This window comes from Nicotiana tabacum, chromosome 14, assembly GCF_000715075.1.
Source record: "Nicotiana tabacum cultivar K326 chromosome 14, ASM71507v2, whole genome shotgun sequence".
In the NCBI taxonomy this organism is placed as follows: Eukaryota; Viridiplantae; Streptophyta; class Magnoliopsida; order Solanales; family Solanaceae; genus Nicotiana; species Nicotiana tabacum.
This window is the reverse complement of record NC_134093.1, coordinates 66,159,739-66,231,827: the sequence shown is the minus strand read 5'-3', so window position 1 is coordinate 66,231,827 and position 72,089 is coordinate 66,159,739. Positions and strand designations below refer to the sequence as shown.

At 37.0% G+C, this 72,089-nt stretch overlaps 2 protein-coding genes, 1 long non-coding RNA gene and 1 other non-coding gene across 4 annotated transcripts; all 4 read left to right on the top strand.

Moving 5' to 3' along the window:
- Positions 1-8,439: 8,439 nt before the first annotated feature.
- On the top strand, positions 8,440-17,528 carry LOC107811018 (uncharacterized). The gene is made up of 16 exons (XM_016635854.2): positions 8,440-8,837; positions 9,359-9,553; positions 10,377-10,451; positions 10,561-10,728; positions 11,016-11,179; positions 11,964-12,182; positions 12,605-12,731; positions 13,319-13,507; positions 14,068-14,154; positions 14,288-14,448; positions 15,416-15,535; positions 16,365-16,590; positions 16,705-16,764; positions 16,835-17,008; positions 17,092-17,201; positions 17,293-17,528. The coding sequence occupies exons 1-16, from the start codon at positions 8,649-8,651 to the stop codon at positions 17,456-17,458; spliced, it is 2,430 nt and encodes an 809-aa protein (XP_016491340.1). The 5' UTR covers positions 8,440-8,648; the 3' UTR covers positions 17,459-17,528.
- An 8,637-nt stretch (positions 17,529-26,165) lies between these two features.
- Positions 26,166-45,888, top strand: LOC142161734 (uncharacterized). The gene is made up of 5 exons (XM_075230152.1): positions 26,166-26,492; positions 39,249-39,305; positions 41,064-41,126; positions 44,829-44,882; positions 44,974-45,888. Exons 1-5 carry the CDS (start codon positions 26,166-26,168, stop codon positions 45,724-45,726), a joined length of 1,254 nt encoding a protein of 417 aa, XP_075086253.1. The 3' UTR covers positions 45,727-45,888.
- On the top strand, positions 45,740-49,673 carry LOC107811016 (uncharacterized). The gene is made up of 6 exons (XR_012698852.1): positions 45,740-45,788; positions 46,246-46,618; positions 46,704-46,830; positions 46,917-47,201; positions 48,780-48,887; positions 49,007-49,673. It is a non-coding gene; the product is annotated as an uncharacterized LOC107811016 (transcript).
- A 2,830-nt stretch (positions 49,674-52,503) lies between these two features.
- On the top strand, positions 52,504-55,628 carry LOC142169144 (uncharacterized). Its single transcript, XR_012698884.1, has 3 exons — positions 52,504-52,661; positions 55,123-55,196; positions 55,542-55,628. It is a non-coding gene; the product is annotated as an uncharacterized LOC142169144 (long non-coding RNA).
- Positions 55,629-72,089: the final 16,461 nt, after the last annotated feature.

Here is a 72,089-nt window from a genome sequence, read left to right as displayed (position 1 = left end):
TATAGTATAGTATACATTTTAACAGGATCAAGTGGCGGGCGGTAATCCGCACGGCCTTCTCAACTAAGCTAAAACAGAGATCATCGATTGCTCGAGAATTGGAATTGTTTCGCACCTCTGCTGACTATTATATGTCCACAGAGGTTTCCACCAGTTAAAGATCTCTATTTTAACATATTTGAGAATTCTTAATCTAGCTAATTCAGTACCCTTATATTTAAAGACTGGCGGTAATCTGCACAATCAGTAAGGATATAAGAATTGAAATATATTTGAATTTTTTATATAATTTAATGACTGTATGGAAGGTTAAACCTTTTTACTCAAGCAAGGGGTCTGTCTTAATATAATACATACTCTCATTGAGCCCATGTGTCTAGCAGTTCTAACCGTGAAAAAAGATGCCTTTTTAACTCATTCATCGGGCTAAAGTTCACGGCTGGCTAGACGGAGCCACTAAGGCAAAGCCAATACGAGTAGTGCTATATTAGACTGTACCAACCATCTCGAAACTAAGTCAAATATTATATATAAAATTCATTTATATTTTAATAGATGCCGTCGCTTTCATGGTTTATATAGGAGAGAAGTTAGATATTCAACATAGATATATTGTCTCTTAGCCGGACATAGTCACGGCCAGAGAGGACAGACTAGAAGAAAACACTTAAGGAAGAAAACCAGTACCTTTTGGCCGGGATGCAAGGCCTGAAGATGAAGAACTGAAAACTTTATTTACTTTGTTCTTCGGTTACAAACTTCAAACTCTAATTACAATTGAAGAGAGAGAGAGGGGGGGGGGGGGGTGTCTTCTGGCTCTGAAAGAATGAATGAATGAACGTATAAATAAAAAAGAAAAAGAATCTATGAACAGTAAAATAGGGTCCCACATGGGTCCCTGTACATTATTTCTACTGTGTAAACAGTGTATCTACTGTTGATGAACATCGTTTCTACTGTTGGTGAGCAGTTTATCTACTGTTGAGTGGGGTCCAGTTGCTGGGTCCGGCGGCTTCACTGTGCAGTGGGGTCCGGCTGCTTCATTGTGCTGGTCTCTTTTCTATTTCTTTCATTTTGCGGAAGAATTCTTCCACATCTTGTAGGGCGGAATCAGATAATATCTTTTCTGATTCTATTGGTTGGGAGTCATCAGCGATATCATCATTGCTGGTTTCACTTTGCATCGAAGTGTCTGACTTCTCATACTAATTGATTGAGTGAAGTAAATTTCTTTTAACTTCTTCTAAGTAATCGTTGATCATTTCTTCTTTATCTCCTTCTTGAAAGGAGATCTTTCTGGCAATATGCCTGACTGAACTATCATCAATCTTCTCTTTTTGAGAGATGCTGGAATATTTTTGGATTTTTGTCTTGATGGTGTCCAAGAGTTCTTGACCGTATAATGTCTTTGTTTTGGGATCTTTCTTCATTAATTTATCCCAAAAATTATTATAAAAGGTCCTGTATAAACACTGAACTTGTTCCTCGGTAAATCCAACTTCTGGAGTCCATTTATGTATCTAAGGAATAGAGAATTCCAGAAAGAAATATATCTGGTCAATCTTCTCTAAGTAACAGATATGATCTGCGTGATAAAGTTTATTTATAACTGGAGAATTTTTTGTTCATTTTTTGTATAACATGAGAAATGGATCTGATAAAATCTTTATAGTCGGACCATGGTATGACCACCATTTTAAGAACCAATTTGGAATTGGCTCTGCAAATATCTTTGCACATACTTTAACGAACCAAGTATGCTTGTGTCTATCATTATTGTAGTAAAGGACTTTATCAAAGGCCTGGATATAATCCTAATAAGTAAAATTCATGCGGGACTTGTTAAGGCTTATCTGCCTTTCTTTCATTGTGGATATTCCCCAATCTTCAACAGATATAATCTGTTTGATTATGATCTTTGAGAAGTTATAAACGTTCTCGTCTGTACTATAACCAGAAAAGTGCTAAAATTCTGCACTGCCAGTACTAGTGAGTATAGTTTTATAATAAGAACGGATTTTGTATGACTCACCCGGATAATACAATTCATTTATTAAATACCTTTGGAATATCTTCCACGGTTCCTCTTTTCTCTGAATATCAGAATTTTCTAAAAAAAAATATCATTTCTTTTTTAGTTACCTTTTCATAGGACTTGATATCATCATTGTCCTCTTTCGTAACAGAAGCAAAAGTATCACTTTGCTTTTGAGCAGTCAAATATGCCTGCAAGTGTGCGTATAACGGGCTATCTTCTGGAATATCTTCCAGGTGAATAGATGGTCCTACTATCGAGGACTCTCCAAAATAGTATGACTATCAGTCCAAGGGCTTTTATAATCCTTTTTTGGCCTATCATATAAGGGGGCTAAATCACGAGACAAATCATTATAAAAAGGTGATATATAATTCAAACTTCCCAAAAATTTTTGTAACTGAGTTCTATCAGTAATAACATCGGGAAATTTTGAAGCAAAGTCAATAGATCTTTGAATCGGAGTAATCTTTCCTTGACAAATATAATGTCCTAAAAATCGAATATTAGTTTGAAATAAACTCATTTTTTGTTTTGAGATAACCAAACCATTTTGTATAACAATTCTTTTGAAAATATTTAAATGTTTAATATGCATTTCAAATATTTTGGAAAATACCAAAATGTCATCAATATAAACAATGATAAAATTCAGATATGGATTAAATATGTCATTCATAATTTTTTGAAACTCAGAAGGGGCATTTTTCAAACCAAAAGGCATGACATTCCATTCATATTGCCCAAATGGAACATTAAAAGCACTTATATAAGTATGCTCTTTAAATATTTGAATATGCCAATATCCAGATTTTAAATCAAATTTTAAAAATATATTGGCGTCATATAATCTTGACAATAAATCTTTTTTTATTGGGAATTGGATATCTAATCCACTTTAAAAACTTATTTAAAGGTTTATAATTAATAACCAATCTAGGAACTCCACGTTCTTTTTCAGCAGCATTATTAACATAAAAGGTTGTGCAAGACCAAGGAGATTTTGAGGGTTTTATCAAACTCTTTTGTAACAAATTATCAATCTCTTTCTTGCAGAATTCTACCAATTCAGTGTTCATCTGACAAGGTCGAGATTTAGTGGGAATATCATCCTCAGAGAAATTATCTTCATATGGCAGAGTGACAATATGCTTTTTACTATTCCAAAAAGCACTGGGATGCTCGGCACAAATATCAATAGCAATATTCTCAGAGATCAATTTGATCTTTTCCTGTACTTTAGTAGAATTTAAAGTATCAAATATATTCATACTAAACAATTCTAACTGTAACGAATCAATATGTTTCTGCTTCATATCAATTAAAGCATTTATATCTCTAGTTACTGGATCTGTAATGAAAGTATAACTTATCTCTTTATCCTTATAAGTAGCAGTAAAACCTTTTGAGTTTATGCTAACAAAAGGATAAATAGCGTTAATAAACGGTGTTCCGAGTATAATTAGAGGGTATAACTGATTTTTCACTAAGAAAAACAAGTGAGAAATGCAGACTTTATTCTGACAAATACTAGTATTAGGCAATTTATATTCTATATCTAAAGCATGTCCTGATGCAGATTTAACCATGTGAGTAATTTTTTGAAAATATTTAGTAGGTACTAGACCTTCTTGAATGCAGCTAACATCCGCTCCACTATCAATCATAGCAATATTTGTAATAGAAAAATAATTATCAATAAGAATAGTACATTTAATATACCATCTATGAGCAGTAACAATTTGCATCATTCCCAAAAACACATCACGTTGAGAATAGATCTTAATAGGTTTTTCAGAAGAAATATCATTTTCAAAAATACCTTTGTTTTTATCATCAGATTTCTCAGCTAGAGAATTGATTTTTTCAATCTGAGTAATCCTATGATCACAAATCATTTGATTTTGATTAAGAGATTTGATCTCTCGTTTCAAATTTTCAACTTCAACCTTTAAATCATCGAAAGAAGAATCTCTTGCTGGAGTAGTACTTTTATTTAAAAGACGGTTATTAACCTCTGATAATGAATAAGGAGCAGAATATTCAAATTCCCTTTTTGAGTTTTCAAAAGGTTTTGAAGAACTTAAAGAAGAACTTGAACTATTACTAACAGCCAAATTTATAATTTTTTCACGAAGTTTTTCATCAGTAACTTCTTTTAAAAGTTCTATTACATTATCAGATGTAATAGTTTTCATGTTTAAATCCTAGAACTGAGATTGCAATTTATAAAATTCGTCATCATCACAGGTACATGTATCACCTCTGCAAGTTGTACAAGTATTAACAATATTTTTATCACTATCAGATAAATCAAGTAAATCTATTTCAGCTTCAGATTCTGACTCAGAATAATAATCATCAGATTCTGATCTAGAAGTATATAACAAACCATAAACCTTATCACGTAACTCATTGTCTAGTTCTAAGGTTTTCAGCTTTTGAAGCTTACAGTTTGGTGCTATATGGCCAAACTTTCCATATTTGTAACACTTAATATCAGCAAGTTCTCGCTTAGACCTATTTTTGGTAAATCTAGTGGACTTGCGATGGGCTTTCTTAGCTTCTTGTTCTTCCTTGGATCTATATCTAGATCTCTTTCTCCTATAAGGACTGTCTTGGTTATGGTATCTATGATACTTATGTTTTTTTCTTCTTATGAGTAGAAGTCTCGGGTAAACCGAATTGGGTGCAAAAGTCCCCTAATTGATTTCTTTCCTTAAGCTTATCATTGCACAGGTTTAACCCTTCCTGTGTACAAATTCCTATCAACTTACCATAGGTATAGTCTTTGTACGGAATTTCACCATAGCTACCTATTAGAGTCTTTCTAACTCTTTCAGCAAATAAAGAGGGAAGGCCATCTATAAACTTAGCTTTTCAATAGTCGTATTTATTCTCGGGTAATTCCATAACCCTGCTCATAAAAGTATCTTTGTACCATCTGAATTCCCCTAAGGTCTTACATCTAAGGCCATTAAGTAGGGTACGAACTGTCTCATGCTGATTGGTAAATCTACCATTGAAGTGCTCTAAAATTATAAGAACAAGAGTATAAACAGCATATTCTCTATTCCTAACAAGAGCCATGCCTAAGTTATCAATTCCTTCGTCAGTGGCTATAGCATTAATAACCATTAACTTTTCATCAGCAGTCAAATAATTATCCCACCAGCTACGAAGTTGGCCAGTAAAACCTGCAACAATCATTTTGCAAATAGTTCTATCTGTATTTTTCACACTCTTACAGATAGTTGCATACATAAGCATCCTATGCACAAGAATAGTCAATTGTCTATCAGTCAATCCATCAAGATTCCACTCATAAATTTCGGAACCACTATAAGACGTATTAGTCTGATTCCAATCACATTCCTCTATTAAGACATCTTGAGGAGTAGGACGATCATAATAATAAGTTTGCATTCTGGGCTTATCAACATGCCTACTATTCTTTTTGGGATAACCTCTAAGTTTATTAAACTCTGACCAAACTTCATTTTTGTAATCAAAAGTAGTATCTAATTTATCAGCAAAATTTTTTGATAAATCAATAGGCTTGATATTCAAACCGGATAACTTTTTTATCAAGAAGTTCTTCTAAATCATTTAAAGACTTGAATTTAAAATCCTGAATCTCGGGGGGACTTTGAACATGAGTAAGAACAGTTTGAGGTTCTGATTTGCTTCCTGACGTAAAGGCAATATCAGTTAAAATCTTGCTAGTACTCATATCCTTTATCAAAACTATTAAATCATCAAGGTTTTTTATCAAGGGAACTGATATGTTCACCCAAAACTTTAACATACCAACTCAAATAATTATTTTGAGAAATTAAATTATTAATTTCTGCGATGCTGACTGCAACAACATCTTCATCAATAAAATTTTAAAATGTAGTAAACGTAATACCTGTATTATTAGGTAAAACAAAAGGTGCTTGAGGAGGGTATATGGCTTTAGTAATATTGCCACTCCCGTCTTTATAAGATCTTTCTAAAACTTTTATATAAAGTGGTAAATAGGTGGTTATAAACCAAGGAACAAAATACATAATTTGATTATGTAAAGCACAAGTTTCATAAAACTCCTGAGAAATATTATTTAAATCATCTTTATTATAAGTATCAAAAAACCAAGTTTTAAACCGGTTTCATTTATCACTAAAAAATTCTTTTTGAATATAAATTCTAGCTTGTGACCCCGGACTAAAATCTATTTGGTGTGGGATCATTAAACATCATTGGGGTTAAAATCCATCTCGGATGCAGAAGGAATATCCTTGTCAGAAATATTATCACTATCCTGAACAATATTTGTCTGGGGGTTAATCTTAACCCTTTCAACTGGTTTATCACCCACTTTAGTAGAAATTGTGTGCAAACATGCAGCACGATTTCTAGCTGGTCCATAGACTGGTTCAACAGGAGAAATATGTTGAATATCGGGCAACAGTCTACGATTGGTAAAGGAATATCTATTATAATTAGAACTAATAGTAGGCAAAAGTCTATTATTAGAAAATGACTGCCTATTATAAGTGGAACTATTATCATCACACTGAATGCAAATCCTACCATCCGGATTTTGAGTAATATGAGAATACTCAGTATTACTGACAGCATCAGTTATCTGACTGGGGGATATAACCGAATCCAAAGTCCATGTAGTCAGAAAATTAATTTCTTCCCACTTAATAGGTCTCCTCATGGTGATCTTAGACTTTGCAAAATTCGTTTCCACTAATATTGTCTGATCAGATGTATCATATAATTTACATCTTGGGTTTAACGTAGATAGCAATTTAAAATAAATTCTATACGATAAACATATAAGTTCAGAACCAGGTGCATAATTATAACCATGCGTTTTCATATTTAATGTCAAAGCATCAAGTATATTAACATCAGATAAAGATAATTGCAGATTGGGTTGAGTATTAAAATATACTGGACCGTAGGTCATAATAGATTCAATAGAACCCATCAGAGACTGTCTAAAATTTAGATTTCTGGCATCTCTGAGAGCAGCCAAAAACGTCTCTGATAACCCTTTAAGGGTTAATGGTTTAAAAGCAATTTGAACCATATCAACATGCAAATAATTATACTGATTTTTATAAATATCTAAATCATGCTTGTTTAACAAACGAATAGTCTGTTCAGACGAATTTAAAGCTAAAGATTGCTCAGTAGTTTTAACTAACTGTTTTGAAGAAAGTTTATCAAACCATCCGTAATCATAGATTGTTTTAATAGGAATCGTCCATTTGTTTAACAAATAAAGGTTTTGAGGTATATCTACCTCTTCTAACCTAGTATTTTTCATACTAGTTTCTCCTAAATCCATATTTCAGAAACATATCTATGTCGAATATTTCATATCTATCTCATATATACCATGAAAGTATCTAGGCTCTGATACCATTTTAACAGGTTCAAATGGCGGGCGGTAATCCGCACGGCCTTCTCAACTAAGCTAAAACAGAGATCATCGATTGCTCGAGAACTGGAATTGTTTCACACCTCTGCTGACTATTATATGTCCACCGAGGTTTTCACCAGTTAAAGATCTCTATTTTAATATATATATATATATATATATATATATATATATATATATATATATATATATATATATATATATATATATATATATATATATATATATATATATATATATATATATATATATATATATATATATATATATATATATATATATATATATATATATATATATATATATATATATATATATATATATATTTAGGATGTTAAATAAAATTTAGGTCACAATTCTTATAATAAAATTTACAAAGCATTGCCTTAGATATTTTTTTTAACATCCTTTTGTCTCTAATATCTATTTAATTTTTATTTTTTTTTAAAATATATGTTGGGCCCACTTAGCCCGTTTAGCCCGCGGGCCGGGACCGTTTAGCCCGGGACCAAACGGTCCCGGTCCCGGGAAGGTCCCTACAAAAAAAACCACTTAGCCCGGGACCGTTTAGCCCGTTTAATTTGGGACCGGGACCGTTTGGACCGGCCCACTTGGCCCGTTTAGGCCCGGGACCGGCCCACTTGCTACTCTTAGGTCCAACATAATATACTGAAGATTGGTGCATCTGTGTATGAATTTCCAGCATATTATGCCGGAACTCCAACATACGGAAAGTTCTACCATAATATATTGAAGATTAGAGCACCTGTGTATCAACTTGCAAGATATTATGCTAGACCGGTATATTATACTAAAACTTCAGTATATTATATTGGAATATTTTTTAAATTTTGAATAATATTTTTATTTATATTTATCTTTACATGAAAAATAACTAAATTTCGATCACTTTTGAAACTGGTTATTTTTAAATGTGACTATTATTTAATTTCTCCCTAACACGGCCATTCGGGAAATTTACTTCAGCTCGGTCATTTTCCGTGACCGTCCATCAGTTTCTTCTCGAGTGAAAAGGTCAAACATTTCCGGCCACCGGGAGACCGCGATTCTTCTCGCCGGAGAACAGAACTCTGTGCTCTCGATACTGTTCCAGCATAACCGCTTTCAAATGCTACACCTTTGAGAAGGAAATAGAAATATAAATTACAGATGGTTCGAATAACAATCTGTTTTTGCATAGTGATAGTTGCACTGAGTCTGTTCACGACTCAGTCCGAACCAGCTGTTCAGGCCTATCGTAGAGATCCAGGTCACCAACAGTGGCACCATGGAGCTTTTCAAGACGTTAAAGACAGTGTTCGATCGGATGTTCGTCAAATGCTTCACTCTCGCGCCGAGGTAGATCTAAATTTTATCTAATCTGGCGTTAATTACATATTTATTTTTGACAATACCATCAGTTATTGCATAATTTACTGAAAATTCAGCTTGCTGGTTCACTGCTTAAACTAGAGTGAGAATATAGTGAAATTAGTTCGAAGTTCGTATCAAATTCAACTGGAAGCCTAGAATTTTGTTTTAATTTGTTTTTGAATCTCGTAAATCCACGTTAAGGCTGTTACTGTGTTGGTGCTATTAGTCAACTCAAAAGTCCAACGCATTGAAGCTTTCAATTTTTACTAATGCGATTTAGCTTCTAGTATTGTGGCATAGGCCCATAAATTGATCTTACTCTCCATTCACCAATCGGATAATCTTATTTCCTATTTGGCTTGAATGCTGAGAGAAATAGACAATAGGCCGTCGAAGAACCTGGGGAATATTGGCAACTTGAGGTCATAATGCAGGCTATTTACATTTTCAAATTCTCTTCATATAAAAAGCTCATTTCAGATGCCTAATTGTTTAGTCTTGGACAGGTTCCATTTCAAGTCCCTCTTGAAGTGAATATAGTTCTTGTTGGTTTTAGTGGCGACGGGGGCTACAGGTATGCATTAGATTCTCCGAAGTTGGAGGAGTTTCTGAAAGTTAGTTTCCCGACTCATAGGCCCTCATGTTTGGAGACGGGCCAGCCACTTGATATTGAACATCACATTGTATATAATGCATTTCCGGTGAGCTTCCTCGCTTCTCTGACATATACTTCTACCATTTTGCTATGGTGGTTTTTCAAGTTCGTGATTCTTTTTCTTTATGCTGGGAATCTTTAATTTTGCATAGAGCTACAGTACAGTTGCAATTACTGCTTTTTCACTGTTGATTGCTCTCCTATGAATATGTTTCTTTTTTCTTTTCCTTTTTGTTGAGAAATAGTAGCAGTTCTTATGAATATGTTTCTATTATTCATTCACAAATCATTATGCCTCAAAATGATTAGTTAGACAATATCGCCTTGGGTTCCTTTGCTCTTAGCAACAAGATTTTGATGCTAAGGATATTGAGGAATTTTTGAGTGAAACATAAATATGAAATTTCACCACTAGATAGAAGTCAGATGGCCTAATTTAGTGGGAGTTTTTAATTAGGATTATGGCTTATTCCTGGCAATAAGACGAAAAATCTAATTTCATCTCAACAGTGATTTATGGTACTTTGGGATTGCGGCATAAAGGTAGTTGTTGTTGTTGTCATCATCATTGTAATCTTGATTTAAGGCAGGAGATTTTTAACTTAATCAAACTTAAATGTTCATCGAGTGGGGTTCCTGATGAACAAAAAGTTGTCCTTCATCAGACAAATGGAGTAGGAATCCTCTTCCGGAAATGGATGTAGTCCTTGCCATTAAAATTATTTGTTTGGTGTCCCTTACCCAAAAAGTAAATAAATAAAAACATAGATGTTTGGGTCCTTTGAAAGTTGTTTAGAAGATGAAACTAGAATTGTTGGTGCTAATGTTTAATGGTTAATGTTGTGATTCTCGTGTCACCCGTGCCGCAGGCTGGGCAGCCAGAACTAATAGCCTTGGAGAAAGCACTTAAGGCAGCCATGGTGCCTGCTGGAAATGCAAGAGAGGTAACTGCACCATATTATATCAACTCTGATTCTGCTTCAGATTTTCCTATTTAAGTTTCTAGTTCATGAAAATCGAAATGAGATGTCAACCCTGTTTGGTGATTTGTAGACTGATTTTGGAAGGGAAGTTCCCCTTTTTGAAGTTGAGGCAACTGCAGTGGAACCAGAATTTCAGAAACTTTACACTTATCTATTTGATCTTGAGAGTTGGGGACAGTCCGGTGAAGAGATGGATAGACCTTGGCCTACTGTAATCTTTATTGTTAACTTTGATAAGGTCTGTTTAGCAAACTTGACCATCAAATTTTTGATTGTTCTGAACTGTTGATTTTATTACTGAAGGATATTAAGTGTTCAGGTTGACTTTTTGTTTTAAGTTTGTTATTTTGTAAAGTTTTTTATTTCTTAGTCTTGGATTGCTTTTCGCCCTTACCCAAAAGTCAGTTTTTCCACACTAACCCATATCATCAGACTTCAAACCTTATTCACTAAGTTCTCTCTTTCTTAGTTCTGAATAGGGACATCGATTAACTGACTGCTGTTACCATGAAAACTTCATTGCAGGTAAGATTGGACCCCAGGAACAAGGACATTGACCTGGACAGTTTAATGTATGGCAGAATCACACAACTCAATGAGGAAGAGATGAAAAAACAAGAAGGAGATTACATATATCGCTATCGTTATAATGGAGGGGGAGCTTCTCAAGTCTGGCTTGGCTCTAGCAGGTATTGTTGGTTTTTTTCGTGTGTTACACTAGATATAGAAATAGTGATTTTAGTTTCTACAGAGAAGATAGCAAACTGTGCCCTTAAAAAAAGTGCCCTTTACACTAAATAATTACAGTGCTTCCTCTATTTGGATTGTAGTGTAGCACCTTTTGTCTGCCTTTGTATTCTAATCCATTTCTGGCCTAAGATTGACACTATGTCCTAATCAAATCTTTATCCTTTTCCCAATCCTCCAATTTCTTTCACATGCAATTTTCGAATTGCATAGATTTTGCAGGTTTAAATGTCTGTGCTGTGGGTTTAAAGCTACAGTCTTGTGATTATGTGGCATACAAGGCTGACAATTAGTTTCTCTCTTGTTGGTGTCTTCTTGTACCTTTGTACCCCTTCATGCTTTGTAGCTTCTGTTTTCTTTTCTCATAAGTTTAAGCCCTTGTATTAACTTACATATCGAAGCCTAAAGTCAGGATGATCTGTTTGGGCCAGAGATAAGTAGCGGAGGTAAAAGGTGACGGATTTGCTGTAACATAGAGTTAAACAGTAGAAATACCTCTGCAAAAAAAGTTGCAGCCAATCTCACTTTCTTCATATGACCGTCAAGTGGTCATGGAAAATCATGCCTTCCTTTTTGGTTTTCCTTAATAGAAATCCTTACTTTGTTCAGATGCCGTATAGTGTATGCTATTGATTTTTTAATAATCACAATGATCAATCAATTGAAAGCTCGATTGGCTTTAGCATGTTGTACAGAAGTTTGAGTTTCCTGGCATTATTTTTTCAGGTTTGTTGTGGTTGACCTCTCAGCAGGTCCTTGCACTTATGGAAAGATCGAAACTGAAGAAGGAAGCGTTAGTTCCAGATCATTGCCTCGTTTGCGGAATGTTGTTTTTCACAAAGGGTTAGGTGTAGTTACTGAGCATGCCGCTCATGATACTTTTGTTGGGCAGCTTGCCTCACTAGTTGCAACCACCATTGAACACGTCATAGCTCCGGATGTTAGGTAAAGTCATTTTATTTCTTCACACAAGGTAAACAAATGTTTTGGTTACTTTTAATGATGGTTTTCTTGGTTCTGAAGGCACTAAATTAGTGTTTAAGCGTGTATTTGATTCTTGAACTCTTATCCCTAGTAGTTTATGTCTCATAACATCTAAAGAACAGGAAGAAAACTAAAAGGCACTAGCAATTGCAAATATCTATCTGTTACACTTATGATTAAAAAAATGGCACATATCAATCTGTTTCTTTGCATACTTATGAAGATGCCATCGTGAGGATTAGATCTGTTTATTTTTGTCATATAGTATAATTATGGATGTCTCTGTCCCCTGCTTTCTCTGTGCTGACATTTTGTAGCAGTTATAGATAAACTTTGTTCTTTGTTCGAATACAATCTTAGTGTTTTTCTCATGTATTCGTCAGGTTTGAAACAGCTGATATGACAACAAGGTTGCTTATCCCTATCATTGTCCTTCAAAATCACAATCGCTTCAATATCATGACAAGTGGCCATAACTATAGTCTTGATATTGGAGCAATAGAAGCTGAGGTAAAACTTTGACCACATTATCCTGGGCTCCTGTGATGCTTTTCTGTGTATCCAGTGACTTGGATGGTTGAAATGTCTTAATGTTTTGCAACTGAGTTGAAAATGTTTTGCACTTCAACATTGTTGCGGAGACTCAAATTTTGTTTCTTCAGTGAACCACTTGTAAGCTTTCAGATTTTAATGAAACAGGTATACTTACTTTCTTAATATACTTGACATTAATCCTTGCCTAAGACTGCTACTTGGTTACTTATCAAGAGTGTGTGTGTGTTTTGGCGGGGGGGGGGGGGGTGCTACTTGGTTGCTGAGGTGTTAATCCTATTATTGATGATTAAATTAAGCGATTTACTTTGCTTATGTTTTTTGTCAAGAAGTATATTGACTTAAACATGTGATCTACAGAAGCAAAAAGTTTCTAATAATTATTCTTTAGTCTATAAGATTTCCCTTGCTGGAAAACTTTTTATATTTTCCTTTATCTATTTTCTCAAGTTAATAATGACGCCACCCAAAAGGAGAAATTCTTAAAATTTAGACAGAACCAGAGCTATACGTGAATTATGAACTATTAGTTGTGTGTCCTTCAGGTGAAGAAGATGCTTCACAAAGAACAGGAAGTAGTGATGATTGGAGGTTCGCATGCCTTACATCGCCATGAGAAATTGGCTATAGCTGTTTCAAAAGCCATGTGTGGTCATTCCCTTCAAGAAACAAAGAAGGATGGACGTTTCCATGTTCATACAAAGACATATCTTGATGGTGCGATCCTTAAAGAGGTGGTTTCTGATTTTCCTTTTGTCTTTTCCTTGTTACCTGCCACTTGAGATAATAGATGCAATTCGATGTGAAATGCCTTAGGAGTATATGAGAAAGGGTCTTCAGTTGGTTTCAGTGGGCAAATGGTGTATCTGTTACTGATATCTTTTTTGTTCTTCATATCTCCAAGGATTTGTCTGTGTTGGTTATCTGATGCTTTTATTAATTTTTTGTTTATTTATTCATTTGTTTGGTCATCTGATGCTTCTGTCAGATTTGTCATTAGGAGTTTCTTATCATGTACTACCTCCGTTCAAGTTTATGTGAAACTATTTCCTTTTTGGTCCGTTCTAAAAAGAATGACCTCTTTCTAAATTTGGAAACAATTTTGCTTAAACTTACAATTCTACCCTTAATGAGAAACTTTTATAACCACACAAATACTCTGGGCCCCTTTTTGAATTGTTTAGGACCACAAATTCCAAAAGTCTTCATTTTTTCTTAAACTCCGTGCCCAGTCAAACAGGTTCACATAAATTGGAACGGAGGGAGTAATTCTTTATGCAATTGCCAAATGCAGGAGATGGAACGATCCGCAGATGTGCTTGCCGCCGGTTTACTTGAGGTTTCTGACCCTTCACTCTCAAGTAAATTTTTTCTCCGCCAGGTTGTTTTCTCCATTTCCTTGCCTCGTAAATATTCTGCAGAACACACCATTTGGCTTGTATCAATATTTATCCGTTGCACAAGCGTATACCTTTATCTATGCCTGATTTTTCTGATCTTTTTCTTTTTTCTAGCACTGGATGGATGAGAGTGATGGTACAGGTGATTCCATACTAAAGCATAAACCTATCTGGGCTACTTATAGCCAGAGCCGAAAAAAGGAGAAGAAAAGAACAATAGAAAAGAAGAAACAAGGAGATCTGCATCGCACATATGGTACCAGAGTCATCCCAGTGTGAGCACAACAACTTTTGACCTCATGCTTTGTGGATTGCTCAGAACTTGCTCTATTGATGCCTCTCTCTATCTCTCTCTCTCTGATGTTTAACATTGCCTTCTGATACTGAATAAACACATTAGAAATATCCCTATATAAATCGATAGTGCTAATTAGCAGCTTTCTTTCTTTGCTCAGTGACCAATTATTAGTTCTGCTAAAAGACTTGTCTTTGATCTTCTGGAGTTTGTGTATTTTACTTGCTGAACCTTTTTACCTATGACACTCAATGGTTAGATATGCTCATCAAATGCTTCTGCATTAATCATTGGATTGGTATGTGATATTGGACTTCATGGCTAGCATAATACACTATGCCTATAGCCCTCTTTTAGTTAGGTCAATATTTAAGATTGATTAATGAAATTAAACTTCTGCTGTTTGTTGTTCCATTTTTACATTATTGACTTATAGCAATTTGATTGCTGAATTATTGGATGATATATTCCCAAAATGCGAATAGAACATTGTCTTTGATACACCTGCCTCTTCTATTTGATTGTTCTGATTCTTTCTTATAAAGTTTGAAATTGTTGCTTCTGTTTGTTTGGCAATGAATGAATTCAACAACAACAACAACAACAATAAAAACAACTGAATCTCAATCCAACCTAGTAAGGGTTGGCTATTTGAATCCTCACTATCCCTTCCACTCCATTTAGACTCATCTCCGTCCAATATTCAATAAATCAGGTTGTCTACCCTAGAAGTTCTCTACATTTTCCGCTAACATATAAATCCCCTAACAAGATTAAAGAGACTCCTAGTTTTGCAATGAATTTCTTTTTGCAATGAATGAATAGATCTCTAAAAGGTCTAAACCTAAATTCCAGCAGATTTTTGCTCCTATTACTGCCATTTTGAACAAGAGGCATATTTAATTGTCATTATTTTGATGCTCTAACAATCTCCTCCTTGTTTACAGATTTGTTCTATCTTTAGCTGATGTGGATGAACATCTTATGATGGAAGGTGAAAGTCTTGTTTGGACAAGTAAGGATGTAGTTATTGTACTCCAACATCAGAATGATAAGATACCTTTGAGGTAAGTGTAAAGTTTTTCCTCATTCTTCACTGCCTTGTTTATCTTGTTTGTTTTCATGTCTTTTAGTATGACTTTCTACTTTATGTTACAATCATGGAATTTTTAATTTGCCAAGGCAAGGTTGCTTTCAGTTTCCTTTGTTGGCAATGTTTTAGCTGCAGAAACTTCTTCCTATGGAAGGACTAGTAGTTTCTTGGTTCTGTCTTCCTGGCCTCAAATAAATTATGAATCTAGTTATCTAAGTATAGCGGTTAATTAATATTTACAATTTTGACTTTGCAACTATTCTTATCAGAGTATGTCAATAGAAGCCTAAAGACCCTGATAACAAATTCATACCTGATTCAATTTCTTAACGGGAGATCGATGGCTTATGTTCTCCAACCAGCCTAACTTTTCTGCTAATTGGGATGACACAGAGAGCGAATGAAGATGGAATGTCAATTGAGAACCATACGCGAAGTAGATAGCAAGATTCTATATACCTTTCCTCCCTAAAGTAGATAGCAAGATTCTATTTCCCTTTCCTCCCTCGTATTCTCCTGTATTCAGCCTCTAGGCATCTAAAAGATTTTGCATGCAATCCCTCTCCAGTATTTTTCTATTCATCATAGGCATTCTTAAGACTGGTGTTCTAAGTCTATTACATCTACTAGAAACACAAAATGTGGTAAAGGAAGATTTTTTTTTTACAAATTATTTCATTAGGTGAACTTACTATTCTTCCAGTAAATGTTTTCTGATGTTTATTCTCCTTGCATGCATCTGGTGTTGCATCTGGTGTTTTTTCTTATGGGATCCTTACTTGCTTCCTCTTGGTGTTTGACAGCTACGTTTCAGAAATAGAGAGAAGGCATGCTATTCCAGTGCTAGCCCAACGGCATATATTGGCAGGGCTGGCTTCTGTAGTGGGTGGACTGAGTGCTCCATATGAAAAGGCTTCTCATGTGCATGAAAGGCCTGTTGTTAATTGGCTCTGGGCAACAGGTTGCCACCCATTTGGACCATTCTCTAACACTTCCCATGTCAGTCAATTGCTCAAGGATGTCGCCTTGGTATGTCATGCACTTTGTCTATCTGCTTTACAATTATCAAAGAAGATTTACATGATGTAGATTTGATTGTAATTCATATGGAACTAAACTCTCATCATTTACCATCACCTGCAGAGGAACACAATATATGCAGGTGTTGATTCAGCCCTTCACCGGATCAGGGAGACATCAGAGGTACTGTTAGTTGTCATTCACTATCTTTTTGGTTCTGATCTGTATTTATCCATATCCCTCTCTTTCCCAGGCTGTCCAAGCTTTTGCTGCTGAACATCTCAAAACTCCTCTTGGTGAGCCAGTGAAGGGTAAAAAGAACAAAACAAGCACTGAACTATGGCTGGAAAAGTTCTATAAAAAGACTACCAACTTGCCTGAACCATTCCCCCATGAGTTAGTTGATCGACTAGAAAAATACTTGGATGTAAGTAATTTCTTTTCCTGTACTTGGTAAATCTAGTATTAGCATTTTGTAAATGGCTTATCCTGACGTTCATCTAATAACAGAGCCTTGAGGAACAACTCGTAGACCTGTCTTCCCTACTATATGATCATCGCTTGCAAGAAGCGCACTCGAATAGTTCAGATATTCTGCAAAGTTCCATTTTCACTCAGCAGTAAGTTAGACATGATACTTATATCCCATTTAGATTAGGAAATTTCGTTTTAGTTTCTTATATTCTTGATTGTTCAATATTTTAATTTCAGGTACGTGGAACATATTTTGGCGTCTGAAAGGGAGAAAATGAGATGCTGCAGCATTGAATACAAACTTCCAGTGCAGTCTTCTCAGAATTTAGTTTACGCCGGCATTCTTTTAGCTGGTTTTTTCGTGTATTTTGTTGTGATCTTCTTTTCATCACCTGTACGTTAAGTTCAAGAAGAACCCCTATTGTTAGTCCACATAAATTTTGAGGAAATTAAAGTAAAACGAAATTTGATCAGGACTTTTTGCCGGTGTGTAGTCATTTTTAAATTTGAATGATCATTCCCTGTTTAGCTACTCTCTCCGAAGGTGGTTGTACTTCTCCAAGAACAGTTGTGTAAACTGATCCCAAGTCAAGGGAGGTGAACCTGCTGGCCTGCTAAGGAGGTAAGCTTGCCACCATCTGGGGGTTTGCCCTCAAGCTGAAAGGTGGTGAAGTCCACCGCGTTGGACTCCAATATCCTCCCATGTTAGGTAGCCTATTCTTGCACCGGTCAATGATATCTTGGGGGTCCTCTGACCACTCACCCCCAAAGTTAGGGGGACGAAGCCTAGTCCATCTGTCCAGTCGCTTCTGCTGCACAACGGTCGCGACTGGTATGGGATCTAGCACAACTACTGCAACTGGCTGGATCCCGCCCGCAGGTAGTGCACCTGGGTCTAATAAACAGCAACAACATCAACAAACATACACTTCCATGACTTCCCCTAGTAATCTCGATGCAATGCAACATACTGATCCTCCTGACCCCTTAGCCATGCAATTAGATGACCTAGTAGAAATTTCTTCTAAATCTTCATTCCTAGATACCCTTTTAACATCTTCACCTTATGACCTACTCCCACCACATATCCAATCTCTACCACTGCCAATTGATTTGCATGATGAAACGGATAATCCATATGATACAGATGATTTCATTCCTCTTACAGCAAACGACAATCTCGTTTATATACCCCTTGGAAATATTCCATTATCATAAAACTGTTCGGCAAATCCATTGGCCACCAACTACTAAAAGCAAAACTCCAAACACTACGGTGCTCTACAGAATCAATCAATCTTATTGACCTAGGGCATGATTTCTTCCTTATCAAATTTACAATGAAAGTAATATGCTTCATGCTCTTCATGATGGTCCATGGTTTATCCTTGGTCACTTCTTTACGGTACGAAGGTGGGAACCAAAATTCGTTGCTTCCACTGCTCAACTAGCTTACTCCGCCATCTGGGCTCGCCTTCCCGAATTGCCGACAGAATACTACGATATTCAACTATTAAAGTTAGTGGACAATAAATTAGGACACCTACTGAAAATTGATGATTGCACTTCATCACTTACACGTGGCCGATATCCTCGTATTTGCATTGAAATTCCACTAGAAAAACCGTTAAAAACACATGTCTACATTGGAAATCACAAGCAATTGGTCATGTACGAGGGACTAAATTGCCTTTGTATCCGTTGTGGACGCTTTGGCCATAATTCCAAAGCGTGTCCCTTTCAAACTCAAAATGCCGATGTTACTTCTCTCCCTTCCTCCCCACCACATCACACAACCAGTTCCAATACCCATAGCAAGCTCGATAATGCCACAGAAAATACATGGCAAACAATGCAATTTCCCACGAAGCATCGTCTTCGTAAAAGTAAAGCTGGTCCTCCTCTACAACGATCCCTTCAAAGCAATAACATGGAATAAGACTTGCCGTCCTCATCCACACATGCTGCAGCAACTTCTCCAACTAAGGAAGCCCTATCAACACACACAGGTAAGCGACTCTTCTAACCCCCGCTACTTTAATCCCACTAATTTGTCATTACTCAACTCCATGGATGAATTATCTGAAACTGTTCGTTTAAACCACCTTTCTATCACCCCCCACGAAAATTTTAATACACATAACCCTACTTTATTAATTAATCCTCAACTTACTTCTCTTAAGCCCAATACAAAACCAAACCCCTCCACTATCACTAATATTTCGCCCATTCCAGTCCACCATACCACCTCTGAGCCGACCCAAATTTCAACAGGCCCAAACTCCTCAACATTTGCAGACCCTACCCCACACGGGCCTGCCAACTCCAAGCCCATACCCCAGCAGGCCCAATCTCCTTTGCACCGCCACTCCGTAAACCATCATCATCCAACCGTCCAAACAACAACATACCTCCCTCCACGTCGGCAACAACCCCTCCAAATCCTTTTACCACTCAATTGCCTAACCTTTTTACTGACTCCAACCCAAATATCTTATCCCACTCCCCAACACCTACCCCTACTAATACAATTAACTCCCACGTCCCCATTTCCTTAGATGAATCACCCGACCAGCCCACCATAAATTCCTCCTCTTCAGAATTTGTGGTCCAATCAACTAATACTCCTGACAAACACACCTCCCCCCATATTACTTCAACCTTAAGTCATACTCCCCATGCAACGTACCCGACGCCTTTAAATACAACAAATTCATATATTTAGAAACTACACTAAAACTACTACTACAACTATAAATCCATCCAATACCTCCCGACAGTCATGGATCAAACCCAACCACCATATCCCCCATCACCGTACCGTACCCAACACTATATGTGACCCAGAACACCTCGGATCTCCCTCCACAGTCTTGGCTAGAACAGGATCTCACAGGTCAAGCCCTCCTGTTTCGCCTAAATATCAACAATCAAGAGATCATAGTAGTTCTTCGGCTCCTCATACCTAGCATAAATTGTATCGGAAGGAATGCGACTCAACATGGATACATCTGGCCAGTCCCATTGGTCGATGAATGCACCACCTCTACACACCTTACTCCCTATTCTGGAAATCCCTTTTTACCATTTCCCTACCAACATACACTAACATTCCCGATGGATCTCATGATGACACCACCCAGTACCCCGAGCACTCTCTTTTACCCTTCCAGCCCGATCATTCCATCCCAACCATTACCCATAGAACTAGATACAACAGCTCTACAACAGGACCTAGCCTCCACTCTACTCGAAATGAGGGAGACACGAACCGCCCATGCAACCTTAGACAACCTTCGCAGCTTCGTATTAAAGGAGCAATATGCAAAAAATTATGCGTCTCAAATGTCCACCCAATCTCATAACATGCTCTCTCATCATTCGACCAACACAAAACCCAAAAATAGGAAAATATGCCATAGTACTAATACCAACTCTGCAGCAAGCGACGCCTCCAGCGCTGGACACCCAGCTTGCTCTAGTTCCTAGGGACACCCACTCAGTTCCCCTGACTCACCTGACACTCTTTCTCCCACCACTCCCAATATGAATTTTATACTTTGGAATTGTCGTGGTGCTAATAATAATGACTTCCATCACCAGTTCCGTTCGCTATTAGAGAATCATGTACCGGCTTTAATAGTTTTGTTTGAAACACACATGCAAAATCATGTCATTCTAGTGATGACTTTGGATTTACTAACCTTTATGAGGTTCCTACTAATGGTCAAACGGGTGGTATTGTCCTACTATGGCACGACCATCTGCTGAATGTTGAAAATATTGCTATGACAGAACAGGAGATACACGTCACGATACAGGTAATCCCTTCTACACAAAAGTGGATTTTTTCTGCAATTTATGCTGGTCCTTATTATAATAACAGACAATTATTATGGCAAAATTTTATGTATCTTTGTGATCATTATAAGGGTCCCTGGATTATTGGGGGCGATTTTAATGAAATCCTGCACTCAACTAAGAGATTTGGTGGGCGCTCTATAAATAACTCACGCTCTAATCAATTTGCGGATGGTATAAATTACTGTAATTTGGTATATCTTGGTTTCAAGGTTAGTAAATATACTTGGACAAATAAAAGGCGTTATGGTTTCCATATTCTTGAAAGACTAGATCGTCTCTTTGTAATTACGACAGGATAAATTTATTTCCTGAATCTACTGTGCGACACTTGCCATGAACACACTCAGACCACACACCACTATTGCTTACACTTCAGCCACCTAGAATAGCTAAATCAAACATATTTCGATTTGAAACTATCTGGACATCTCATCCTGATTTTATACACATATTATGTGATAGTTGGCATCCCTCTTCCTCCTTCGTAGATGCTATCGAAGAATTCCAGCATAATATTCAAAATTGGAACAAGCAATCTTTTGGAAATTTATTCCATAAGAAACAACGTTTACTAGCTCGACTTGAAGGCATACAATCATCCCCGAATTTTCCCACTAGTTTCTTTCTACAAGATTTAGAAGATACTTTCTAAAAGAATATAATGAGGTCCTCCGCTTAGAAGAAAAATTTTGGAAACTTAAATCAGGTGTTCAATGGTTAAATGAAGGGGACGCAAATACAAAAAAATTTCACCTCTCTACTTTACAACGTCGTCGACGAAACCTTATTACCGCCTTAAAAGATCAAGTTGGTAATTGGTGCTTCGAAGACACTCAAATATACGATACCATCCTCAACTATTTTAACACTCTTTATACCACCGAATCTACCCAATCCCCATTACCAGGAGCACTGCCGTACTCCTACCCTATCTCACCCATTGATACCTCCAACCTCTTAAGACCTGTAACTGACTTAGAAATTCTCTCAGTAGTAAGTCGTTTAAGCTTTTTAAAGAACCTGGTGCAGATGGCCTACATCCTTTCTTTTATCAACATTATGGGCCCGATGTAGGCCCTAAAGTGACTGCTTTCTGTAAGCAAATCTTTACAGATTTCAAAATTCCAGGCAATATAAACAAAACATATCTTTACGTAATTCCTAAAGTGCGCTATGCCTCAATGATCTCCCAATTCCGACCAATTGGACTCTGCTCTACTATCTATAAAATCATAACAAAAATCATCGTACAACATATTAAAACTCTCATGAGAAAAATTATTAGGCCTACTCAATCCAGCTTCCAACAAAACTATAGAGCGGCGGATAATGCCATCATAGTCCAAGAATTATTTCACATTTTAAACATAATTCGGGTAAGACTAGCTACATGCTTCTAAAATTGGACCTTGAAAAGGCATTTGACCGTAAAGAATGGTCTTTTGTTCGACAAGCCCTCCAATACTTTCAATTTCCTCCACCACTCATCAAACTTATCATGCCCTGTGTCACCACTACCTCCCTATCAATTCTTATAAATGGTTCTTGCACTCCTTTCTTCACTCTCTCCCGTGGAATTCGCTAGGGAGATCCTTTATCACCATACTTATTTATACTATGTATGGAATTACTTACAAGAAAAATTGATATGGCAGTAGATTATCAACTATGTCGCCCTATCCGTTTATCTCGTCATGGACCATCACTCTCTCATCTGTTTTTCGCGGATGATATTATTCTTACATCCCCTACTTTAGCCACTAGTTGTCATACCATCATTGATATACTTAATGAATTCAACCTAGCATCAAGCCAAAAGATCAATTTTCAAAAATCAAAAATCTTTTTCTCTAAAAATTGCACCCCTCAAGATAAGAATTTTATTCTTACCTCTATCCCCAACTCTGAAGGAACTTCCTTTGGAAAATACCTTGGCTTTCCCATCTTCACATCTCGACCCTCAAAACGAGATTTTCAATTTCTTCTTGACAACTTTAAAACAAAGCTTGCCGGCTGGAAAACAAACTTCCTTAATATGCTGGTCGCACTACTCTTATTAACTCCACCCTTAACAGCTTTCCAAACCACGTAATGCAATATATCAAAATCCCTCAATATATCTTTCATCACCTCGAAAGGTACCAACGTAACTTTTTGTGGGGGACAACTCCCAATAAGAAATTTTTTTCCCTCCTAAAATGGAGCATAATCACTACCCAGAAGCAACATGGGGGCTGGGAATACAACAACTCCAACTAAAAAACCAGACCTTACTCGCCAGTCAAGCTTGGCGATTACTCAAACAACCAACTTTATTATGGGATGCCACACTGCTACATTAATATTTCTACCACAGACGTGATACAACCACCAATGGCTTTTTCATTTGGGCAAACCTTATGACTGGATGGTACGTGTGTCAACAAGGAATACAATGGATCCTGGGTAATGGCACTCTTATTAACTTTTGGACAGACTCTTGGATACGCCCTCTTATATACCCTCCAATACACCCATTCGCAACTTCTTAGTTGGCCCCCTTCCCCGTAATGCATATACCAATACAGTGTCTACCTATCTATCCCATGGTCAGTGGGATTTTACATCCCTCCCCTTTGAATTACCAACTCCCCTACTCCAGAATGTTCTTAGTATACATATCCCTTCCATATACAATTCCCCCCCGAGTCCTATGCTTGGGTCCTCACGAAGCATGGGCTCTTCACCACCAAATCGCTCTACCACCATTTACTTCCGTCCCCCTCTAGATACTCTTTCACGTGGATCTGGAAACTTCAGCTACCTCCCAAAACCAAACATTTCCTTTGGCTCTGTGGACATCATCGCCTACCCACTACTGCACATTATAATCGCCTTGGAATACTAAACACCGATGTTTGTGCTCGATGCCTCACCAGTCCAGAAACTATTAGACACATCCTCTTAAAATGTCCAGCAAACACTCAAATTTGGTTTGACTTACAAATGCTCCCGAAACTTGCGGAACTCCAGGGGCTTGACGACTCCCCTATTCAATGGCTACATCAACTTATCTTACACACAGATGTTCCTAATTCCCTAAATATCCCATATTCCATTCTCATACCATTCTGTCTATGGCATATTTGGTTAGCTAGAAATGCCATAATTTTTCGCTCACCTACAAAACCGCTTTCTTCCTCTCATATCCTCAACATGGAGGCCGAATTTTACCATATTACTGTTTTACCATCGTCCTCACATAAACGTATACCCATACAACTCCAATGGCACCCCCGAGCACTACTCCTTTCCAACTTAACACTGATGGTTCAACCCACTTAGATACCGGCCAGGGCGGGATTGGCAGTGTCATACGTGACTCCACGGGTAACTGGCACATCGGCTTTTCAGGACACCACATCTCTCATGGGAGTGTTGAAACTGAACTACGTGCGTTATATCATGGATTGCAATTGGCTTATAATCATGGATACAAACCTCTCGAAGTGAACCTAGACGCTCAAATAGTAATTAATATATTACAGACCTCACACCCTCTATATGCTAATCTTATACATGATTGCAGGTTTTTGCTCAAGCAGCTAGATGATCCTGTCATACTTTACACATAAAGGGAGCAAAACCAAGTAGCTGATTTGCTAGCAAAGTATGTCTTCCATATGGATAACAATGCAGGCGTCACAGTTTTTGCACAACCCCCGTCCTTTGTAAAAACAGCTTTGGAGGATGATCGCTCATGCACACTTTTTGTCAGAAGGGTTGCACCAATAGTTCTTCAGCACGCAACCTGTTCAGAAAATACTCTTAGACAACCTTTTTGTATTTCAAGATATATGGATATTAATAGTAGTAGTAATTACCCCAGATCCCCCTTTTGTAACGACCCCTCACTGGGTCGCCCCTTTAGGTTAGTTTCTATGTTTTCAAATGCTCCTTGTACCACTCCGCTTTAACTTAATATAATAGTTATCCCTTGAACCAAAAAAAAAATGTTGCGTTGTTACATGCAAAATTGACCATGCAATTGAGAACACAACTCAGGATAGCAATAATGCTATTGTTTACGGTTTTGGTTTGACCAAATTGTAGTCGCATGCTTTCTATGTTCATTCTTCGTGGTGGTGACTGATTGGAGCTTCTTAAACTATTATAAAAAGAAAGTACCTTTTCCCTATCAAACGTACTATAGAAGTATAGTTTTCTATATAAAATTTGAACATCAATAATTTAATTTTTAATAATAACAACATTTAAAAACAGTAACTATTATTAGTTTCAATTCTTTATAACAATAATTATTTACAAAAAAATCTTGTTTTAAAGAACTATTTATCCATTGGAATAAAATTCTGCTTTACATTTCCCATAAATTGCTTGCAAGTACAATTGCTATTAAAATTCCTCTCAAAATCTCTGTTCCAAATTTTAGTTCACAGGAGAAACTTGGGCAAGTTGGCCATATGACCTCTTTAAGTTTGAATTGTTAAAAGACCTGCAAGTTTTTAATTATTATTCAAAAGACCTTGTTTAATTAGTGTTACTGTGAGATTCGAGTTAATGAAAAGGTGAAGGGGGAAGTTTAACTTGCAGCCCCAAAGTTTTACTTATTACATATTGGCCCAACCTATATAAAATTATTATTGCCATTATTGAATTAAAAAAAAAAAAAAAAAAGACCCTTCCCGCGTTCCTCAATACCCATTTCGTTCCAAATTTACCGCGAAAATCCGTCATTGAAGGTCGCTTTTTCTTTCATTCCTCGCATAGAGATCAGTTGGACCTGCTCCCTTCTTCCCCATTCATCTTAAAGCCACATCATCAAATTTGGAGATTTGGACAGGAAGCTCGAAGTTTTTGATTTGTCGATTTGAATATGAAATTGATGGTATATTGGATTGGGCATTACGTTTAAGGGATATATTGTGTTATCTGTTCGTCTGGTAAGTGTTTATATCTCATCTTCTTTGCCATTACACATTTGGGTTTTTGCAATTTTGCTCTGCAATAGACCATAATTAAATAAATCATTGGTTCTCAATAGATTGATGGGAGATTATATATTAGTATGCGGTCTTTATTCTGATGAATGGGTTGAGGAGCCAACTAGTTGGACTCGGGATTGTGATACAAAGGCAAAAATACCTATTCGTATACATACCAATGGTACATATAAACGATTTTATTGATGTCATGATTAAACGTGCAAACTAACATGTTCACTGAGGCACCTGAATACTACTTACATGCTTAGCTCTGCGCCAGCAAGGGACAAGATTCCTCCTTCCTTCATTAGGAATGACAATGATTTGTGTTCGTACCTTTTTGATGTTAATAACTATGGTATAAGGCCTTGTTTGAAGTTTTTTGTGGTTAAAAATGCGATTGAAGAAGCTACTAGAGTTCCTTTTGAAAGGTCTCATCAAAGTTCAAATGTTGCAGTTGCACCACCATTACCTCCACCACTACCACATCCACCACCACCAATTTTTGAAGTAGATGAGGAAAAAATGGTGAATGATGGATGCAGTGGATTTACTCATCGGTTGAATGATTTTGGTGAGAATGAAATTGTATACGGTCGAAATAGATTTCGGCCTTCGTATGATTGATCGAGTTCGAAACATAATCGATCGAAGTAAGACTTCGAGATAAGTTCCGAAGATGGTACAAACAAGCTTCGAGTCCGCGGGACCGATCAATGTCGAGCTCGATGTTATTATCAAGCTCGAATCCAAATCGAACTATGATGCAAAGTAAAGTTGTCGAGCTTATGATCCAGAGACCGACCAACATTGACCCCGAATCAATTCAAGGGTCCGAGTCAGAATCGAGCTCAAGCCATGATCGAGAGCTCGAGTCAAGACCGAAAAACTCGAGTCAATATCTAGCTCATAGACAAGAGCCGTTGCAATCCTACTAGAGGAGAGAATCTTGTCAGGAATTGTGGGAATGCTGATTTATCATGGGTCTCCCACTACGTATATTTTTATATCTAAAGTAAGATCCCTCTGCTATAAAGGGCATGGTTATCATTTCTGTAGAGGCAAGTTTTTGTTAACATTGTAATTCAAGCACCATATTCTCTTATAGTGAAGAGTTGTTCTTTCAAGCCTCTTAATTTGATTCCACTTGCTTAGTCCTAAAATTCATCTTTTTTATAACCTTGTCTATTTTGCATCCTTTGCAATCTATACTTGATATTTTTATTTATCCTTACGATTTGTATTAAGCTACACCACATATCCTTAGAACTACATACAAATTCAACTCTATCCGTTTTTTGGGTAAACAGTTTGGCATCCACCGTGGGGACAAGGATAACAGTGGTTGTTTGATATGAATCTGCAAAAACACACCGTTGTATTTTGCGCTTGTTTCCGAAAATATCTTGGATTTCGGATTAGCAACGACTAACTACCAGTCAAATGGCCATACCAATCGACAACGAAGTCGGTCTTCAAGATGAGAACAATAACTTGACATTTAGTACCGAAAGACCACTTGTCAACACCGTTGGAGCTCGAATCAAAGCGCCGATAGATATCAATTCGCATGTAGCCATTGAGGCGAACCTACATTCTGAACCCGAAAATAGCATTCATGGTGGCACTCGATCTGCAGCTCGAGATACCCATAACGTCAAGGAAAACGGCGTCAGCTTGCGTATGATTTTCGAAATGTTGCAAGCTCAACAGGCAGCATTAGCTCAGTTGCAGAGCCAAATCCAGCTACAAAGCAGGCCGGAGCCCAATCCACCTCGAGAAATCACCCACAGAACGGAGCCAGCCATAGTGAAATCAAATGAACAAGAATCGGGGACTACTCCCGAAATTGCTAAATTGCTCGAAGAACTCACAAAGCGAGTCGAAGCCAACGATAAAAAAGTAAAAACATATAACTCCAGGGTCGATCAGATCCCGGGAGCTCCACCAATGATAAAAGGGTTAGATTCAAAATAATTCATGCAAAAACCTTTCCCCTCGAGCGTAGCTCCAAAACCAATCCCCAAAAAATTTCGTGTGCCCGAAATTCCCAAATATAACAGAACGATCGCTCCCAACGAGCATGTCACTTCTTACACATGTGCCATCAAGGGCAATGATTTAGAAGACGATGAAATCGAATCTATGTTGTTAAAAAAATTCGGAGAGACCCTCTCGAAGGGAGCAATGATTTGGTATCACAACATACCAACAAATTCCATCGACTCATTCGCCATGTTTGCAGATTCTTTTGTGAAAGCACATACCGGCGCCATAAAAGTCGCAACAAGGAAATCGGACCTCTTCAAGGTAAGATAAAAGGATAACGAGATGCTGAGGGAGTTCGTATCTCGTTTTCAAATGGAACGAATGAATCTGCCTCCAGTTTGGGCTGTACAGGCTTTCACTCAAGGTTTGAACGAACGAAGTTCGACGGCTTCACGGCAGTTAAAGCATAACCTGATCGAATACCCAACCATCACGTGGGCCGACGTGCATAATCGGTACCAATTAAAAATTAAGGTCGAAGATGATCAATTGGGGTCTGAACCCGTTGTTCGAAGGGATATTAATCGAGAACAAGGTCTGATCGGGGATCGATACCGACCGTACAACGGAAACCACAGAGTCAGTGAATCGAGACATAACCCCAGGCAAAATAACAAAAGAAGTGATCGAGGTCAAGGGTCCCGGGGGATGATGAACATAAGTAGGTTCGATAGGCCTGCCGTATCTAAAGAAGCGCCTCAGTTATCGGAATATAACTTCAGCATTGATGCATCCGCCATCGTGTCGGCTATCGCACGCATCAAAGACACTAAATGGCCTCGACCCATGCAGACCGATCCTGCCCAGAGGAATCCCAATCAAATGTGCGAATATCATGGCACCCATGGCCACAGAATGGAAGATTGCAGGCAACTAAGAGAGGAAGTATCTCGGTTATTCAACAAAGGGCACCCTCGAGAATTTTTAAGAGATAGGGCGAAGAACCATTTTAAAAAATAGGGATTTCGGCAAGCAAAACGAATAAGAAGAACCACAGCACGTCATTCACATGATCATCGGTGACGCCGATACCCCTCAGGGACCGGTGCTTAAACGCACTAAGATATCGATTGTGAGAGAAAAGCGATCTCGAACTCAAGATTACACACCCATGGGAATTTTGTCCTTCAATGATGAAGATGCAGAAGGAGTCATACAACCTCATAACGATGCACTGGCAATATCCGTTCTCATAAATAAAACTAAAGTTAAGCGTGTGTTGATTGATCCAGGTAGCTCGGCCAACATCATCAGATTGAAGGTCGTAGAATAGCTCGGCCTGCGGGACCAGATCGTAGCTGCAACCCTGGTTCTAAACGGATTCAATATGGTATGTGAAACCACCAAAGGCGAGATAATTCTACCGATAACGTGGCCGGAACCATCCAAGAAATGAAGTTCCACGTGATCGAAGGCGATATAAGATACAACGCCCTTTTCGGAAGGCCATGGATCCACAACATGAGAGCTGTACCTTCGACCCTACACCAGGTCCTTAAATTCCCAAAATCGAGAGGAGTCAAAATAGTGTACGGAGAACAACTAGCCGCAAGAGAAATGTTCGCCGTCGAGGAAGCGAAACCAATATCCTAGCCCTCGCCAGTAAAGGGATCGGGCTCAGAAGGGGAACGAGATACCAAATAACAAGCACAGACATCGGCTTTGACCCAACCAGATAACCAGAAGATCGAAGAAGATGATGATCAAAGGATCACTCGATCCTTCATGATTCTCGATGATTCCGACGCTACCAAATCAACGATCGAGGAACTGGAGCAAGTCACACTAATCGAGCATTGGCCCGAACGGAAGGTATACCTGGGAACGGGGTTGAGCCCCAAACTCAGGAAGAAACTTATTCAATTTCTTATCGATAGCATTGATTGCTTTTCCTGGTCCCATTTGGATATAACAGGGATCCCACCGGACATAACGACGCATCGGCTAAGCTTGGACCCTAGGTTCAGACCGGTAAAGCAAATAAGAAGACCCCAGTCCGAGGTAAAGCACACATTCATAAAGGATGAGGTAACCAAACTTCTCAAGATAGGGTACATTCGGGAGGTAAAATATCCCTAATGGTTAGCCAATGTAGTTGTAGTGCCTAAAAAAGGGAACAAACTTAGAATGTGTGTGGATTATAAGGATTTGAATAAAGCATGCCCCAAAGATTCCTTTCCGCTGCCCAACATCGATCGCATGATTGATGCCACAGCCGGCCACAAGATCCTCACTTTTCTCGATGCCTATTCCGGGTATAATCAAATCCAGATAAACTCGGAGGACCAGGAAAAGACTTCATTTGTCACCAAATATGGAACATATTGTTATAATGTGATGCCCTTAGGGCTAAAAAATACAGGAGCTACTTACCAACGCCTAGTAAATAAAATATTCGAAGAACAAATAGGTAAATCAATGAAAGTTTATATTGATGACATGCTAGTTAAGTCCTTGCGCGCAAAGGACCATTTGACCTATTTGCAGGAAACGTTTGAGATTTTGAGGAAATACAACATGAAGCTCAACCCCGAAAAATGTGCTTTCGGGGTCGGTTCGGGTAAGTTCCTCGGTTTCATGGTGTCAAATCGAGGAATCGAGATTAACCCCGATAAAATCAAGGCCATCGAAGACATCACCATCGTGGACAGTGTGAAAGCTGTACAGAGGCTAACAGGATGGATTGCAGCCTTAGGCTGATTCATTTCGAGATCATCAGATCGAAGTCATAAATTTTTCTCTCTACTCAAAAAGAAGAACGATTTCGCTTGACCCCGGAATGCCAACAGACATTAGAGGAACTAAAACGATATCTATCGAGCCCACCACTACTTCATACTCCAAAAATAAACGAAAAACTTTGCTTGTACTTGGCAGTATCGAAAATCGTAGTAAGCGGTGTCCTAGTTCGAGAAGAGCAAGGTACATAATTTTCCGTTTATTTTATAAGTCGGACCTTAGGAGAAGCAGAAACTAGATATCCGCACCTAGAAAAATTGTCACTTGCACTGATAAGCGCCTCTAGAAAGTTAAGACCGTACTTTCAATGTCACCCCATATGCGTACTAACCACTTACCCGCTCCGTAATATTTTGCACAAGCCCGAACTATCAGGACGATTGGCCAAATGGGCTGTCAAACTTAATGGGTACGATATCGAATATCAACCCCGTACGTCCATCAAGTCTCAAATTTTAGCAGACTTCATGGCCGATTTCACGCCAACCCTCGTACCCGAAGTCGAAAAAGAACTCCTGTTGAAATCGGGTACGTCATCGGAGGTATGGACCCTTTTTACGGACGGGGCTTCGAACGTGAAGGGGTCCGGGCTAGGCATAATTTTAAAACCACCCACGGGTAACACTATTAGGCAATCTATCAAAACTACCAGGTTGACTAACAAGGAGGCCGAGTATGAGGCCATGATTGCAGGTCTCGAGCTAGCTAAAAGCTTGGGGGCAGAAGTCATTGAAGCCAAGTGTGGCTATTTGCTGGTGGTAAATCAAGTAAACAAAACCTTCGAAGTTCATGAAGATATAATGCAAAGGTATTTGGACAAACAGTAGGTCACTTTGCACCATTTCAAAGAATGGACTTTACAGCATGTTCCACGAGAGCAAAACAATGAGGCCGATGCACTTGCAAATTTGGGATCATTGGTCGAGGAAGGCGAGATAAGCTCGGGGACTATCGTTCAACTCTCGAGATCCGTGATCGAAGAAGGTCATGCCGAGATAAATTCTACAAGCTTAACCTGGGATTGGAGGAATAAGTATATTGAATACTTAAAGAACGGAAAGCTCCCATCGGACCCTAAAAATTCAAGGGCCCTACGAACCAAAGCTGCTCGATTCACGTTAGCTTCGGATGGAACGCTATACCGAAGGACATTCGAAGGACCATTGACAGTATGCTTAGGTCCAGGAGATACCGATTACATCTTACGTGAGGTGCACGAGGGCACTTATGGGAATCACTCCGGTGCCAATTCATTAGTTCGAAAAATAATCAGGGCAGGGTATTATTGGATCGATATGGGCAAAGATGCAAAGGAGTTTGTTCGAAAATGTGACAAATATCAAAGGTTTGCACCAATAATCCATCTACCCGGAGAGCAACTTCACTCAGTCCTATCCCCATGGCCATTCATGAAATGGGGAATGGATATCATCTGTCCTCTGCCATCGACCCCAGGTAAAGCTAAATTCATTTTATTTATGACTGACTATTTCTCTAAATGGGTTGAAGCACACGCGTTTGAGAAAGTAAGAGAGGAAGAGGTTATAGACTTTATCTGGGATCATATCGTATGTCGATTCGGGATACCCGCCGAAATAGTGTGTGACAATGGAAAATAATTTGTCGGCAACAAAGTGACGAAATTCTTCGAAGACCACAAAATAAAAAGGATATTATCAACACCGTATCACCCCAGTGGGAACGGACAGGATGAATCAACAAACAAAACTATCATTCAAAACCTAAAGAAGAGGCTGAACGACGCTAAAGGAAAATGGAGAGAAATCCTACCCGAAGTCCTTTGGGCATATCAAACAACATCAAAATCTAGTACGAGGGCAACCCCGTTCTCCTTAGTATATGGATCCGAAGCCTTGATACCAGTCGAAGTCGGCGAACCCAGTGCCAGATTTTGATATGCAACAGAAGAATCAAATAACGAGGCTGTGAACACTAGCCTCAAATTATCGGACGAAAAACGAGAAGCTGCTCTCGTCCAATTGGCCGCCCAAAAGTAACGAATCGAAAGATACTATAATCGAAGAACCAAGCTCCGCCATTTTAAGCCCGGGGACTTAGTGCTAAGAAAAGTCATCCTCAATACCCGAAATCCAAACGAAGGAAAACTAGGACCGAAATGGGAAGGACCATATCAGGTTCTCGAAAATGTCGGAAAAGGATCATACAAGCTCGACATTATAAACGGCAAACAACTATCAAGGAATTGGAATGTGTCACATCTAAAACGATACTACTACTGAGGTACGACCCTCCAATATTCGTTTACATTTCAAAACTAACCCCTGTAGAAGTCCGATCAGGAGCTAAGATGGATCCTTCAATACGAAGGCTTAGGTCTGAAAGCACGCGTTGCACTCTTTTTTCCTTAGACCGATTTTATCCCAAATGAGTTTTTCGGCAAGGTTTTTAGTGAGGCAATCATTGATCGTGCTAACTTAGAACAATTCAACAGCATCCGAGGGCTTTTTACAATCGACCTCGAATATTTGAAAATTAGGGGGCATTACACCTCAAATATATCAAGCTCGATGCAAGAAAGTCACTTCATAACAACAGGGTTCCGATAGGAAAAATTATAAGAGCCAAATGGTCAAAACGAACCATGCTCATGTAGTTGGCCCGAGCCCTGACACAAAACATGAACACATGTATAATGACTTGCAAAGAAAACTTTCTTCTTTACCCACATCTTATATCCAAGAAACATTTCCTCTATTTCGAGATTTATTATACAAACAGGCTTAAGGGCCGACCACTACCCCTAAATCGGGGACTACCAACCAATAATCAACGAAGCCCAAGGGCTACACCGACTCGAGTTCGAGCAAGCACTCACTCGACTACTAAGCCTACGGGCTACTTCTATTTTAAGTTCGAGCAAGCACTCACTTGAACATTATGCCTACGGGCTACATTATTTCGAGTTCGAATCATTCACTCGACTACTAAGCCTACGTGCTACTTTTATTTTGAGTTCGAGCAAGCGCTCACTCGACCATTACGCCTACGGGATACATTATTTCGATTTCGAATCATTCACTCGACTACTAAGCCTACGGGCTACTTTTATTTCGAGTTCGAGCAAGAACTCACTCGACCATTACGCCTACGGGCTACATTATTTCGAGTTCGAATCATTCACTCAACTACTAAGCCTACGGGCTACTTTTATTTCGAGTTCGAGCAAGCACTCACTCGACCATTACGCCTATGGGCTACATTATTTCGAGTTCGAATCATTCACTCGACTACTAAGCCTACGGGCTACTTTTATTTCGAGTTCGAGCAAGCACCCACTCGACCATTACACCTACGGGCTACATTATTTCGAGTTCGAATCATTCACTCAACTACTAAGCCTACGGGCTACTTTTATTTCAAGTTCGAGTAAGCACTCACTCGATCATTACGCCTACGGGCTACATTATTTTGAGTTCGAATCATTCACTCGACTACTAAGCCTACGGGCTACTTTTATTTCGAGTTCGAGCAAGCACTCACTCGACCATTACGCCTACGGGCTATATTTCTTCGAGCTCGAATCACTGACTCAACTAATAAGCCTAAGGGCTACATCGCTTCATGTTTGAGTAAGCACTCGGTCGGTTATGGAGGCTACAAAGTCCAAATTTGATTAAGTTGTTTAAATCCTTGTGAAAATATTCATAAGGCGTGAATAAAGTCTTCACAAAACAGGAAACAAAATAGAAGCAAGTCGGCAAAAAAGGGGATATTTTTATATACAAAATTGTTTACATGATTGATTACAACGCAAAAATTAAGGACTAAGCTTCCTGGTCATCCCTAGGAGTGGTCTCTTCTCTATCGGGCTCCCACCCATTCTCGGATCCGCTCTTACTCCCATCGTCATCATCATTGTCATCATCATCGTCATCGGAAACCAAGGCTTCAACATCGGCTTCGAGTTCTTTGGCCCTTTTTATCTCTTCAGCGAGGTCGAAACCTCGAACATGGATATCCTTGAGGATATCCCTCCGAGATCGGCACTTAGCAAGTTCAGCGACCCATTATGCTCGAGTATCGGCGGTCTCGACTGCCTCTCTTGCTTGGACCTGGGCAGCTTCAGCATCGGCCCGATAGACGGCCATGAGTGCATCCGCATCGGCCTTTGCCTTTTCGGTGTCAGATTCGGCCTTGTCAAGTACAAAGGCCAACCGAGCCTTGAGCTCCTCTTGCTTGAACCGAGCTTTTCTCCTTCATTTTTTGAAGTTGGTTTTCGGCCGATGACAATTGGGCTCGAGCAGTTTCTTTCTCTGCAGCAAAGCGGTCCATTCCTTCTTTCCACTTCAAAGACTCCGCTCTTATCACATCAACTTCTTCACGGAGTTTTCCGATCATCTCGATTTTCTGCTGCAACTGTGAGACCAAAAGATTCGCCATCGTTCCGGTATTAAGCCCATAGGCTTTTAAAAGCATTATTACCTGCTCGGATAGATCGATCTGATCTTGGTGAGCCCTGGCCAACTCAGCTTGGAGGTTTTTTATTTCCTCTCCCCTTTGGCCCAAAAGGATCTTTAAGGAGTTCCTCTCCTCTGTAACCCTTTGAAGCTCGACCTCGTATCGATGCAGTTCAGTTCGGGAACGAGAACATGATTCTCGATGAACTGCCGCGGCCTGTAAAGAAAGAAGAAACAAAGTCATAAAAGAAAAGCAAACTTAAAAGTAACACCATATGATTTAAGGCCTACTTGATTCAAAGCCTGCTGCACTCCGTGAAAAAGATCCGATGCGTCACTTGTACCGGCAGTGTCTTCGACACTGATGAACAGGTCACGAAAAGGATCCTCTCCATCATGAGGCTTATCTAATTCGAGAACCCCCAAAGCTTGGGCTTCCTGAATCGCCCTTGCAAAAAAAGCAGGGAAGGTGGGCGAGCCTTCGATTGCTACTGCCCCAAATGAGTTATCTGGGGCATTCTATTCGGTTCGAAAAGATTCGGGAAGAGCCCCTTCAGACATATCCCCCATCTGTCGGCTTCGATAGGAAACACCTTCGATCTCCAGCAACTAGGGGACTCTTCCCGAATCTCTCTCCGATATATCCTCAGTTCGAGGCGGAGCCTTATGAACCACCATCAATCCAGCTGCCTGTGGAATGTCGGTGGTCTTCTTTGTTCGGGCCGCCAGAGCAGACCCATCATTCTCTTCTTCTTCCTCTTCTTCATCCCTCAGACGCAGAACTGATTCTACGGTCAAAGGAATAATATTCTTGTTCGGCTTACGAGCCGTCCTCTTCTTTGGTTTTTGATCTTCGAGGACAAGGGCTCTTTTCATCTTATTATCTTTTACCGGCTTTGGGACAGAGGCCTCTTCCTCTTCCTCAACAGACAAGGGCCTCAAAACCGCATCCTTGCCCACACCTGCATACGGAAAATTTTATTGAAGTATGCGAAAAGCATCTTATTCGAATTACCAAAAGATACAAGAGAGGTACTCACCGTGATTTTTGGCCTCCCATCGGCCCTTTGACAAGTCGCGCCATGAGCGCTCAGCATATGAGGAGGTCGAAACCAGATCACGTACTCAGTTCTTGAGATCGGGCACTGCGTCGGGCATCCAGGGAATCGCTGCATCACAAAAGGGGAATATTAGTGAGAAAAGAAATGAAAGAACAAAATAATAGGAGATAACAACAGAATTACACTTACACTTCATGTTCCACTCCTCGAAAAAAGGCATCTTTTCGATCTGGATCAGGTCCGAAGTCCTCACTCGAACGAACCGACCCATCCAGCCTCGATCCTTATCCTCGTCTATACTCGAGAACAAAGCCTTGGTAGCTCGACGTTAGAGTTTTATTAACCCTCATCGAAAAAGGCGAGGACGGTATAACCAAACAAGATGATCGAGGGTGAAAGGCATCCCCTCGATTTTACTCCCAAAATAGCGAATCAAAATAACGATCCGCCAAAAGGAAGGATGTATTTGACCTAGGGTTATTAAGTATTTACGACAAAAATCTATGATAACAGAGTCGAGGGGGCCTAACGTGAAAGGGCAAGTATACACGCTTAAAAACCCTCTCATGTGAGTAGTAATATCCTCTTCAGGAGACGGCACTACCACCTCATTGTTCTCCCAATTACGATCTCTTTTTATCCGCTCGATGTGCTCCCGGGTTATCGAACAAATATATCTCGATACGAGCTCATATCGGCCAGGAACCGGCGAACCTTTATCAAGTTTGAAATCGGAGATAAGAATACACGCCGCCGGAACGCACTCCTCAGGATGAGGATCCACCGGTGTTTTATCGGCGGCGGATTGGGAAGAAGAAGCTTTTTCTTTTTGGGAGGCGGTTTTGGATGTCTTCACCATTTTGGATTTAAAGAAGGTGACACAGATTTGGTAATTTGGAAGAAGAATTTTGCAAAGAGGAATCACAGATTTGCGTATAAACTCAGAGAATACAAAAAAGAAATTGGGAAATTTGGAAGGTTGAAGATGTAAAAATGATAAATGATTAAAGGCAGGGTTATTTATAGGTTTAAGCAATGGTGGTTCAGTATCAGCGGTGGCCGACCACCGTCTGACATGCATTAAATACCTTGAAAGACTAAATCGACAGAACAACTGTCACATGTGTCATGGTCGAGCCCAATGTAAATGTCACCTTATTATCCGATCGAGCCGTTGAAAAATCATATCGTTTCTCACCATATTCTTCATGAGAAACGAGGGGACTATACATATACGGTCGAAATAGATTTCGGCCTTCGTATGATTGATCGAGTTTGAAACATAATCGATCGAAGTAAGACTTCGAGATGGGTTCCGAAGACGGTACAAACAAGCTTCGATTCCGCGGGGCCGATCAATGTCGAGCTCGATATTATTATCACGCTCGAATCCAAATCGAACTATGATGCAAAGTAAAAGTGTCGAGCTTATGATCCAGAGACCGACCAACATTGACCCCGAATCAATTCAAGGGTCCGAGTCAGAATCGAGCTCAAGCTATGATCGAGAGCTCGAGTCAAGACCGAAAAACTCGAGTCAATATCGAGCTCATAGACAAGAGCCGTTACAATCCCACTAGAGGAGAGAATCTTGTCAGAAATTGTGGGAAAGCTGATTTATCATGGGTCTCCCACTACGTATTTTTTTATATCTAAAGTAAGATCCCTCTGCTATAAAGGGCATGGTTATCATTTCTGTAGAGCCAAGTTTTTGTTAACATTGTAATTCAAGCACCATATTCTCTTGTAGTGAAGAGTTGTTCTTTCAAGCATCTTAATTTGATTCCACTTGCTTAGTCCTAAAATTCATCTTCTTTATAACTTTGTCTATTTTACATCCTTTGCAATCTATACTTGATATTTCTATTTATCCTTACGATTTGTATTAAGCTACACCACATATCCTTAGAACTACGTACAAATTCAACTCTATCCGTTTTTCGGGTAAACAGAAATAAACTCGTATGGTCCAAAAATATAGACAGATCATATGATGGAGTCATTTATCAAATTCCTTCGGAAGAACGGGTGTCTGGATTAATTAAGTCAACAGAAGTACTTTCACCCCCACAGCGAGACCAAAAAGGGAAGAAAGAAAAAGCGCTCGTTAGGTGTTTTAGGATCTTCTCGGACCGGGAAGAAAGGAAAACATAAATATTCCATTTGCATGAAAGTGGAGACAAAAAACATACATGCAAAGAGTTATTATCGAATTCAGAATAATTTTTTAAAAGAATTAGTTTATTGTTATTCTTGTATTTGTTTGTGCTGCTATTGCAGAACTTTATTTAATTTCTATTATTATTGCTCTTGTTGCTCTGTCATGCTTGTAATAAACTCTATCATTTATCAATTGTAGTTGTATTATTTATAATTGTATTTTTAACCTTTTGTTTAGTATCAACCCCTCCACTTCCAACCTCTTGGCTGTGACTTCGAGTCACCCCAAGAGTAAGGTGGGGAGTTCTTGAAGAAAGGGAGCCGAGGGTCTATCGGAAACAGCCTCTCTACCCTAGGGTAGGGGTAAGGTCTGCGTACACACTACCCTCCCCAAACCCCACTAATGAGATTATACTGGGTTGTTGTTGTTGTTTGTTGTTTGGTTGAGGAATTTCATTGATACCATCACATGGTCAATAGGTGATACTCCGTAGCTACATAACGACGGATTAGCGATAAATTTTGTAGTTTGTTGCCAAATAAGCTACAAAAAGAATTCGTATCAAATATAGCGACGGAATAGCGACAAAAACTTAAATTCGTCGCTAAAATTGGCGCTAAATATTAGCGCCTTTATTTTACCTACAAAATTAGCGACAGAAGTGGGGCGGCAAAAATTATTAAACCCTAGCGAGGGATTTAACGTTAAAACATCGTCATTGCATTCATTTTACTTATCAAGCCATTCCAAAGTTGATTGCAACAAAATTTGCCGACCCTAGTTTTTTTAAAATAAAATTTCATTAGTTATTTTTAGCGACAGAAATTCGGTCCGTCGCTAAAGTTTTCGTCCTAAAGATAAAATTACCTTAGTTAAAAGGCATTGCAAAAATTAGGGCAACACACCTACATTCTCTCCTCTCTATCAGACTCCTTCACTCCTCTTCAACAATGTGAGGTTTTTTCTTCAAATACAAAAAATTGGGCATGAATCTAGGGTTAATGTCTGAAAAATAGAAGAAAACTTTTGAAATTGTAAGATTTTTGCTGCATAACTCTGAAATTCGAAGTCGTATGTTGCTGCTCCGCAAGATTCTTAGGCGAAAGAGTAAACTTCTTTGTGATTTCATTCTTGTCTTGTAGATCTGGGCGACAATCATTGTTCAACTTTTCTAAAATTGAAGTCAGAAAAAAACAGAATGTAAAGAGAATAAATGATATGATGGAGAAGTGCATCTGTAGTGAGAGGTTCAATTTTCTGTAGTAGAACGTTTTATAAGGTTATCTTTGAAATTAGTTCAAGTGGTGCTGGAGAAAGCCACAACAAGAAGCTTTCAATTAAGATGATTTGGTCCTGTTTTTCTGGCTATTTCTAGTTTTTCTGTTGGAAAAAAAGAATTTTTAATATTTAGAAACTCTATTTCCAATTCTGTTTTAGAACTTTTAAGACCACGAGTTGTAAAGTTTTCTGGGAGATGCTCTGTTTTACTTGTTGATTTCCAATTCTTTGTTCCGGCCATTTTTCTGTTTTTACCTCAGATAATTTGGCCTTTTTCCTGTTTTAAAGTTTGAATCTTTTTATTCGTCATCAGTCTTAGTTTGTTTGTCAATTGTAGTGATTAGTCGTTTTAAAAGCTGTATTTTGTTCTTGATTTGGCTCTGCTTTTCAACTTTTAACAACTTTTGCAACTATGCATAATTTAATCTAACAAGTGTCTGCTACTACTTTATGGTAGACGACGTTTGAGCTCTAGAAATGGAGAAAGGAAAGGTGAATACATATTCTTCAGATACAGTTAGTGGGAAGGGACTATATTTTGGGGCTGGTGGAAGTCTGAATATAATCCAACTAAAATGACTTAGCTTGCAAGGTGAATCTAGCGAATAGTCTCATGAGCTCGTATGGATTGAGGAAGTTAAACGGAGAAGAAGGGTTTAGGTAAACTCACAAAGACGAACCGTTAGTTCTGGGGTGTGCTTCTATGTATTTGATCGACCCAGAGTATCTTCTTAATTAGTAGTAAAATTAACATGTAAAAGCCTTTAGCTTTCCTTCCATCGCTGGACATATAAATATTATTTTTAGTTGATAATTAGAGTTTGGTGGCTTATTTGTAAATAACATAGCTGGTTTGAACTTAATGTATTGATCCAAAGCAGCAATTTACAGTGTCAAAGTATATCTGATGTCACATAGAGATTTCAGGACATCTTAAGAAGATAAGAGACACAGCTTATGAAAAACAGGAACTAAGTTTAAGAAAATTTAGTATTTTTCCATTATGTTCATCCAGATTTTTTTACACTTTATCTGCTTACATATATGGAAAAAGGATCATATTAAAAGTACAAAAGCTGTTATATATATTGCAACTCCATTTTTATTTTAGTGAATCTTGATGAGATGGGCATCACCCCTTTTTTAGGGTAAGGAGCCTTGAAACTGGAGGGTACTTTTTTCGTAACAATTATTGGAGCATGTATTTTTTTGGATAAACAGGCTAGCATACGGTATTGTGTGTATCATAAGGTTTAATAAAAAGTTATATGTATCCTAAGGTATCAATTCATTTTCTTTATCTTGTTGATCTACATGAAATTGTTAGCTATGTTAAGCTTCCTAGTTAACATCGTTGATTAAGTGGTTCTATGAACTTCTTAATTTTTCAAAGAAGTTTGACTATATCATGTATACTTTTCCTTGCATGCAGATTAGTTTGACCTTGAACATATCAGCAGATTTACAATCATTGTTCACGTGGAATACTAAGCAGGTTTTCTGTCTACCTTAATTGCACAATAACTTGGATTTCACTCTTTAATCCCTATTACTTGGATCTGATTTTCTTCTATGTGAGTACATATGAATGTCTGGATCTCTGGGTGTGTATACATCTTATGTTCCACTAAGCTAATCTCTAGGACATAATATATGTACACTTGTCATCCCTGGTCTAATATCATTGAAGTTTGCTAGAGTGTAGAGGAGAGGTGGCCATATGGATGTTGATGCCACAACTAACACTCTGAAATTTAGGACGTGGAAATTGGAAACATAATGTTATACATAAATTTACCAGGCTATTAGTTACCTATAGCAATATCAGATAGTAAATTCTATGCCTTCTTGTACAACTTGATGAAGTTTGGCCAATAGTTAATTATTGAAATAGAACAATTTTATGCATTATACAACTTCACAACAGAAATCTCACGATTTTTCCATTGCCAACAGAGAAAGCAGACTAATTTAGCCAACAACGCATATAGATCACATAGAATGTTAGTCGTAAATACACACATTGTTCACTTAATTGCATATAGTCGCTTCTCTTGTTAGTTACGTCCCCCCTCTTTTCTCCAGTTAGTTACGTTATCTAATCATTTTTGACTTATGTAATACTCAATATATAGCATTTCATTTGTCTATTTAAGGTTCTTATTTTGGTCAAAGAAAGGAACTGAGCATTCCAAGATTTGTTTTCATTCCAAGATTGGGGTGTTAGTAATTCTCAACTTATTATGATGTCAACTTGTTATTCATTTTAGAAAGCATTCTGATGTCTTATTAAATAAAGAACTCTAAGGTCTTGTTTATTTTAATATTAAATAGGAACATGGACAATCTAGAGCGTGATTGGATGTACAAAAGGTTGGATGGCCAAGGGGGTATTAATTCAAGTTTCATAACCGGCGTGAACAAGTTTCTCCAGTTTGCTTGTTCTCAGCGCAATCGCATGAGTGGTGACAATGTTAGATGTCCATGTAAAAAATGTCACAACATTAAATACATGGATGTTGAAACTGTTAAATTGCACCTTTATCAGTATGGATTTGTTGAGAACTATTTTCTTTGGAAGTATCAAGGAGAAAAAAATGTGACCGGTGAGATGTCTTCTAGTGGTGATTTGCATGGTGGCGCTCAACCTGAATCGGGATATGAGTATCCATATCGACAAATGGTCTTGAATGCAGTTGGACCCAATTTTGGCCATGGTTTGAGCTGGCAGTCTTATAATAATACTGAACCTGAGTCGTCTTATTCTTATAAACCTTCAATGGCGGCGGAGCCTAATCCTTCAATGGAGGAGGAGCCAAATCTTGAGTGCCAAAGGTTTTATGATTTGCTACAGGCTGCTGATGCAAAATTATACCCTGGTTCTTCCCTCTCTCAACTCGCACTAGTTTTCAGGATGCTAAATATTAAAATGGAGAATACTTTATCACAAAGAGGTTATAACCAAATGATGCAATTGTTGAAAGAGGCTTTACCAGAAGATAACACAGTGCTTGATAACTATTATGAGACCAAGAAGCTAGTGCGTAGCTTGGGTTTGCCAGTTGAAAAGATTCATTGTTGTAATTCTGGATGTATGTTGTATTGGGGTGAAGATGAGGACCTCCCATCTTGCAAGTTTTGTGGACACCAGAGGTACAAACGTCGTGTCGGTTCTCGTAAGAGGAAATTAATCCCTTACAAAAAAATGTATTATTTTCCTTTGATTCCTAGATTGCGGAGATTATATGCATCTCATGCTACAACTGCTGATATGAGATGGCATCATGAGCACATACAAGAGGAGGGTGTAATGCGTCATCCTTCAGACTCTAAGGCTTGGAAGAACTTCAACGAAACTCATCCCTTTTTTGCTGCTGAACCAAGAAATGTGAGGTTAGGATTATGTACTGATGGTTTTCAGCTTTTTGGTCATCAAGTGAGGAAATACTCTTCATGGCCAGTGATTGTCACTCCATACAATTTGCCTCCAGGGATGTGTATGAAAGAAGCGGACATGTTCTTAACTGTCATTGTTCCAGGGCCAAACAACCCTAAACAAAAAATTGATGTTTATCTACAACCTTTAATAAAGGAATTGACCTTGTTGTGGGAGGACGGGTGTAGAAGCATTTGATATATCAAAAAAATAAAATTTTCAATTAAGGGCCGCTTTGATGTGGACAATCAATGACTTTCTAGCATATTCTATGTTATCTGGATGGAGTACTGCCGGTAACCTAGCATGTCCTTATTGTATGGAGGAAGCACAATCCTTTAGATTACGTCATGGTGGGAAAACAACTTGGTTTGACAGTCATAAAATGTTTCTCGACCAAAATCATCCGTTTAGGAGAGATCGTAAAAACTTTCGTAAAGGTCAGACTGTAAGAAGGCTACAACCACCCCTTAGAACAAGAGAGGAAATCTTGAACCAAATTTGTGAGTTGGGACTGAGGAAAGTAACTGAGCTAGATGCACAAGAAGTTAATGAGAGAATTTCTAGGTCTTGTGGATGGAAAAAGACAAGCATCTTTTGGGATTTGCCTTATTGGAGCTCTAACATGATCCGACATAATCTCGATGTCATGCATATTGAGAAGAATGTCTTTGATAATGTATTTAACACAGTTCTTAATGTTGATGGCAAAACAAAAGACAATCCAAAGGCACGTGAAGATATGGTAAACTATTGCCATCGACCGCAATTGGCAAAGAATCCTATTGATGGAAGCTATCCCAAAGCTGCATATACAATAGAGAAGAATCAAAAAATTATCTTGTTCAATTGGTTGGAAATGTGAAGTTTCCAGATGGGTATGTTTCGAATTTGAGTCGATGCCTAGACACAGACAAGTATAAATTATTTGGTATGAAAAGTCATGATTGCCATGTGTTCATGCAACGACTAATGCCTATTGCCTTTCGTGAGCTACTTCCTAGTAACGTGTGGCAAACACTTACGGAATTGAGCTTATATTTTAAGGATCTCACCTCGACTGTTCTTCGAGTGGTGGACATGGAGAGATTAGAGGCAGACATCCCATAGATCTTGTGTAAGTTAGAGCGTATATTTCCTCATGGATTCTTTAACTCAATGGAACATGTGCATGTACACCTGCCATATGAAGCAAGGATTGCTCGACCTGTACAATATAGATGAATGTATCTTTTTGAGAGGTTATGAACTTTTTATGCTCTTATTATGACAAGTATGCTACACATGACTTTATGAATTTAATTGTCTATCCATTTACTTGTATAAGTACCTTCGAACTCTTAAAAAAATGATAGGGAATAAGGCTAGTGTCGAGGGTTCAATTTGTGAAGCATACTTGATGATGGAATCAACACAATTATTTTCTCATTATTTTGAACCTCATGTCATGACACGTAATCATAATGTGGCTCGTAATGATGATGGTGGTGTTATGGAAGATCTTGAAGGAAATTTATCAATATTCACCCATCCAGGCCGACTATGGGGAGAAGGAAAAAATAGAAGTTTGTCCCTCGAAGAAATCAAGGCAGCCCAAACTTATATTCTACTAAATTGTGTAGAGGTTGAGCCGTTTGTAAGGTATCATTATTTAATAATAATAAATATATCCATATATTTTGAGTTTGTATTTAACTTATTTTGTTGCAATGAAGTATGTACATACAACGGTTGTAAGAAGAATTCCCCAATCTATCTCAGGATCAAATAAATGAGAGTCTCGAAACGTGTTTTGCTATATGGTTCAAGGAATATGTAAGACTATAAAAATCATTATCTTTTAAGCAATTATTTACTTGAATTGGCTTGTTATATTTAACTAAGTCTTATATGTTTTTTGAAATAGGTTCGATGCAACCACATTGAGAACCAATTCTTGCGTAGTCTTGCTCATGGACCATTAATAAGCGCAAAATGTTATCCTGTGTATTTTGTTAATGGATACAAATTTCACACGGAGTACCATGGTAGTGCAAGATCAACAATTAATAGTGGAGTTTGTATCTCGGATCCAAATGTTAGTGACTATTATGGACGGATACAAGAGATTATACAAGTGGAATACCGCGAAGAACCTTTAAAGCAAACTGTGTTATTCAAGTGTGAATGGTTTGATCCAACTGTGAATGTTGGTGTCAAGGAGCATAATAAATACAAATTAGTCGATGTGAACCATCGTCGTCGTTTTAGAAAGTACGAACCTTTTATTCTTGCGATGCAAGCAACTCAAGTGTGTTATGTGCCTTATCTTAGCACGAAAAAGGACAATGATGATTGGGTAGCTGTTTTGAAAGTTAAACTTCGGGATGTTATTGAACTTCTTGATGAGGCAATAACATCAATTCCAGAACCGAATCTTCCATTCCAAGTTGAAGAAGTTGAAGTCCATTTGATAGATATGAATTTCATCACTAATGAGAATATAATCTTACATGATCCAAATGGGGATGTAATTGAAATGGTTGAACCCATTGATGATGGATTATTGATAGAGTATCAAGAGTTCGAAGAAGAATCTTCAGAAGACGAGTATGAAACCGAGGATGAAAATGAGGAGGATGATGAGGAAGAATTTGAAGAAGAAACAGATGATGACTAGTGTGTTGATAAAAATGCACTACTATATTTTTATTGAGTTTTGTTTTTCTAGTAATCTGTGTGGTATGTTATAAGTCATGTATCTATTTTGTAGTATAATCTATAGAGAATTATATCGAATACCACGTTTGTAGTAATCTAAATGGTATAGTACTCTTCTAGCTTACGTTGTGTTGTGCCTCTTTTTACATTAGTCTGACTCTTTTTTTTGTAGCAGTAGAATAATGTTTACTATGAACTTAATAGTGTTAACTGATTAATTTATCTAAATTCAGAATTAATTAGATCCAAGATCGTTGTATTTTGGTCTAAAGAAATTATCAAATTCAACAATTCAATGAGTAGTTCAAGCATTGGATAGTGCAGGTTTGTTTTATATTGTATTATGTCTCTTTGTATCAATTTAATAGTGTCTTTCTGATATTGTCTTTAGCAAAACATTTTATTTGAAGCTTCATATGACATATGTTATTTAGATATGCATTGTTTCATATCCTTCTTTTATTTATTTATTTTGTAGATATGCCTCGAGGTAGAGGTCGCGGTAGCGCAGGCCGTGTAGGTAAATCTTCAGTTAGGGGTAATGTTGCTACTCGTGAAAATATGCCTACTGTTCCCATTCCCACAATTAGTCCTCAATAAGGTGGTACGAGTTCCTCAGGTGGACCAGGTCACATCAATCAAGTTCAAAAATTAGGTCCTAGTAGTACGCTACCTATTCAAACATCAGGCCATGGTAGTACCCCAACTATTAATTTGGAACCATCTCCAAATACCCCTAATCAGAGCAACACAATAGGCGAGGGTACATCTTCTCAGAGCAACATAATAGGCGAAACTGAGTGTAGCAGTACCCACGGGCCGCGGACACTTCTTACTATTTCTCATACAGGGTTAGTCCATACTTGTACTATTAATTTTGGTATATTTTTATTAATATATGGTATGCCTTTAAATAATGTCTTCTAATTTGTTCAGGTTAGAGCCTTCATATGAATGCTCTGAGTGTATAACTAAGTCTTTCAAGCATGAACTTGATCTTAATGGAGTCAACTGGAAAAGCGTCTCAGATGAGATAATTTTTTTTTATTTTGGAGAATTCAAGGTATAATCCATCACAATTGGATTTAGAAAGTATATTAACTTTTATATGTAACTTATTAATGTTATTACCTTATAAAATTATTTCAGAAGACATTCTACTGGGATTCTTCAATTGATAGTGCGGTGCGGGTTCAATGGGAGCGTAGGGCAGCAAAAAGATACAGTGATTTTGTTAGCAAACTAAAATCAAATGGGGTGCAACGGGACTCTATTCCAAAGGATGTGTGGGAAAGTTGGTTGAGACTTTGGAAATATCCCAAGTGTGTTGAAAAGTCAGAAATAAATGCTAAAAATCATTGTGCTGGGAGCGGAGTTGCCACTGGGACTCACACAGGTGGCTCTATTAGTGTTGGGGAGCATCGCAAGAGACTTGTAAGTGTATATAAAATATATGATTCAGTTCTTACACTGTTTTGAGTGTCCAAGCTTATTCCTTGTTGATAGCTGTTGTGAAATTGATTGAAGTTAGCTGATTTGAGTTTGAATATTGACCTTGTAAAGCGAGTGTGTAAAAATATATTGACCTTGTTGCCTGGTGAATTAGTTTTGAACTTGCTGCTTTTTAGTCTGTAAGATATTTGGGTATGTATTTAGTCTGTAAAATATCTAGTCTGTAAGATATTTAGTCTGTAAAATATATTGAATCGGTTTGCCCATAAGATATTTGGGTATGTATGCTATTGGAAAGCATTGGTTAAAGTATCATAGGGCATCCAGGCTTTGCTATATGGACACTGGAATTTGCTATACCAAGCCTGCCTGTGTATACCCTGCCGACTGAGAATTTGCTATACCATGACCACAATGTATAGTGTCCAGTTTTTCATAGAGTGTCTCTTAGAGTCTGGCAGCCTATTTCTTCTATGGTGTTGAACTAAACTATTATAGAAGTATGGTGATGTATGTGGGGTAGCATAAGAGGTTCGCTACGGTGACATATTGGTGGAGATAATTCAGTTGTCTAGTCAGTTTGAGTCCAGTTAGTAATACTTAAAAGTTAGCCCAGTAAGAGATTGAGTAATAAAATGTGAAGCTTCTGCTGTTCAACCAGATTGAGAATTGAACTGAATTACATTCCTAGGTTATTCTGGAGACTGCCCTTTTGTTGTACTCTTTTTTCATTGACTTAGCTTATTTGGTTTTCCATCTATGAAGCAGTAAAATGGCACTTCAGTAACATTCAGCCAAATAATCGGCATTCCAATGAGCAGGACATGGTTTTCTGCAGCCATATGACACTTTTATATTAATCCTTCTGGTGTCTAATATCTATTCATCATATACTTCTACCTTTCGTGGTAGCAAGACCTGCATTATGAGGTATTTTTCCAAATTTGTACTCAAGAGATCATAGGTTCTTTATTGTACATGTCAATTCTTTTGTCTTGTTGGAGCTAGTTGGAGGGTAGAATGTAATTCCTAAACTAGGCAGACAGACAGGCTGTTGTATTTTAGGCAATAATTCCAGTTGAAGAGATGCTATTCAGTTTTGGCTGTAGACATTTGACAAGGAATCTTGAAGTCAAATGTCTACAGCCATTATTACTGAACTTTATTTTTTTTTTTACTTTCGTTGCTTTCCTTATTACCTATGTTTGTCTTAATACGTAGGCTCAACTATCTTAACGCCTTTATATTCAGAGAAGTTCGTTTCATTGAACTATGACAGCTTTAATTAACATTAAATAGTGATAATTTTATGCACTAGATATTGACACTGTGGAAGAAAAATTGGTACTTGTTACTGCAGAATGAAACCACACGGGAGTTGTTTGGTTCCAAGGAGGATTCCATGTTCCATTAGTTATGCTTTTTAGCAAGAATGAGTCAGTTTCTATCCAAAGTCTATTAAAACTAAGCTGAGAACAATAACGTAATGCCTCCAGTAATACCAGTGCTTCTTCCGCTATGTTCGTTGCGAATCTTCTTAATTGAATAACTTTTGTATAGGCTGTTAAAAAGGGTCGAGATCCAACACCAAGTGAGTTGCATTTGCACGTCCATACACATGGTAATGATGGAAAATCTTTTGTTGCTGAGAAATCCCGAATCGTATATGTAAGATAACTTTTTAAATAGTTTTATTGGCTTTACTTTCATATATTTTTTCATTTTGTAAATTGAATACTCAATATTCTTTAGTCTTTCTATTTCACTAATTATTAACTCTTCTACAGGAAAAATATCAGGAGATATTACAACAACAAACACAGACTCAATCTGATATTGATCAGTGTAAAGCATATTATCAAGCCGCGGGAGGAGAAAAGAAAAGAAGAGTATATGGTCTTGGATCTCAAGCAAAATGCTACTACGGGCCAAATCTTCATGGCTCTTTTGGATCTGATGCTACATCGTCAACAACACCTCCAAATGCTCAATCAACACCGACAGGGAATCTGGATGAGTTAGTGATGCGATTAATTCCTGCACTGACAGATCATATAATTCCTGTAATCGTTGAGCGGGTACGGGAATTAGTTTCCGTACCCTCACATCAGCCAAATACTGATCTTACCAACCACCCATTAGATGTGGTAATTCCCGTACCCTCACATCAGCCAAATACTGATCTTACCAACCACCCATTAGATGTGGTACCTACAGTCCCTACATCTTCTACTGCTGCTAACATTGATGAGGTTCATGCATTGGGTTCTGATGATGACCGTAACTCTCCAGCCTCGCATAGTTAGCCTATTTTTGTTTGGACTTTATTGTTGGTCCTTGTGGCTTTTTTGTACTTAATGATACCGTTATAGGCATTATGTTATATATTTTGGATCCTGTTGAATGTATTGTTAATTTATATTAATATAGTAACTTTTTATGAAGTGTATTTAATAGCTTTTATGTAATATGCTTGAACATAGTACATTTAAAATAATAAATAAAAAGCATTTTTAAAAAGTAGCAATATATTAAAAATAAATTAGCGACGAATACTTTCCGTAGCTAAAATTATCGCGTTAAATTAAATATTGCGACGAATTGGCGACAAAAGATTTTTGTTGCAAAAAGCAGGGAGAATTAGCTATAATACGACTAGCGACGGACGATTTCGTTGCTATTAAGAACAAACGATAAATTTTGTTATATATTGTAGCGACAAAAGTCATCAAAATAGCGACAGAAACAACCAACATAGCGACAGAAACAACCAATATAGCGACAGTTATTTCCATCGCTAAATTTTGCTACAGATATATTCCGTCGCTCATCCGTTGCTAATTCTGCGACGGTTTGGTATTTTTCATCGCTATGAGCCTAGCTACGAGCATTTTAGAGACCAACTTTAATCCGTCACTAATCCGTCGCTAAACTACTGTAGCGAAGGAAAATAGTGGTTTAGCGACGGAAGACGGTCATCGCTAAACACTGTTATTTTTGTAGTTCCCCTTGTAGGTTTAATAAGAGCAATACTTTTCTCATTTACCACGTTCGAGTCTATTAATAACTATTGGTTTAGTTCGGTCATATTGAACAATCGTTGGCAACTACTCCCTCCGGTCCACAATAAGTGACCAATTTATTTTTTTATTTTGGTCCAAAATAAGTGTCCATTTATATAATCAAGAAAAAATTCAATGTGTTTTTCCAAAATTACCCTTATGTACGTATCTCTAAAAAGTCTTGTACTTCTCACATTAACTATGCTGGAACATTTAATTAAGGGTAGTTTAGTCACACTAACTATTTTTGTCTAGAATATTGTATTTTCTTAATGGATGTGCCCAAAACAAATTCTTTCTGACATTCTTCTCCCACTAGTCATCTCCTCCATCTATCTATATATATATTAAAGGAATAAAGTTACCATATATAATTGGCATTATGGTTAAGCCAAGTGACAAGCTAATAAATGTCAAGAGTATATGGTAATTTTATTCTATATTAGACTATGTTAGTCAAATACAAATATTTTAAAAAAATGTATGAAAGATCTAAAAATCAGAAATAAGAGATGACAACGAATTTCTTCTTATGTTTCATCTTTGTTGAGTATAAAAAATTTGGAAGCTAATCTCATCGATTTCAAATATTTTTTCAACTCAAATACATATATTATAAGATAAGGGCATCTTAGAATATATCTTTTTATTTACATTGTGTGCCGTTTTTAAAAAATCACTATTACTAACAAACTGATATGATATTCGAATTTGAATTTTAATGCAATTTGAGTAGTTTGCATTGAGGTTAATCCAAGCATGGTGTCGAAAAATAAACTACTTGGCATTTTTAAGATAATATATGCAGTGTTATATAATAGCAATCAACTAATTTAGCATTTAATGATTCAAAGAATAAATTTTTTGTATATATAGGGTATTAAAAATTCAAAATTATTTTTTAGAGATATCGATAAACTTAAAATGAAGTCATACTGAAATAAGGTTTTTCCGGCTAAAGAATCATTTAAATTTTTAGATAGCCGATTAAAGTGAATTTTAAATTAAGGATAATATCTTCACTTGCATCATTATAAAGATAATCATTATTGAAATATATATATAATGTTTTAGAAATATAAATTTCAAAATAGAAATATTTTTTTTAAACATAATAGCATACAAAATAAGAATTCAAGGATAATATCATACCAAATAAGAGTTCAAGTCGTAGTAAAAGAGTCACGTTGTAATCAAAGAATCGTTTATATTGTGGCAACCTTTGTGCTTTGCCATAAATATGAGTTATTATTTCTCTTTTTGCCTATTTTTAGGTTCCAATGATACCAATGAGAATAGTGCAAAAATAAAATTATCACTACGAGATTTGAGAAAATGTTAGTCTTTTTTCATGTAATGTTTCTTAATTAATATATAACGATTATCTATAATTATTTAGAAGGTTTAAATTTGAAGGTTATTAACATATAATTCAAATAACTCAGATATTTAACATGGTTAATATCAAATATCAAAATGGACTCAAATTGGAAAAAAATAATTCAATGGCTAAAGAATTTTTAAAATTTTTAGATAGCCAACTAAAATGAGTTTTGAATTAAGGATAATATATGCACTTACATTATTATAAAAGTAATTATTATTGAAAAATAAAGTTTTAGAAACTAAAATTTTTTAAAAAAAATATTTTTAAAAAAATATCAACACACCAAATAAGAGTTCAAATAGTAGTAAAAGAGGTAAGTAGTATCCAAAGAGTCATTCATAGTCTCAACATTTAATTGTTTTGCCATAAATATGAGTTATTATTTTGCTTCCTGGCTATTTTTAGGATCCAATGACACCGACGAGAATGGTATAAAAAAAGAAAAATAGAAGAAATGGCTAATTTTTTTTCATGTAATATTTTTTATTAATACCCAATGACTATTTATATTTATCGAGAAAGTTTAAATTTTAAAATTATTTACATATAATCCAAATAACTTCAATATTTGACATGATTAGTGTCCACGCATCCGCGCGGGTACTAATACTAGTTAATATAGATAAATGTGAACATGCCTTGGCAGTTATTTTGTTAATTAAAATGTTATGAATAGGGCGATTCAAAACATGCACCCAAATCTGGAAAATACCAACAGTCGTGTCAATTATGAGAAGCCATCTGAAAAAACCAAATTAGGTGGCAAAACGTGCCTATAAATAATAGGGTTATAATACAGTATAAAATAACTAGAAAATTACTACTTCATATTCTTCAAACAATAAGTAGAATATAATGCCTCTTAGGCCAAGGCCTATCCCAGATGCCCTATTCATAAGAGCCGCCATTGATAGGCTCATCCGCGAGTCGACAAGAGATAAACAACATACAACAGAATTGCACGTATGCTGCGGGTACTGCTGCATAGGGTAGGTGAGCACATCAACAATTACGCCAGCCCTCTAAATTCCCCTCCCTGCGACCCTTCCCTAAGTAGTTTAATGTATTAAAAATAGAGCACTCATTATGACTCCTCTTAGTATTAATGAAAATTTTAGTTTCGGCTATATTCCATGTCTCGTCGCATGTCTATTTTCTTTTCTATTGTTTTATGAAGAAGAATCTGGAAAACAATTACGGAAAAAAAGATAAAGAACTAGTCCAATGGAAAATATTACAATGTTCAACTGGACTTGAAGCTCTAGTAGACACCAAAATAACAAGTACCGGTAGACGGAGTATCGACCTTGGTTCTTTACTAGTGCGTGAGCCCTAGTTGCGATAAGTGGTGGATAAAATTAATTTGTCTTGCAACTAAGTTTGACATCTAGGGAAACAAAATAATTCTGCGTCGGCATACCAGCCAAAATTATATAGTTACTCTACATGTCAAAGCCTAGTCACTTGGATTATATGTGATACTTTTGTGTTAGTTGGAGAAGAATACAGTGGTGGAGTTAACATGATTTTGGCTTTATATAGAGATATGTCTCCATGTCTCTCCGCCCTTGACTGAAATTCAAATTTTAAATTAGAGTAATCTATAGTCTAGACTGCGACGATCCAATAGGTCGTTTTGAGTACTAACTGTTATTTCTATATTCCGAGACCTCTAATAGCTTCATTTGATATTTATTGATTTGCGTGCATGGTTCGTGCCGTTTTTTGGGAAAGCTTTTACGTAAAATTTTGATAAAAAAGTGATTTTTGACTTAAAATGAGGCTAGAGTTAACCACGGTCAATATTTTGGGTAAATGACTTCGCATCGATGTTTTGACTATTCCGGTAGGTTCGTATGATATTTTTAGACTTGTACTCGTGTTTGGTTGGGGTTCGGAGAAACCCGAGCGCATTTCGGTGTGATATGTGAAAAAGTGTGAAACTTGAGTTTTCAAGTTGAAATCTTGAGATTTGAGGATCAATTCTTGTTAGTTGATGTTATTTTGATGAATTGAGGTGGCGAACAAGTTTTTATAATTTTATTATACTTGTGTGCATGTTTGGTTTGGAGCTCGAGGGGCTTGGGTGAGTTTCTGAGGCATTGCGGATTGATTCAAAATAGCTGGTGCACTTCAGTTTCTGGTGTTGAACTGCAAGTCTCGCATTTGCGAAGACCTGTTCGCAAACGCGAACTCCACTTTTGTGAAGTTGAGCTCGCATTTGCGAAGAAGGGCTGGGGGATGGTACCTCGCTTTTGCGAACTGAGTTGGGTTCGTATTTGCGGTCTCAGTGTCGCATTTGCGACCATGTGCCTGGTGAGACCAATTTCGCTTTTGTGAAGCTTGCACCGCATTTGCGATGGATGGGGTTTCACAAATGCTAGGGAAATGTCGCATTTGCGACTTCTTCAATCCTGATGCACTAATTGCATTTGCAATGCGTGTGTCGCATTTGTGGACATCACATTTGCGAACAAGTATTCGCAATTGCGACATCTGCAGTCGGGTAAAAGAGGAGAAAATCAGGACTTTTAGCTCATTTTACACTATTTTTTAACCCTAAACACTTTAAAGGCGATTTTTGAAGAATGTTTTCTTCCCAAATTCATCGGTAAGCATCTTTAACTAGTTTTCAATCAATTTCAATTACTTTTCATGAGTTTTTAACATCAAATCTTTAAATTTTATGGTAGAAATTAAGGGTTTTGGGTAGAATTTAGAAATTTTATAAAATTGAGATTTAGATCTCAAATTGAGGTAAGATTTCGAAACAAATCACATAACCGGGCTTGGGAGTGAATGGGTAATTAGGATTTGGTCCGGATCTCGGATTTTGACCAAGCGGGCCCGAGGTTGACTTTTGTTAACTTTTTTAATTTAGTTAAAGATTGAATCTTTTTCATTTGTGGGTAGTTTCTAAAGCTTATTTTGAATTGGTTGAACGATATTTGGCTAGATTCGGTTGGTTTGGAGGCTTGTTCAAAATTCGTGGTTGAGTATCGATTTGGTTGTGGAAAGAGGTAAGTGTTGTGTTTAAATTTGACTTGATGGAATTAGGACTTGTTTGGTCTATTTGCTATGTGAATTATGTGTGGGGATGACGTATATGCGAGGTGACAAGTATATATGCTTTATGTCATTAGTTATACCATGATATATCTCATTATTTTCCTTGATTGCTATATGCCATTAACTATTATTTAGGCCTTATTTGTTATCTCTTATTTAACTGTTGCTTGTTCTTGTTACATATTCCTTGATCAATATTTTCTTACATGCTATATGCTTTCACCTGTACTAGTTGAATATTTTCACTGTTTCATGCCTGTACTTGCCTTTATTGCTTTTACCTTACTTATTGCACGTTATTATGTTATACCCAATTGTAACGACTCGACTAGTCAAAGGGTACCTCTGGTACAGTGTATAAAGTACTCTATTTTGAAGGTTTCAGACATTTTACATATTTTGAGCTACGGAGCTAGGATTGAGGCGATTTTTGAGGCAATTTTCACTACATAGATTGGGGTAAGTGTTTCCTACTCGATTTTGATTATATTTCATGAATCCATCTTCGATTTTGGCATTTGATTGATGATTTTGAAAGAAAAATTAGGGATTTTTATCTAAAATTTCATAAAGTGAATTTTCGAGTTTTGAACGTCGATTCGGAGTGGACTTTGAGTGAAACTAGTATTGTTAGACTCTTAATTGAATGAGTTGTCAGATTTTGTGAGTTTTGTTGGGTTCCGAGGTGCGGGCCCGGGTTTGACTTTTTGGTTGACTTTGGGCTTTTCATTAAAGATTTGACCTTTATCGATTGGGTTTGTTTCCTTTGGCATTATTTGATGTTCTTGAGTTGCTTTTGGTTAGTTTCGAGCCGTTCGGAGGTCGGTACATGCGGGATGACGTTTCTAGAGTATTGTTTGGCTTGCTCGGTATTGGATTCAGCTTGTTCGAGGTAAGTAACACTTCTAAACTTGGTGTTGAGGGTATGAACCCCTGAATATACATGATATGTGTTTGGTGTTGAGGTTACGCACATGCTAGGTGACAGCCGTGTGGGCATGCACCGTGTGAATTATGACTCGGTCTATTCTGTGGTACTGTGTAGTTACCTAACCTTGTTTCTATCAATGAAATTTCTACGTGCTTGAGTAATTGAGCTATGATCCATGTTAGAAACCATGTTTAGGCTATATGCTTATTCTGTTGGGACCCGCTGAAGTCATTTCTGCTGTTGAGTTATCTACTTAAATTGCAATTACATACTCAGTCATATTCATTCATTTGCATATCATATCTCAGCCTCTGTTATCACTTGTTGTCACATCATGTTATCATTGTTGGGCTGACTGGCATGAGAATTGTGAGGCCGGTAGACTGGAGATGATGATGACTGAGTGAGGTCGAGGGCCTGATTGTGAGTGATATTTACGAGATTGGGCTGCACACCGCAACAAGCTTTATTGATTCATGCCATGATTGGCCTATATTAGCGCTTGGGCAGGATCCGCCCTCCGGAGTTTGACATACCAGCAGTGAGCACATGTACCTACTGAGTAAGAGTGCCGAGTGACTGGGAGGACTGAGTGATTGGGAAGACTGAGTGATTAGGAGAACTAAGTGATTGGGAGGACTGAGTGTGGTTGACTAATCCGAGAGCATGATCACATGAGTTTATCATTATGGTGCATTACACTTGACATGCATACTTGGCATGTAGGCATAGAGATGCATTTCTTCATGCGGTACGGTATTGTGACATTCATGACTTCACATGCACATTGACATGTAGGCATAGAGATGTACTTTCCTCATGCCATCTGATAATGAAACATCTTATCTTTGTTGAAAGTTTTGGGAAAAATCACAGTTTTATGATATACTCACTTTTTTGGTGATTTCGGTGAAAGATTTGGATTTTACTGTTATACCTGAGAAGCATGCCTATTTTTTATATCTGTGAACGAGCTGAGCATCATATCTTTGAGTATTATTTGTACGGTTTTCATTATATTGTTACGAGTTGTTCCTGACTGTTGGAGTTGAACTTTGACTGTTATCCAAGCTCGTCACTGCTTTCAACCTAAGGTTAGGTTTGTTACTTATTGAGTACATAGGGTCGGTTGTATTCATACTACACTTCCGCACCTTGCGTGCAGATTTTGGAGCTGATGTTGCTGTGTATGGTGGGAGATGGCATTGAAGATGTACATGCGTTCCGGTTGTAGTTGCCTCTTGTTCATGGTAGCTGTAGATTCTTAAAAATCTATTTATGCACGTTTCGAACAGATGATGTATTTATTTCATACTAGCTTTGTAAACTCTAAATCTTAGAAGCTCATGATTTGTACTACCAATCCTTGGGGAGTTGTATAAATTCAAATATTTCATTTTTGACCCGTATCATTATAGTTGTGTTGTAGTTTATTGTTAATTGGCTTACCTAGCGGGTTGGATTAGGTGCCATCACGACTAGTTGGATTTTGGGTCGTGACAAGTTGGTATCAAAGTTCTAGGTTCATAGGTTCTACGAGTCATGAGCAAGAGTCTAGTAGAGTCTTGCAAATTGGTATAATGACGTCCATACCTATCTTCGAGAGGTTACAGGGCATTTAGGATAAGCTTCCCATCTTTCTTTCCTTATCGTGCGACATTGATTCAGCTTGAAGCGTATATCTTTGAATTTCTTCCACTCACCCTTATGCGCATGTGAGCGCTCAGTATCAGATGTACATTGATGGCTTGTGGATTCCATGGATGAGGTGCGAGGGGTGTTTTCTGTGTTTTGGTGATGGTCTAGTCTGGAGGACTTGAGGCCCGATTTGGACTGCAACTTAGGCTCGATAATTTCAGTTGTGTGAGCATGTGCTTTTGGACTTATATGTCTAGTGGTGTCCCTATGAGTGGGAGTGGTGGCTTGGTGAGTGGTTGGATGGCTATATGATGAGTAGGATGTGACTGCGGGATATGTTCAGATGGTTTGAATATGACAGGAAGCGTTTGCTTGAGATGTGAAAAGGACTATTGGATGCTCGATTTCTGTGGATGTGTCATACAGTCTAAAGTTATGAAGGTTTTTGAGAGATTCTTTCGTGTTATTTCATTTGTGGAACAAAGTAGATTTTCATGTCATGTTGACGAGTTCAGACACAGGAAGATTAAGTGATTGCGTAGTAGTTGTGGCTGTGAAAGGGTATAGAGAGATGTCAGTTTGAGGCTAACTAGGTGGGTTATCACCTGTGGGATAATACATACGTGTGATCCTTATGATGTTATGTGAAAGATTTCTTTTCTACCAGTAGATTATAGGTGTTGCAATTTGAGTTTGGATTGGTTGAGAATGTTGACATGGCTGTCACGAGGATGACTGCGAGCTTAGCGGATGATTTTAGGTATTTTATGGTTTGTGTTGCATGAGCTTGTGAAGAATTTAGTTGAATCTCACTGCGGGATTATGGCAATAATAGAGTATGGGTATGGTGAGTTATCAAATGTTTTATTCTAAGGCTTTGAGCTAAGTGGGGGAGTCTGCTATCGACGATTTGATTGCATGGTTATGAGTTGTACTGGTTTCGGTTCGAGGCATACTTGTGAATCAGTTATGACTTGCAGATGTTGAGATCGAGGATGACTCGAGTAAGGGAGTTTCTGGATATGGGTTATATTACACTTTATAGGTATATAGAAATCATGGAATGATTTGAGTTGTTATTCGTGACGGATGTAATGCGCATGGAGTAGGAATTTACTCGGTTGTGTTAAGACGGGGTTACTTTTTTGGGTGTTGTTGTGCTAATGAGGCATAGGTCATTCGGCCCGCTTGGGTGGTGCACATGAGATTTGAACATAGTGGATGACTCTCGAGAGGGTTCTAATGGATTCAAGATTTATATGTGGAAATTAAGAATTTTTTGGATTTGTATATGGCTAGAATCTGAGATTTACATTGGATGGTGTCGAGACTCAGGGTATTTCTATATCATTATGGATTCTACATTTCAGTAGCAGGAAGGTGAAGGAAACAACTTTAAATTCACAGAAGATCTCTTCAGAGAGGGTGTCTCAGTTGTGGTGGATACTTATGATATGGTGAGTGTCTACAGGTGCTTTTTGGCAATACTCCTGGGTTTGGCGACCTGTGTGGCTTGATTGAGTTAGAGAGATTCATTTATGATGGCTTGGTTATGTGCAAATGGGCTTCTAAGTGTTCTCGATGATTTCTGCCACAATTTGAGATGGATATTATCTACAGGTATGAGGGGTATGTTGTGTGTTGTAATTTTCTCCTGGATAGGATCAAGTGGAAGGTTTCTGACTGATCGGGTATATATTCTGCTGGTGACTCAGAGTTGATTATGATATTCTCGTGCTTTTCATATGATGGCATAATAGATGCGGTGCGTCGTGTGGGATTGAGATTTGCATGTACAAGATGGCAGTTCAGTTTTGGGAGGGAGGGTCATGGATTTTGAACAATATGGACAATTTCAGATGGCTAGATGAATGCTGTTACTACTTGGTATTACCTGAGAAGGGTGCGTATTTCAGAAGGCACACTGTGTTTTGACTTACGAATGCTTCATTGGTATTGCGGTACTCGCCTGGTTGACCGACTGCTGATGTTCAGATTTTGCTATGTGGTATGGAAGAATTATAGAAGTATTTCTCCTGGGGACGATTATATATGAGATATGTGTTAGTCATTCGAGTGGAGGAGTTGGGATCGACTATAGTGATTCATGTGTTCTATGAATTTGGAGACTGGGAGTTCTCCGAAGGAGATTGTTTCGGGGTTACGAACTACGAAGATGTGGCAAAAAGTTAGCTAGATGATGGTACGTGTTATGGTTAGATCATTGTGGACTTTTGGAGGGCTATTTATCCATTTAGGGATGACCGGAGTTGATTTGGGGGCCCATTAGTAGGCCCGAGGAGGACGTGTATTCCACACATCGGATTTATTGACTCAGAACTGTAATGTTTAGGGGTGGGTCATTCAGTTAGAGTTGAGCTTATTCGTGTTCTGATATATTCTATGTGTTACTCTTCTATGCCACGAAGGGTTGTGATTTGTTGGTTATATGCACACATAGTGCGGTTTTGTTTAGGCCTTGTAGCAAAATTCGAGCGAGATGGTGATTGAGGTGTGGAATAGTTGATTGCGCCTCGGTTATGGTCTTTTCGGGTTATGGTATATTGTGTTATTTTCTTCTCCACGGTTATGGTCATGAGCTTTGTGTACTTGATGTTGAATTGCGTGTGGTTGTTGATTTTGAACATTGTGGCTTGAGGTATTTCATATGGCCCGATGTTTAGATGGGTCACACATTGCAACGGGGTTATGTTGGGATATGATTCTTTGTGTTAGATTCGTGTGTCTTGGTCCTACTAGGTGTGATGGGTTCATAGCATTGCATTGTGGTGGTACTTGTTGAGCTTGCAGGATGGTTAACTCATTTGAGTCATTTTCCTTGTTTGAGTACATTTGAATTGTTGCTTATTGGTGCACGGATTGCACGGTTTGTGGCTTTTGAGGAAAAGTAGAAAAAAGTAGTTTCTCTCCAAAATTACTTTTCTGAAAAATACACTTAGAAGCAGTTTTCAAAAGTTTGGTCAAATACTAATTACTGCTCAAAAATATTTTTTAAATTAATTAGCCAAATACAAATTGTTTCTCATCAAAAGCACTTTTTTGAAAAGTACTTTTGAGAAAAACACTTCTCAAAATAAGCTGATTTTAGAAGTTGGCCAAACAGGCTATTAATGGAGTGGCCAGTTTGCACTTTGCTATTTAACCTATATCTAGTTTTTCAAACTATTAGAGAAAACTACGTCGGAAGTGCACAGATAGTCACTGATTAGAGATGTCTTTACTTTTTAGTCACTGTTTTAAATGTATTTACTCTTTAACCAGTGCTTAATAAATTTTTACCCGCCGGACAAAAATACCCCTGTGCTAGACATAAGTGTTGTGTAAATATTAAGGATATGGTGTCCTTAATTTCATGAATGTTGTGTAAATATTTAGGATAAAGTGTCCTGTATTTGCACCTTCTGCTGCTAAACTTTAGGACATCATGTCCTTAACTTCATATGTGCAGTGTAAATGTTAAGGATATGGTGTCCTTAACTTCATGTGTGCAATGTAAATGTTAAAGACATAATGTCCTTAACTTGTATTTGCACCTCCTTTTGTTAAACTTTAGGACATCATGTCCTTAACTTCATATGTGCAATGTAAATGTTAAGGACGTGGTGTCCTTAACTTCATGAGTGATGTGTAAATATTAAGGACAAAGTATCCTATATTTGCACCTTCTGCTGATAAACTTTAGGACATCATATCCTTAACTTCATATGTGCAGTGTAAATGTTTAGGACATGGTGTCCTTAACTTTATGTGTGTAATGTAAATGTTAAGGAAATAATATCATTAACTTGTATTTGCAACTTCTGTTGTTAAACTTTAGGACATTATGTCCTTAACTTCATATGTGCATTGTAAATGTTAAGGACATGATGTCCTTAACTTCATATGTGCAATGTAAATGTTAAGGACATAGTGTCCTTAATATTTTACACATCACTCATGAAGTTAAGAACACCATATCCTTAATATTTACACATCACTCATGAAGAAAGGGTAAAAAAGACTTTTCGTATCAATTTTAATAAAATAATAGCTATTTTTGCTCAACATTAAAAACACTGACTAAAAAGTAAATAACACCATTACTACTTGGGCCTAAAATGTTACCCAATCTTACCCATTTTGAAACTAGTTACAAAAGATATCTATCCTACCAAAGTTAATTACCCACATACCCACTCTCTTAAATCATGACAGACCCAACTTTTTTTCTAATCTCTGTGTCGTTATCTTCTCCATTTTCATCCCTTAATCTCTTCCTTCTTCTAATCAAACCCAAAATTTCAAAACCCAGCATTTCAAATCACAAATAAATAAACTCGGATTTCAGTACAAGCTCCATAGTGGTTTTCCCAACAGAAAATTTCAAACACTTATTCGAAATATTGAACATAAATGTTCAGAGGAATTCTAAATCTGAAACTTCAAACCTCGTCAGTGGGATTTCTCGAATTTTTTCTCCAAATTTTTTTATTCTTCTATTTTTTGTTGAAAAGTGCCTTTGGAGGAAGAAGAAAAAAAAGATGTTTATGAGTTTAAAATTTCAGTTCTGAAGAAAAAAATTCAACTCCATGTGTTTGAGTTTAAAATTCTAGATCTAAATTTCGTGTGTGTTTGAGATGTTTTGATGTTGAAATTTGTTGGATGTTGTTCTTTATTATGTGTAGATTGTGGTGTTAATATTGATTTTTGGAGATCTATTGTTAGAAGAATCATAGCCACCGTTGAAAAATCTTGAAGTATGAATCTTGAAGTATGAAACTCATAAATTTAGTTGGTTGAGTTGTAGTTGTTTAGATTTGATTTTGACAGGGGATGTGTTCGAAATGTTGATTGGGGGCTGTTGCTAAATTTTGAGTCAATTTGATGGAGATTTTGGACTAGATTTTTGAATTTTGAATTGAAATTTAGTCTTTCTAGCGAGCGAGAAAGACGAATTTATAATGTATACCAAAATAATATACTGTATATTATTTTGGTATATTATACTTAATCAAATAGTATATAATTAATTATAATAATATATTATTATATATACAGTACAATGTAATAGTATATTATTAAACGAAGAGCACAAAATACCATTTTGATATAATGTACGCCATTTTGATATATAATATATAATTCAACAATATATAGTTTATTACAATAATATACCGTTATAATATATAAAATAATTTAACAATATACTATTATAATTGGATCCTTTTTTACATTTTTTCTGAAATTGCAATTGGGTCCTTTTATAAATTTTCAAAGTTCTCATGCTCTTTCAAATATTTTCTTAAAATGAAATGTGTGACGGAGTTTCATGACCGTATTATCTACTATATTAGAAGTAAGTGTAAAATTAGACATAAAATAATAACATACCTATTTGGTATATTTATCTTTCATGCTAGCATTCTACTGTGCGAAATATTTTATAATACTATTAAATACTAATATATTATTTTATTTGATATATTATTTTTATTATACTAATATACTATTTTGATATACTATGTGCTAGAAATATTTACAGTAATATATATATATATATATATATATATATATATATATATATATATATATATATATATATATATATATATATAAGAAGTTAAAATAGAAAAGAAAAAAATCTAAAGGTATATTATAATTTATATAGAGAAAAAAATAAAAGTAAAATGTATTCATTTTACAATCAGCAAAAATCCTTTTATAAATTTTCAAAGTTCTCATGCTCTTTCAAATATTTTCTTAAATGAAGTGTGTGACGGAGTTTCATGACGGTATTATCTACTATATTAGAAGTAAGTGTAAAATTAGACATAAAATAATAACATACCTATTTGGTATATTTATCTTTCATGCTAGCATTCTACTGTGCGAAATATTTTATAATACTAATATATTATTTTATTTGATATATTATTTTTATTATACTAATATACTATTTTGATATACTATGTGCTAGAAATATTTACAGTAATATATATATATATATATATATATATATATATATATATATATATATATATATATATATATAAAAGAGGTTAAAATAAAAAAGAAAAAAAATCAAAAGGTATATTATAGTTTATATAGAGAAAAAAATAAAAGTAAAATGTATTCATTTTACAATCAGCAAAAAAATGAATGGGATCAAGTTAAGGGGGAAAAAACGAAATAAAAAAATATAATTTTGAGAAAAAAATGAATGAAATCAAACTATGAAGAAAAAAGAAAACTAAAAATATATAATTTTAAAAATAATGAATAGAATTAGGAAAGGAGAAAGAAGAAAGAAAAAAAGAGAGGAAAAAGGAGGGGGAAAAAGAAAGAAAAGGAAGGAAATAGAAAAGAAAGGGAGAAAAGGGACGAAAAGAAAAAAGATAAAAATAACAAAAAAAATTAAAAGAAAAAAAGAGGAAAAAAAGCGAGCGAAAATAGGGATCGAGTGGTTTATGTAGGAATTGGAAATTAAAATAGGTATAATAGTAATTAATTAATGGGTATGATTTTTAATGAGTAAAGCAAGAATGTCACGACCAATTTCTCCTATAGGTCCTGATGGCGTCCGCCAACGGTGAACTAGCCATGTGTTTATTCTTTTTAACAATTTCGAAATAATTGATTTTTATTTATTAAGCAAGTGAGAGGTGAAAGATTTAATAAAATAGAGCATAAACAAATATAAGAACAAGTGTGGTGAAATAGATACTCAAAACCATTGAATGTTTACTAGCATATTTTTTAAAATCCGGTGTCACAAGTGTATGAGCTACTAGTAGAATATATAAAACACTATACTACTGTCTGAAATAGAGTAGACAGAAAATAAATACAAAAGAGAGACTCTGGGTGCTGCAGAACGGACTCAGAAGGCAGCTCACCACTCGGTCTCGAAATATCAGGGGTGCGCGCCGAGATAATTGCCAGATGCACCTGCCTCAGGTCCTGCACGATTAGTGCAGAAGTATAGCGTGTGTACATAAACAACATGTACCCAATAATTATCCTGTCTAACCTCGAAGAAGTAGTGACGAGGGGTCGACATCGACACTTACTATGGGCCAACAATAAAATACAGAAATTCTAAATAGGTATAAGCCATGGAAACAATAACAATAACACAATGACAATTAGTAAGTAAATGACCCATTAACTGATAATAAATTTTAAAATCTCTAACCAACGTCTTTAACCCCAAATCAATTTCTGTCATTTAATAAATTTATAATCTCTCGAGCCATAAAGTAATATCAAGTATAATCAGGCTTCGAGTATTATTATGCACGACTTATGCCGAGATCGTACGGCCCGATCCAATAATATATATATACTGTGTGCATTGTCAAGGGTCGAACGACACGAACCATAGATGCATCTATTACACTGCCGAGGCGAACGACCCGCTCCCATAAAAATAGAGAAGTTTACCTCGCTCGCGGAAGTATTTGCGATGCGAGAGGACATGGATTCTCAGAGATATTAAATATTCATTAATTCTTCCCCAAAATAAGAATTCTTAATCGGAAGTTTTCAACTTTAAAGTCTCTAGTCTCAGTCCTATTCAAGAGAATTAATATACATAATAAATATGATAGTACAATTAAAGCATGATGTAAATCTAAGACTATCCGGACATCTCACGAAATATAGCTACGCACGGACTCTCGTCACCTAGTGCGTACGTAACTTCCCACACAAATAACTCACAACAAAATACACCTAAGGGGATGAGTTCCCTCTTACAAGGTTAGGCAAGAGACTTACCTCGTTATCAAGCTCACTTCCGGCCCACAAAATCATTCTAAAACCTCAACTCGGTGCCGAACAATCCGAAACTAGTCAAATATTATATAAATTAATCAATACATGTTCAAAAGTTCATAATTTAACTATTAGAGTAATTACCAAACCTAAATTGAAAGATTCCTAAAATTCACCCCGGGCCCACGTGCTCGGATTTTGAAGTTTTTCGAAAATAATTGTTACCCATAACCTCACGAACTCAAATATAAATATTTTTACCCAATTCCATAACTATTTTCGTGATTAAATCCCATTTTTATCAAAACTTAGGTTTTTCAACTAAACCTATAATTTTTACTATTTTACATGTTAAAATCTACCAATAATCTATGTATTTAGCTTACATTAGGTAGGAATTACTTACCTATTCAATAGCTAGGTGGAAATCACTATCTAAGAAGCTCCAAAAATCGTCCAAGAAGTGAAATAAATGAACCAAAATGGCCTAAGTTGATAACGACAAGGTCGGGAATCCAAACTAGAGTAAGAATTTGAAAAGTAAATACGGAAGCAATAACAATAATGAATTGAACAACTAGAACTAAAGGGCAGAAAATAAAGGAAATGGGAAAATTCAAGGAAAGAATTCCAAGAACTTCCAAGAACGCAAGTTCTATAGCCTTGACAAGATCAAAGCAACAACGTCTTGATTTATTGAAGAAATCAAACGCCTTTACTTAAAAGCAAATCAAAATAATAGATTCGGATCTTGACCGCTTTACGAGTAACTTGAGACAACAATTAATAACTAGTATTAATCGCCTTCTAAGAATACCACAAAGAAATCAAAGATATCACGATAGAGAAGTAATCTTACTACCTTGAACTATGAACTAGTAAAGGTTGAAAGATAAATCTCAAAGCACAAGTAACAAAGGTTCAAAAGAACTCTCAAAGTATGATATACTTAATCAATAATGAAGTGTCCCAATGAATGAGAAGAACTCCTTATTTATAGGAGTACTAAGGCACAAAAAGTCCTTAAAATTAGGTAGGGTGGTTGCTAAGGCATAAAAAGTCATTACAATTAGGTAGGGTGATTGCTAAGGAGTAAGAAAAGTCATTACAATTAGGTGGGGGGCAGCCAAATCCCTTTGGGGCAGATTTGGACCTTAAAACTACTAGTTTGGGCCATTGATTTGGACTCCAATTGGACTTCCTTTGAAACACCCCCTTTGGACCTCTTTTAAGCTCATTTTGAGCCCCTTTGCTGGACTTCAAGGGCTGATTTGGTGGCCCAATCTTCCTCCTCTTGGACTTCAATTTGGATCACCAAATAATTGTAAAACTTGGATAATTCATCTACTTTGGGCTTGAGCTCTTCCTCTACAATTAAAAGCTTCTTTATTTGCCATTGAAGTCCAGCAACCTTAGAGTGCAACTCTTTAGCTTGAGATCTTGTAAATGGCCTTGGAGCTTCCAAAACTCTATCTTTGTCCTTGATGCTATCATTCCCCTCTTCTTGAAAAGAATTCGTCCCCGAATTCGATCCTACATCAAACAAAGACAAGTCAGCAACATTGAATGTAGCACTTACTTGGAACTCACCAGGTAGGTCTAGCTTGTAAGCATTGTCTCCAATTCTTTCAAGGACTTGAAATGGGCCATCTCCTCTAGGGTGCAACTTTGACTTCCTTTTGGAGGGAAATCTCTCCTTTCTAAAGTGAACCCAAACTAAATCTCCAGGTTTAAAAATTACTTATTTTTGACCCTTATTCTTTCTCAAGGCAGTTTGCTCATTTTTCTTCTCAATTGCAAGCCTTGTTTGTTCATGAATTTTTTTCATCATCTCAGCCTTTGTCCTACCATCAAGATTAACAATATCATTAGTAGGTAATGGTAATAAATCAAGGGGAGTGAAGGGATTAAAACCATAAACAACCTCAAAAGGAGACATACCTGTAGAAGAATGGATTGTTCTATTGTAAGCAAATTCAATCATAGGTAAGTGAGCCTCCCAAGAAGTTAATTTACCTTTCAAAACAGCCCTCAACATGTTTCCTAAGGTTCTATTAACTACTTCAGTTTGTCCATCAGTTTGTGGGTGACAAGAAGTAGAAAACAACAATTTAGTGCCTAACTTCCCCCAAAACACACGCCAAAAGTGGCTCAAAAACTTAGCATCCCTATTACTAACAATAGTTCTAGGTACACCATGCAATTTGACAACTTCTTTTACAAAAAGATCAGCAACATGTGAAGCATCATTAGTCTTTAAACAAGGAATAAAACGAGCCATTTTGGAGAACCTATCTACCACAACATATATACTATCCTTACCATACCTTGTTCTAGGCAAACCTAACACAAAATCCATAGAAATATCAATCCAAGGTGAAGTAGGAACAGGTAGTGGCGTGTAAAGACCATGTGGTAACACTTTAGATTTAGCTTGTTTACATTCCAAACACTGTGCACATATTCTTTCAACATCTTTTCTCATTCCAGGCCAAAAGAAATTTTCAGCAAGTATGTCTAGCGTCTTTGGGACTCCAAAGTGACCCATAAGCCCTCCACAATGTGTTTCCCTTACAAATACTTCACGTAAAGAGCAATTAGGGATACACAACTTATTTTTCTTAAAGAGAAACCCATCTTGGAGGTTAAACCTCTCAAAAGGACCCAACTTACAATCTGCAAAAATCTTTCCAAAATCAACATCATTAGCATAAAGTCCCTTGATTTGATCAAAACCCATCAATTTAGAAGTCAGGGTAGAAACTAAGACATACCTTCTTGAAAGTGCATCCGCAACAACATTCTCTTTCCCTTGTTTGTAAGAAATTACATAAGGAAAAGTTTCAATGAATTCAACCCACTTAGCATGCCTTCTACTAAGCTTACCTTGACTCTTCAAGTATTTCAAGGATTCATGGTCAGTTTTAATGACAAACTCTCTTGGCCACAAGTAATGTTGCCATGTGGCTAAAGCCCTTACCAAAGCATATAGCTCTTTGTCATAAGTGGAATAGTTCAATGTGGCTCCACTCAACTTCTCACTAAAGTAGGCAATAGGTTTAGAATCTTGCATCAAAACAGCACCTATTCCTTTGCCAGAAGCATCACATTCAATTTCAAAAGATTTAGAAAAATCAGGCAATTGTAACAATGGAGCAGAACATAACTTTTCTTTCAACAAGTTAAAAGCATCATCTTGTTCTTTTTCCCATGTAAAAATCTCATCCTTTTTAATAACTTCAGTTAAAGGAGAAGCAATGGTGCTAAAGTCTCTCACAAACCTCCTATAAAAACTAGCAAGTCCATGAAAACTCCTAACTTCAGTTACACTCTTAGGTTTTGGCCATTCTTTTATTGCTTTAATTTTCTCTTCATCAACCTCAACTCCTTTAGAACTAACCACAAAACCCAAAAAAATCACACGATCCACACAAAAAGTACACTTTTAAGATTAGCAAATAAGAGTTGCTTTCTAAGAACTTCAAAAACTTGTTTTAGGTGTTCTACATGCTCTTCTAAAGTGTTAGAAAAGATCAAGATATCATCGAAGTACACCACAACAAATTTTCCATGAAAATCCTTAAAGATATGATTCATTAATCTCATGAAAGTGCTAGGTGCATTAGTCAAGCCAAAAGGCATAACTAACCACTCATAAAACCCATATTTGGTCTTAAAAGCAGTTTTCCATTCATCTCTAGGATTCATTCGAATCTGATGGTAACCACTTTTTAGATCAATTTTAGAAAAGATTTTGGATCTATGTAATTGATCCAACATGTCATCAAGACGAGGAATAGGATGGCGATACTTTACCGTTATCTTGTTGATTGCTCTACAATCCACGCACATCCTCCAAGTTCCATCCTTTTTGGGTACCAATAGGACGGGAACAGAGCAAGGGCTCATGCTCTCTCTCACAAAACCTTTCTCAAGCAGCTCCTCAACTTGCCTTTGAAGCTCTTTTGTCTCTTCTGGATTACTCCTATAAGCAGGCCTATTTGGGATTTATGATCCAGGCACGAAATCAATTTAATGCTCAATGCCACGTAAAGGTGCCAATCCATTAGGAATATCTTCAGGAAAGACATCTTCAAAATCCTGCAAAAGAGAAGAAATACTACTTGGCAAAGAAGAAGTTAGTAACTCAGAATTAATCAAAACTTCTTTGTAAGTAAGTAGTATTATGGGCAACCCCTCTTTTCTTGCATTTAAACACTCTTTGGCTTTTATATAAAAACTCTCTTTTTTATTTCCTTAGCCTCTTTCCTCTCACCAAGACTTTCTATTTTTTTATTCAAGCCCCTTTTTATCTCTTCTCTCAAATTGTTGCCCTCTCTCTCTTTCTCTCGGCCATCTCTCTTTTTTTCCAACTCTTGGCCTCCTTTCTTTTCTTTTTCCTCAAGCTCACTTTTTATCCCTCCCCTTGGTTTTCCCATTGTTTCCCTTAATCTCTTTTGATCTTCAAACACTTGAGAAGGAGATAAAGGTGCAAGAGTAAATTTCCTGCCATTTAGCTCAAGAGAATATCTATTCTTCCTTCCATCATGAAAAACATTCCTATCATACTGCCAAGGACGACCCAGTAAGATATGACAAGCTTGCATAGGGACTATGTCACAAAGAATATCATCCTCATATCTACCAACATTGAATGAAATCATGCATTGTTTGTTTACCTTTAGTTCACCACTATCATTTAACCATTGGAGTCTATAGGGAGTAGGGTGTTTCATGCATGCAAGTCCCAAATTTTCCACAAAGTATGAACTCACCACATTAGCACAACTACCACTATCAATGATCATAGAACAAGTTTTTCCCTTTATCCCACACCTAGTATGGAATATATTCTCCCTTTGTTCTTCATTATTGCTTCCCAAATTGATAGTTATAATCCTCCTAACTACCCCAATCATGCCATCATTAGGTAGTTCTATATCATCATCATTACTCACATCTCCCTCTTCTTCTCCCTCACTTTTTTCACTCTCATATCCTCCATCTTCTGTAAGAATGATATTTCTTCTACTTGGACATTCATGCATCATATGCCCCCTTCCTTTACATTTATGACACTGAATAGAACTAGAAGGTGTAAAAGATTTAGGGTTAAAGATTTTACCTCCATCTTTGTTCTCAAATTTACCTTTATCCTTGTCTTCTTGAGGTCTAGAAGAACTCTTCATCTCTTGATTCGACCATGGCTTCTTGGAGATGGTGTTTGACCGACCTTTCCATGAGCTAGCTTGCTTTCTTTTATTTTGATTTTCTACCTTTACAGACAAATCAACTAACTCATCTATTGTTACATATTGTTGTAATTCTACTACATCAGCTATTTCCTTATTTAAACCATTTAAAAACCTAGCCATTGTAGCCTCTTCTTCCTCCATACAATTAGCTTGGATCATAGCCATATCCATAGCCTTAAAGTACTCATCCACAGACATGGACCCTTGCTTCAATGTTTGAAGGCGTTGTTGTAGCTCTCTTTGAAAGTGTGATGGTATGAATCTCTTTCTCATCACCCTCTTCATCTCAGCCCAAGTAGCAATTGGTGCTTGTCCTTCTTGCAATCTGTCCCTAGTAAGCTTTTTCCACCAAATAGCAGCATAGTCAGAAAACTCAACAATAGCAAGTTTAACCTTCTTACCCTCAGAGTAGTTGTGGCAGTCAAATATGGCTTCAACCTTTCTCTCCCAATCAAGGTACAAGTCTGGATCCCTTGTTCCCTTGAAAGATGGCATCTTCATCTTTATACTACTTATATTATCATCTTCTACTCTACCTCTTTGTCCCCTCCTATCTCTTCCCACCCTATCAAAATCGATATCATTAAAATCATCTATTGGGTTTTCTTGATTTACAATGGGAGCAAGGGGTACATTTCTCCTAGCTTGGGGCCTAACATTATTTTCCCTTCTAAGTTCAGCTATTGTATCATTTTGCTCAGCAATGGTGTCCCTCATCTCTTGGAGTTGCAAATTCCACCTTTCGAATTGTTGATGCATAGCTTGCAAGGTAAAATCATTTCTTGCTTTGATTTCGGCTTCTTGGAGAACCCTTCGTTCATCATCACTACCTGTATGTGACATCTTAAAAAACTATATCAGAAAATTGATTTTTTCCTCAATTGTTCTCACACACACTTTGCCTTTTTTTTCTCTCTCGAAATAACCTTTGAAAGAAATACTTTGTAGATTTATAGTTAAACCCAACTCATATAAAGTTCTTAGTAGTAAAATATAGATTTTTGGGGAAAAAATGAAAGAAGAACCAAATCCTAGAACTATTAGGCTCGGTTGAAACAAGACACGAACAAAAAGGAAATGATTATATATTTAGATTAGAAAGGTAAGAAAAATTGAATTTTTGTCTGATCTTTAAAATCTGGGATCCCCTCTTCTTGTTTCCTTTGATAGTTTTTGGAAACAAATTAGATACAAAAGAAAGTTCCTAGAGAGCAAGCAATTTTTTTTTAAAAAAAATTAATTTTTGTTTTTTTTCCGCTCTTAGTATTCAAGAAATCCCCAGAATTATCAAGAACGAAACCTTGATAGAACCGCTCTGATACCACTTGATAACGACAAGGTCGGAAATCCAAACTAGAGTAAGAATTTGAAAAGTAAATACGGAAGCAATAACAATAAGAAATTGAACAACTAGAACTAAAGGGCAGAAAATAAAGGATATGGGAAAATTCAAGGAAAGAATTCCAAGAACTTCCAAGAACGCAAGTTCTATAGCCTTGACAAGATCAAAGCAACAATATCTTGATTTATTGAAGAAATCAAACGCCTTTACTTAAAAGCAAATCAAAACAATAGATTCGGATCTTGACCGCTTTACGAGTAACTTGAGACAAAAATTAATAACTAGTATTAATCGCCTTCTAAGAATACCACAAAGAAATCAAAGATATCACAATAGAGAAGTAATCTTACTACCTTGAACTATGAACTAGTAAAGGTTGAAAGATAAATCTCAAAGCACAAGTAACAAAG

Bases quoted from the DNA above. Each gene is read 5' to 3' on its own strand.
- LOC107811018 (XM_016635854.2), top strand. From the start codon at position 8,649: ATGGTTCGAATAACAATCTGTTTTTGCATAGTGATAGTTGCACTGAGT. The intron at 10,452-10,560 runs GTAACTGCACCA...GGTGATTTGTAG, and splicing joins CTGCTGGAAATGCAAGAGAG to ACTGATTTTGGAAGGGAAGT. The intron at 16,765-16,834 runs GTACTGTTAGTT...TCTCTTTCCCAG, and splicing joins GGATCAGGGAGACATCAGAG to GCTGTCCAAGCTTTTGCTGC.
- LOC142161734 (XM_075230152.1), top strand. From the start codon at position 26,166: ATGCTTAGCTCTGCGCCAGCAAGGGACAAGATTCCTCCTTCCTTCATT. The intron at 26,493-39,248 runs GTATACGGTCGA...TGCAAAAATTAG, and splicing joins ATTTTGGTGAGAATGAAATT to GGCAACACACCTACATTCTC. The intron at 41,127-44,828 runs GTTTTCTGTCTA...AATCTATCTCAG, and splicing joins TCACGTGGAATACTAAGCAG to GATCAAATAAATGAGAGTCT.